Below are 66,129 nucleotides of genomic sequence, written 5' to 3'. Positions count from 1 at the left end.
TTAAATTTGTGTCTATTTTAGAGTTTAGTGTTTTAAAGGGAAAAAAAATTTTTTTTTATTTTCATTGAATTTTTAGAAAAATTTTTTCTTTAATTACATTTTTTTTACTTTTCTTTTCTTTTTGTTTTTAGATTTTGTAATAAAAAAAGTGTTCTTTTCTTTTCATTTCTGGAATTTTTAAGAACTTATTTTATTTATTATTTAATTTTTTAATTAAATTTAGTGTTTTAAATTGAATGTTTTTTTAAACCACATTTCTTTTATAGATATATTAAATTTTATTGTTTTATAAAGACAAATTTTTTTAAAATTTGTTTTGATTTGTGAAAATTCTTTATCTATTTTTACTTTTATAATTGGTGTTTTCTTTCTTTTTGTAAATTTTTTTTAAGTTAAATTTTTTATTGTTGTAAAAAGAAAAATAAATATGACTTATTTTATATAATTCTTAGAAAACTTATTGCTAAAACACAAACGGAATAACGCTAAACCTCCTCGTTAACAGATCTTTCAATTAGTATTCCGAAAGACCGCAAAGAGCTTTCAATATTGCTGCCAGAATTAACAAATGTCCTACGAAAGACGGTGAGTTGAAAGACACTTGCCAAAATTGCGCTGTTAGAGCTGTGAAAATAAGTAAATACTATCACAGTCGATATTTAGTAACACTCAAGATATTTAAGTTTATAGTACTTTGGTATTTACTGCAACATAAATGCCTATATACTTTTTTACTTAGTTGTCAGTATTTAGTAAGCAGAATTTGCCTGTTATTGTTTCAAGTTCAGTAAGTCCTTTTGTGAAGTTCAAAAAAATTACAACTTCAACCATCTGAGCTTGGCGTTCATACCGAAACGTAGGACGTAAACTAGGGTTGCCGTTAGTGGAACTTGACGACAACGACTGAGATACCAACCGATCTGGGCGGGGTTGTTGTAGCCGCTACAACAACAACAACAACGTAAACTAGGTTAGTATAATCGTACGATTTTGTTATGATTTTCACAACGAAATTTTCAGCATGCGTTTTAGAACACTGTGCATTGCTAGCCGGAGCTTGTGGTTTATTTACTTTGTTTCAAGTATTTGCCAAAAGCATTTCTACATAGAATAAAATTAATATCTGCAAATGTATGCATATTAAAAGCTCGCTCATACATACCAAATACATGCATATCAAGTGTATTTGCGTAAATCATACATACGCACTCATACATATCGGCCTCATCACGTTCATATTTGCTCAGACCAGACTGACCGACCGACGACTGCTGGCAGCGTTGAAGATGAACTATTTATTTGTGCGTTAAGTTTGCCAAAGTAATGGAGAGATGTTAAGCAAAAGCGATAAATGATGTGAGTAACTAGATAAACTTTATATATGTATACATATATGTAACTCTATTTGTGCGCAATGTTAATACATATAATAACATGCTTATGTCTGTATGTGCTGGATACTATGAATAAGTATAAATAGTTATTAGAAGCATGAATGCGCGTCCATAAACAACATAGCAACAACAATTTGAGTAAGTTTGCTTGCATGTTGCCATATCAGTTTGCCATATCTGCTTACGTTTTTAGTTAATGATGCTGATACATACACAGCCACACACTCAGTTATCTACATACATAGCATAGAATGCGTATGCACTACATCAGCTTACTCGCACTGAGTTGAATGTTACGTATACGCCATGGCGAGTCTGGCTAAGTTTCCTTGCTAACTGGCGTCATAAATATTTGAAGTATTTGCGGCCTTTGCAATCCTTTATAAACAAAGTTATTCAATGCAAATTTTATGTGTGCACATTTTGTTGTTGTTATTGTTGTTGCTTTGTGTGTGTGCTATATGCGTGTAATATTATACCTTTGTTGCTCGCATACATTTAAAATATTTAGTTGCCCCTAAAGTCCTTCAATCATTAATCGGATCCTAAATGTTGCACACCTGTGTGCATACTCACAGGTAGATAAATACCATTAATGATCCAGCTGGGTATTAGTTAGGCCTGCTCGTACATAATCAAGTCTTTGAAAAATATTTGTGTGCAAATGCCTGTTAGTATTAAAATAACTTTGAAACTACAAATGCGTATGTATGTATGTATATGTATTTACGTATTTATATTGGCGAATGCGTGCCATCGAGTGCTAGGCAGGAATTTTACTTTGATGTGTGAAATTGTATGCGAAAAATGTCAACTGGTTAATTTAGGTAAAGTAAAATGCCTAATTAGTTGTGCGTAGAGTTTTCGAAGTTTTCTACAAATTGTTAATCTTGGGTTTATATGGGGTTTGTTAGAGAAAGAACTGTATTTTAGTTGAAAATTATTAAAAATAAATAAATAAACATAAGTGGCACACAATATCACTTTGAAATGGCGTGCTATAGATATGACCGATACTGTATGTACATACTTGTGCGTAGGTATGTGTGGTGAAAAGTGTGTCATTTACGACAAAATTTAGTGGAGTACTTTATTTGAAACAGTTATGGTCAAAATTCTATTTGCTAAATACTAAGTACAAAAATATTTAGTAAGTTTCGCCTAATGAAATACCGCATACAACAGTACTTAAAAACTTTAGTTACACTAAATACTGCACTTGCTATTTACTCACTACAAAAATAAGGAATTTCGGCATTTTCGGAACTATTGCGGATTTTCGAAAATAAAATTTATTTGTGGTGTGCCGAGGTGAGGTGAGGTGAGGTGAGTTGAGTTGAGGCGAGGTAAGGTGAAGTGAAGTGAGGTGGGTTGAGGTGAGTTGAGTTGAGTTGATTTTTTTCGAGTTGAGTTCAAATGAGGCGAATTAATGTGAGTTGAGTTGAAGTGAAGTGAGGTGAGTTGAAGTGAGGCGAGTTAAGGTAAGTTGAGTTGAGGCTGGCTAAGGTGAGGTGAAGTGAGGTGATTTAAGGTGAGTTGAATTGAGGTGAGTTGAGTTGGGTTGATTTGTTTTGGCTTGAATTAAAGTGAGTTGAGTTGAGGTTAGTTGATTTCAGTTGAGTTTAGGTGAGTTGTGAGTTGAAGTGAAGTGAGTTGAAGTGAGCTAAGGTCAGTGCAGCATTGTTTTAGACTACGTTAACCCTAAGTTTCGCATTGAAAACGTACACGATGTGGCAACTTCATTTTTAGATAACCCTTCTTAATTACACATTCGTATTAAATTTTCAAGCTACTCAATACGAACCTTCCAACCAACAACATTTTTTAAGTACAAGCTTTTATTAGTTGTTAATAAAAAAAATTAAAAAGTAAAATAATTGTTAAGCCCTTATTAGAGCTACTTCTTTCTATGTACAAAATCGGACTATAAATACGGGGTTTTTAGCATCTCGACTTCTGCACCACCTATCGGCTAAATTTTCTGTGCAGCTATTTCCATTCGTGTATGTAATATACACTCCAAATATTAACCAAATTGCACCATGATTACGGGTGTTTAAGTACCTCGACACCAAATTAGAAGGTTGATGAAAAATTGACTGTAAGATGTGATTACACACGCAGGTGAAAGTTATTAAAAGCTTGCAATAAAAAAGTGAGAAAAATTTGTCTATTAAAAATTAGTCAAAAAGGCGTTTACGGAATCGGGATTTTTTCTAAATTTGAACACAAAAGTGTTTTTAAACATTGTTGTTTTAAATAAATATGGTCGTAGTTTTTATTAATAAAAATGTTTTTTTATTATTTTATATCACAACTTCACTATTCTTTAAAAAAATTGGGCAGGATTAAGCATATTTTAGCTCACAGGTTGTCTTTTAAGTCACCTACGCCTCTAAGACGCATGTTTGGGCTTTACGTAACTTTCAAGTAGATTGGGCTTCTAGGGTTAAAAAGCGGTTCGGATTTCGGTTCGGATCAAACATTTGTGAAAAATTTCAGTTTGATTAATTGTGCAGTTAATTAGTAGAACAAAGCCGGGACCGTAACAGTTACAACTTTTATTCAAAAATTCCCTCTTTAACAATTATTTTTTTACTTTTATTTAATCCTTAAATAACTGTTATTTCTGACCTTTATTTTATAAATCCCAAATAACAATTATTTTTGATTTGTATCTAAATATTTAGTCTGCAAATAACAGTTATTTTTGATTTTTAAATTATATGTCTTAGATAACAGTTATTGAACTCTTTTATTTATAAATGTCATCAATATAAATCAGTCACTGACGTTTATTTTTAGAATCATACTTATAAAAGTCATTTGTTGAAGTCGTAGTAAACTTTTGCTCTCCAACACCTTCTTAACTGTGAAAAATGATAATCATAGATAAAAATAAAAAAAATAATTGTTATTTTGGATTTATAAAATAAAAATCAAAAATCCATATTGTGTTTTTAATTGTGCACTAAAATTACAAAAAATAAAAATTATTTTCAAATTTGATTCTCCTTCAAAGTGGGTTTGTCAATGACAGTTTTAATCAATAACTGTTATGTACGATCCCTGAAAAAAAGCCGTTACTCTGGTTTAAAACCGGTTCACGGCCCTGTTAGATACGATTTTCCCAATTAATAGTAGTAAGTATATAAAAGAGGATCGGCAACACTGCAAATATGCAAGCTGATCTTTTCAAAATTATAACAAACAAGTACGTCGAAAGCTTATTACACCTTGTTATGGTTCCATTATGGTTTTTATAGTCCGTTTCCACGCAAATCTTTCAAGAATTTCGGGGTGATCGGCAAGGTTTTTGTTTTTTACTTTTAAGTTTTTTTTTCATTTGCTTGTAGTTAATATGAGCAATTACCACTGCCGAGTTGTAATCTTCCTTTGCCAATAGTTATAAACTGTAGTTAAGGCTTAGTGGAAATAAACTATTGCATTTATTGCATTTTCGTTTCCTACAACACAACTAAAGAAGCTTTATTAACAGACAACATCCCTTTTTCGCTGTGTAAAATATCGCGAGCTTGTTATAGAGTTTCAAACACTACATCTTTTAACCGGCAGGTAAAGGAGCATGTAACAAAATCCAGCAGTAATTTTTTTTTTGTTCTTCATATTCTTCACTGTGTAAGTTCCTTTATAATTTGGGTATGCTTTTGTGAAGCAACTATGCTCATTTCCATGTATTTATATTGGCTTGTTTGTACGAAAACAGCTAAAGCTTTCATAGTAATGCGAGTATAATTCACGTAGCGCCATGTTAGCTTACCAATTCAGCGGAATACCAAAAGAGTTGCATGGCAAAAGTTATTCAGTAGCGTATAATGGCGAAATGGAAGACATGGAATGTGATGCTGAGAGTTTTGCTGCGTTGTAATCAGATAATATAATACATCGTCATACCTGAGGGTGTGCATGGAATAATTATCGAAAATTTGCTTCTTACCAATTTATTTTGTGTATGCAGTTTCGCAGCCCATTAAATTCTAGTAAAAACAAAATGCAAGTTCAAAGTTAGTCCAAAATCACATTGGTTTTTGAGGAAAATCTGATTAAAAAGTTGAAAATTTGATGAAATTTCGTTAGTTTTGCCCAAAGTTTAGGAATTATATTTTCATGTTTTTTGTTGTAGAATGAACCATATTTTTACAAAAAATTGGCGGAAAAATATTAGAAAAAAAATGTTGCATATATTGTGAAAAATTTGTTGTGCCAATACTTTTTTTTTGCCGAAAGTGTACGTATTTTAACATAACATATTTCTTTAAATAAATAAAATCTTTATAAATACGAGTACTTGATTGAGTACCAATCCTATGGCATCTTCTTATTGAAGTTTAGTTTGAGCATGCATAACTCTTCTTTTTACTTCGCAAAAAATTGGGTGCGATAAATAAACGCGGAGGTCTGGCCCATGGAGTTTGGAACAATCTCAGAGTACTTGGGATTTTCACCATATAAAAAAAAAATCTGATTCTCACCCATATATGTATGTAAATAATTTTCCACGTTAAGGCGGTTCTTAACATTAAAATTTGCTACTGTGTATCTCCTAATTGCAGTTGGCTCGCGACTCCATAGTCGGTTGTCTCAAAATGGTTCCTTTTCGTTATTGGGCCACAGCGGATCGTAAAATAGATACATTTCCAGAAAGAAAAAGATAAGGTAGGGAACCAAAAGTACATACAGCAACAGAAAGTTCAAGCATCGATCAGCAATAGCAATGCTGAATGCAGCAACTCTTATGGAGCCCGGTTGAGAACAGCATAAACCATCGATAAGCAAAGCGTATTCGCCGGGGCGCAGGTTAAAAAGAAAGGTATTCGAGAATTTGAATTCTAGGCAACCAATTACCGTGAATAGCTCAGAGCATAGCAGCGATCCGGAAAGCCAACTTCCTCCTATTGCAACCGAAGCTCAAGCGAACACTGCAAAATCGGGCAAGAGATGAAGATGCACCACATCTCTATGATGTGCCATCGAAAAAGATTCCTGTGTAGATACGGCGGGTCTGTTAGTCTCAGCGGATTAGCTACATACGGCGCGAAAATCAACTAGGCAACCCTCTGAAGATGGGAGGAATGGACTAGCCAAGTCACTCTTCTGCCTCAACCAGGCCAGGGTTGAGCAGTTCAACTTTCATCTATGCAGAAATTAGCCAAAGCGCGATAGGCACAGACAAGCTTCAAGTGAAATTGGACGTATTCACCCCATCCTACATCGGGATTCAGGGGTTAAGGTAGGAAACCAAACTCAAAAGCATCTCAACATGGAGGTAGTGTGCAACTGCTCGATTGATCATGTGATTATCGGTGCTTTCTGTGAACTATTTTGCAGATGCGTTGGAATTATCTAATAGAACGGGTTAGGCTCTTAAAGTGCAGTCACATCTACTACTGTTCTGTGGACTACCTTTGTGCACCGGAATGGCATGAAAACCGCGTAAATGCAAAACGGGGTTGCTCCTAAGCGCTTGATAAAAGAGACTTGTGTTAGGGCCAGAACTTTGCGCTGCTAAAATCGCAGAGTAAGGAACTTCCCACTACAGTATCCCACCTAATTTAGGGCAGCATTGAGGATATAGGGCAAACTCTAAACGGTGGTACCCTTGAAAGCTCGTTCAATGTTATTAAGATGGATGGAGCTTCCGGAAATTATGTCGGTTTGTGTGATACAATAAATGTCCGAAAAATACCTCTCTGCTTTAGATCGACTTTAAAATCGACCTTTCTATGAACACCTAGTCTTGGTAAAGTGAGGGACGAGTATCTATCAAATAAAATAGAAGGTGTGAGGTGTATTAACCACAGGGGCTTTCCACCATTCTTTTAGCCCTTTTAAAACCACGGATCTGAGGTATTTAAATGTATCTTACAGAGTGAAGTGGCTGCACTTTAAAATAGTCGTCTCGAATGATTGGCCCAGTGGTTTTAGGTTTACTCTTGCAAAAAGCTTGCACTCACAGGGAAAGTATTTAACTGTCTGCTTCGATTTCGGGTCCCTGGAGCTGGGGCAGAACCTGTTGAAAGATCTACCCTTGCGGCATGCACTCCCACGGGCCAGTGATCTGTGAGACATCCACGAGTAGGTATATTCCCTGTGTGTTCCTAACAGAGCGCTGAGCCCATCAAGTAGATATTTCAATTCTGTCTGGTGATCATATAAGGTGCTGTACCTACATCTCCACCTTTGCTTTTCTTTCCTATGGCAAATTTCTATAAATCCGCATTTAATTTTCCTGAGCGAAGCACCCATATCCACCTCGTGAGACCCATTTACTGTAGAGTCGCACCCGCTCCTACATTCGCGCTCTCATTCGAATGTTGTAGGACCCATATATATAGTCCTCCAAAAGTAATAGCCTACAAATTCTCCAAAGAGTTTTTGTGGAATGATACTGGAGTGACAATCTTGGGTCAGATATGTGTCTCGGTCGTTCCGGTTACGTAGACCCAACTGTCGTCGAAACGCTCAGCTTCACGCTCGCGGTGTTTTATATGACTTGTCGTCTGGAAAAAGCTCCGGCAGGTCAAAGGATATTTTTAAATTGAGTTGCTCAATGAAATTATCCACACCTACCCCTCACCCCAGCTTTGATCCAGGCACCGGACGCCTTCTCGTATCTGGATCGTGGCTCCGTCTCATCATGCCCCAGACCTTTGATGTGATATAGTCGGTAGGCTAAGCTGTTACTTATATACATACATATATCGGATGAGAGTTTATATAAGATTGCTCTATGCCGAAATGACCTCTTTCCAGTACTGTAAGCCCGCAATCTGATTGAGCTGTTTGTAACCGATTTTTTGACAAAAGAATCTATGGGAAATAAATCGAGGCAGAATTCCAAGAAAGTGCCCTGCGGTGGGCATGCCTGGTGTTGAGCCTCCGACGGGCAAGAGCCCAAACCGGAGGCGATCTCTTGTGAATTTAGCTATGCATTTAACGAGGTATTCCTAGTCACCAGCCGGTCGGACAATCTTTGCCTTCAATCAAATCAAATGAGAGTTTGTGTCTAAAAGAAGCCACTAATTTATTACAATTCAACTCGATAGATATTAGAATGTATTTGTAAATAAAAAATATGTTATTAAACTCCCCGTAAGCCAAATCTGAACGCAGGCCAAATATTATTTTCTCTATAAAAATACCTTTTAACTATCAAAAATAGAACACAAATATCACAAACTCCACTCGAAGGTTTCCAATGTACGCGGGTACTCGCCCTTCTCGACCGCACTGCATGCGCTCAATGACAACATATGCGCGTCCGACTGTCACGTGCGTTCACATCTAGATGCACAAAGTTCCGTTGGCGATTTGCTATTTCGATAGCATGCTGTATCTGATGCATGAGCGCCTCCATGCTTCGTTTGATTTTAATGAATTTGTAGTTGATTTGTCGATTGATGCCGCACAACTCGTGCGAACTACGCGCGCTCAGCGCCACATGCAATGATTTCTTTTGTTGTAGCGATGTACGCGACGACGTCTTGTAGGCGCTGATGCTGGGTAGCACGGGCAGTGAGCGTATTGAGGTGGCACTACGCACCGATTCAGGCATTTTGCATTGGTATTGCGACCAAATATTTGCCATGTAAGTTTTGTAGTTCTTCAAAAGCCAATCGGAGTTGTAGCGTATGTTGAGACGTCGTACCAGGCGAATGGATTCGTAGATGGAGCGCTCGAGATTGTGGCAATTTTGGAGTGCAGCTTCAAGTACTCTTGTTTCGTTCATTATTGTGGCGCTGTCTGGTTTTTGTATATTTCACTTTTTGTTTTGCGATTTTTGTTAATAGTTTTTCTTAGTTGCTGTTGTTATTTATTGTTTTGCACAGCTGCGTTTGATGAATGTCACTGAAATAGTTGTCTGGAAAGATTTCATACTCCGTGGCGTTGGTGTTTGGTTGGGTTTTGTAAATTTTTGGCTTTTTTGGTTAAATAATTATTTGGAAGATTTTTTGTTTTCAATCTTATTTTCTCGTATCCGTTTTCATTATCAATTTATTTTTTATTTATTTATTTACGTCTTCTTTATAACACTGCCGAAAATTTTATGGGTCCGTTGAAAAAAATTTCAAAGCCTTCTTTTGTTGGTCCACTGAGGGTTTTAACCCTGCAGTAAAAGCCACTGGTTCTGAGTACTAACTCCTTTCAATTCCATTTTGCGTATCAGCAAGTTGTATTTTTGACATCTAAGTGTCAGGCTGTGCCTCGGGATCTGCCAGTCGGCATACTAGTTAGTCTTTGCGCCAACTCATATACGTCATTAATTAATGAGCTAAGTCTCTTTTTGACATTTTTCGGGATTTCCGTCATTTGACGGTATTTTTTCGGGGCCTTTCGGTATATTTTCGGGCTTTTCCGGCATTCCTTCGGGATTTTTTTTTGAAATGTCTCTCACTTTTGCGAATGTTCTTGTTTTTACGGGCCTTTTCAGCCTTCTTGGGTACCCTTGGGACTGTCAAGTATTTTTCAGATTTTGGTATTTCTCTCCCTATTCGGTATTTTTCTGAGGCCTTTAAATATTTTTTCGATAAGTTTTGGCACTTTTTAATGAAATATTTCTCTCTTCAGGATTTTTGCGGGAATTCTTCAGGATTTTACGGTACTTTTCTGGCAAATTTCGTAATTTTTTCGAGATTTTTTAATGAAACACATCTCTATTCGGGACTCATTCGGGGTTTCTTTTCCTTTTCGGTATTCTTGCGAAACCTTTCTGCTTTCTTTCGACGAGTTTAGATATTTTTCCAAATTTTTTAAGGAAATATTTTTATTTTCGGGATTTTTTTTGGGATTTTCTCACTATTCGTTACCTTTCGGTATTTTTTTGGTAAATTTTTAGCACTTTTTCAAGTTTTGTAATAAAATACATCTCTTTTCTGAACTAATTTGGTGTTTTCGTCACTTTACGGTAATCTTCGGAATATATTAAAATTTCTTAAAGAAAAATTTTCTTTCGAGAGTTTTTCGAAACTTTTTTGAGATTTTTCCAAAGTTTCGAGATTTTGACTGTATGTTTCGGAATTTTTTCTAAGTTTTTTACGGAAAAAAATCTCCTGTTAGGTATTTTTCCATTTTTTTCACTTTTTGGGATCTCCCGGGATTTCTCTTATCTTATCGTTTCCAAATTTTTTAATTAGATAAATGTGTTTTCGGAATTTTGTCTTTCAGGATTACTGTCACTTTTCCGAATTTTTCGGCAGCTTTCGGGACGTTTCTGGGATGTGTTTGGGATTTTTCTGAGGCTTTTCAGTACGCTGGGAGATTCGTGGGACATTCCGAGATTTTCACGTAGCTAAGTCTTGGCAGTTTTCTTTTACTGTTAATGAAATAAATACTTTTAATATTAATAAAAATTTTCCGAGTTTCTTCAGATCCTTTCGGGATGTTTTCATGACTTCTCGGGCATTTTGTGGATCCTCAGAATCTTTACGGAATTTTCCGATTGGGAAAGAACTCTCCTCGCCGTTTGAGGCCAAACGAGGTTTTAGACAAAGCGATTCACTCTCGTGCGACTCTTTTAGTCTGATGCTGGAAAGCGTAATAAATCCTGCGAAACTAAATGATAGCGGCATCATATATAGCAAAAGAACAGTGCTGCTGGCATATACAGATGATATCCATACCAAACTTAGGGCCGTAAGCGCAGTATTTTCCAGCTTGGAAAAAGAAGCTTAAAATGTCTAGCGGTGAACGAGAACAAGACGAAATACTTGCTGGCAATACACAAAGAGTCCACGCGTTTTGGGACACACGTCACTGTTGGCAGTTATAACTTTGAAGTAATGAAGCACCTAGGATCCAGCATAGATACCACCATAACAACGTCAGCCTAGAAATCAAGCGAAGAATAACTCTTGCCAACAGGTACCAAGTTGGGCTCAGTAGGAAACTGAAAACTGTCGGCCGCTGTGGTGTAGTGGTAAGCAGTGCGCGCTTTCACTCATCAGCACTTGGGTTCAAGCCCTGGTCAAAGCAACATCCCAAAAAATATAGAAAAAGGTTTTTCTTAACAGCGGTTGTCCCTGGACAAGCACTGGCAAACCTCCGAGTGTATTTCTGCCATGAAAACCAGCTTCTCATAAAAATACAATCGCCGTTCGGAGACGGCGGTAAACTGTATGTCCCTCCGCTTTATTTGACAACATCAAGGCGCACGCCACAAGTCGGAGGAGAAGCTCGGCCAAACACTAACATATGTTTAAGTGCCAATCTATTATTATTATTATTATTATTATTATTATTAGACAACTGAAAAGCAGAGCCCTCTCTCGATAAACAAAAATTACGCTCTACAAGTCTCTCATCATGTCCGTCCTTTCATACATATGGCGCAGAAACATGGACGATGTGAAATTAGGATGAGAAGGCATTGGGGGCTGTCGAGAGAACGATTCTACCTAAGATTTGCGGCTCTGTTCGTTTGGGAGACGTGTACCGAAGAAGATGGAATGACGAACTGTATGAGCTTTTTAACGATAAGCAATTTAATAAAAGAAATACACTCGCAGGTTTGTCGTTGCCTGCCGAGAGACACCCCTAATCCCTTTGCTACAACGGCCGCCAAGCACGTCAAAAGCAAGACATTTGTTTTTATTCCCGCAAAATCTACTCCAAATCCACGTCAAAAACCAATTCTAATGCAAGTCATGTTGTGAAATACACTAACAACAACGAAATTGATTGATCTAGTTGTCATTAATGAATTATTAGTAAAAATTTAGAGCAATGCTCCCACCATATAACAAATCAATGGAAAACTTCCAGAAAAAGAACCCACTTCGGCGCAGCGAAAAGCCAGGCAAGTAAAATTCCTAACTGCTATCATTCACCCAAAATTGAAGTGAGCAATAATCGCCATTTCAAGAATGCAACCCACCTCGAAAGCAATCGACCACACGAGCGCACAAACCAAAGCCGCATTCAACGTAAAGCAGCCAACAAACTGTGCGGCACTTAACCTCCGAAAACTAAATTTCGGTTGTTGGTCGTCATCGTCATCGTTGGTAGGCTATAGAGAAGAAAGTCAGGCTGCAGGCAGGCAAGCAGCAATGCCAAAAGTGTTGGCAATTGTTATGCAGGCGTGCGCGTCTGACAGCGAACAGCAGCAGCTTATCGCTCTAATGGCATAAACATCCGAGACGTGAGCAAAATGCCAATGAGCAGGCGGGCAGCAAGGACCGCTAGGAGAGATGCTGCTTGATTGTGTGCGCCTCGGCGTACTTGTACGTTTGTGTTTGTGTTGAGTGAGCGCGCAAACTAAATCAAGCCAAACCAAATCAAAAACTTCCCAGTCAAAGTCGCATCAAACTGAAGCTCAAACTCAACCGAAAAATCAACAAAACCCAAAAAAAAAAAAATGTATGCAATGCGCGCCGTGTAAAAAGCTGGCGGCGAAAAGTTAACTCGCGCGGCGGTTGAGACTGAAATGAGCGTGCAAACCGACACAGAAGCGACAGACAACACGTTCCGTATACGTATAAGCGTTATGCGTTCGAGGAGAGTAGCAACCGGAACGGGAATGGAAAGGGGCAACAAACAAACTTTTCAACAATTTCAACTCCAAAACTGTTCATTGTCTGACCGCGTCAGCATCGATGCGCGCGGTTCAATACTGGTTCGCTCTCCTCCTCTCACACACACTCTGTTGTACGCCGCGCCGCCTTCCGCCACATACATAGAACGTGCTACGGAAATCTTTTTCAAAATTCAATTCACACATTTTGCCAGTTGTCGATATTTTCGGCCGTGATTTGCAATGCGAGTTGGCGCTTCTAGCTTTCATCCATACGCCCATCTATCTTTCCTACCCCATCGACAGCAAACAAACAATCAAACAAGCTTCTGCTTGTTCTTTGCTTTGGTTTTTCCCCCTACCAACAAGCGCGCAGTCTGCTACTTTTTCGTTTCTGGTCCGCCGCAGCTTTAGTGTATTCGCTTAATCGCGCGCATTGCACTTCTAACGGCGAGGTGTGGCGCGGCGCGGCGCGGCGCGTCGTTGAGGTTGTGGCGTTTGTTGCGCGTACTCGTATAATGATGCCTTGTTAGTTTTTCATCGCAAATGCCGGCAAAATAGTAACGTTGTTTTACTAACTATGTTGGTGATGGCATGGAAAGTATCGCATGTCGGCACGGATGCGGCTGTGGATGCTGATAGCTATCGATGGCGTTTTTTGCTAGTTAGGAATGGTTCTGAGCTATTTTTTTTTGAAAATCTCAACTGATTTTTATATGAATTTGGAAGACATTTCTCCATCCAATAAATTAAAGTTTATGCCCCGGTACTTCCAATACCTCCGTATTAGATTCAAAATTTGCAAGGGTACCTGAGTGTGCCGAATTCAGTGGTGGCGCCAGTTTTACCTCAGGTCTTCAAAACATGTATGTATTCAAATCTTTAGACATAAAGACTACAAGCGAACAATGGTATTCTAATTATGCTAATTTAAATTCACAGAACTCTATCGTACTGTCAAATATTTGCACCTGAAAACAAACTATTTGGAAAGAAATTAACAGCCCTGGGCGCGAATGCGTGGGTGTTTGATGGCAGGATATATTTAATTCCTACTATATCCAGCTTTTAAAACCAAACGTAACGTTTGTTGCGGCCGACCATTCTGATATCATAGAAATACGCCAGTTATTGCGTTGCAAATTTTCCTGCAATCCTATTATCTACTACAGCATCCGATTAAAGAAGTCGCATGATAAGTAGTCGCCCTGTCTAAAACCTTTTCAATTTGGCGGCACAGGCTACCACGTCTCCGTCCCCGGCGAATTCGAATACTAAGACGAACACGGACGATAGGACCAACACGAAAGCAAATACAAAGCCATACCCGAAAACGAACGAGAAGATGAATACGAGGACAACTACGAATATAGATACCAAGACGAACCTGAATACGAGGATAAACACAGTGGCACAGCCTATTACGAAACGAGCAAGAACACGAAGACGAATCCGAAGACAAATGCGGACACGGATACGAAGATGACCATAAAGACCAAGATGAAGACAAAGACGAATACGAAGATGAAGATGCACCGGAAGAAGAGCACAATCACGAAAGCGAGTGTGAACACAAAGACGAATAAGACGAAGACTCTACGAATACAAATCCGAACACAAGGAGGAACGTGAAGACGAAGACAAATGCAGAAAATAATACAACGACAAACACGAAGACGTAGAGAAACCTGAAGACGAATGCGGAGATAAAGAATCAGAAGAACACCAATACAAATACGTACGAATACGAAGGCAGATACAATTAACATTACCACCCCCGTTACCATCACCAATATGTATGAAACGAACTAAAAATGAATCGAAATATTTAGTGTGGCCCAGGTGCACTACTTTATTCGACAATTGAATGACAGATAGCGCTAGCCAAATATTAACTCACAGAAGATACTGATCATGGAAAAGTCGCAGAGCTGATTCTTTTTGTTAAGTGTTTGCCCGAACTTCTCCAATTTTTTCAATGCGTCTTGAACTTTTTATTTTGACTGAGTGGACATACAAATCTCTAAACACTCTGCTACGGCGGTCTTCTTACAGTAAGTATGGAGTAAGTATTTATGACTCCCAAATACATATTGCGTTGCCGGTAAAATAATAATTATGCCCATTTAAGGAAGGTTGCACCTAGGAATATATTTTAAGCTGAGTCCAAAATTTTCTGAAACACCTGGAGGTAACAGCCTAACTTAGCCTTTAAAATTGCTTTGTTTCTTCTTATTTGGCACAGTAACCGCCTCAGCGATTTTGGCCGAGCTCAACAAAACATACCAGTAGTTTCTCTTCTGTGCCAACTGACACCAATTAGAAATGCCACGTAAAGCCAAGTCCTTCTCCACCTAGCCTTTCTACCGCTAAGGGGACCTTCCTCTTTCTCTGCTACCACCAGCAGCTTCCGTGTTTAACACTTTCAGAGCTGGAGCGTCGGTGTCCATTCGAACGACATGGACAAGCCAGCGGAGCCGCTGTATTTTAATTCGCTGCACTATGTCCATGTCGTTGTAAAGCTCATACAGCTCATCGTTCCATCATCTGCGTTACTCGCTGTCGCCAACGCGTAAAGGCCCGTAAATCTTCCGCAAAATCTTTCTCTAGAATACTCCAAGAGCCGCTTCATCGGATGTTGTCATTGTCCATGCTTCTGCGATATATACCAGTACGGGCATGATGAGTGACTTATAGAGCGTTGATTTCGTACGTCGAAAGAGGACTTTGCTCCTGAAATGCCTACTCAGTCCAAAGTAGCACTTGTTGGCAAGAGTGATTCTGCGTTGGATTTCAATGCTGACATTGGGCACGTTCAGAAGGCGAAACAGCTCAGTAACTATTGCGATTGCACCTTCTGAACGCGTTGTTTTGCACTTCTGATCAACTGAACAGTTGCGTGTTAGATAATCGTAATATTTTTATGATCATTTGAGACAACATGTTGTGTGTTTTGAATTTGACAGCTAATGTATCAAGCCGTTCAGAAGGCGCATTATGATCACTGATTTTTTTTAGCAACGGTTGCGCTCAACTTCTGCGCCTTCTGAACCTACCCATTATTATCGTTGTTAATGCTGGTTCCCAAGGAAACGAAATTCACTACTTTCTCGAAATTGTAACTGTCAACGGTGACGTGGGTGCCAAGGTACGAATGTGCCGACTGTTTGTTTGATGATAAGAGATACTTCGTCTTGTCCTAGCTCACCACCAACCCCATTCGTTTGCTTCGTTATCCAACTTGGAAAAGGCAGAACAGACTTCGCGGTTTTCGTTACCGATGATGTCGATGTCATCGGCATAAGCCAGCAATTGCACGCTCTTGTAGTAAATTCTTCCTGAGCGGTTCAATTCTGCAGCTCTTATTATCTTCTCCAACATCGGATTAAAGAAGTCACATGACAGGGAGTCGCCCTGTCTGAAACCCCGTTTGGTGGCGAACGGTTCGGAGAGGTCTTTCCCAATTCTGGCGGAGCTGGTAGTATTGTTCAACGTCATTTTACACAGCCGTATGAGTTTTGAGGGGATGCCAAATTCAGATATAGCGGCGTATAGGCAACTCCTTTTAGTGCTGTCAAAAGCGGCTTTAAAGTCGACAAATAGGTGGTGAGTGTCGATCCTTTTCTCGCGGGTCTTTTCCAAGATTTGGCGTATTGTGAATACCTGGTCTATGGTGGATTTTCCAGGTCTAAAGCCACACTGATAAGGTCCAATCAGTTCGTCGACGGTCGGCTTTAGTCTTTCACACAATACACTCGATAAGACCTTGTAACCATGCTTAAAAAGATGATCCTGCGTTAGTTGGCGCAAATAGCGGGGTCGCCTTTCTTATGGATTGGTCAGAGCACACTTAAATTCCAGTCGTCGGGCATGCGTTCATCTGACCATGTTCTGCATAAGAGTTGATGCATGCATCTTATGAACTCCTCGCCGCCATACTTGAATAGCTCAGTTGGCAGGTTGTCGGCTCCAGCAGCTTTGTTGTTTTCAATCGCGCTATTGCTACTCGTACTTCGTCATAGTAAAGTGGTAGAACATCGTCTCATGATCGACTGGGGCCGCGGGTTCGTCTTCTTCACAGCTTTTAGTGCTGCTACCATTCAGTAGGATGGGAAGTGTTTTCTCCATAATTTAAGTACTTTCTGGACATCAGTACCTAGGTCTTCCGTGTTGTTTTTACAAGAGTTTGCCCGGGTCTTGAAACTTTCCGTAAGTCGCCTAACTCTCAGATAAAATTTTTAGCAGTTTTTCCCGTCGGCCAGCATCTCAAGCTCTTCGCACTCACGTCTCGCTTCCATCGCAGCTTGGCCTTGAAGGCGGCCTCTTTTTTTCTCTGCAGCTTCTGGACACTCCTCATCCTATCAGTTGTTCTTTTGGGCTCGCTGAAATCCGACTACTTCTTCGGCAAAGGTACTCACTGAACGGGAAATGTGGTTCTACTGCTCGCAAATGTCGGTTTGTTGAAGAGTGCTCTCTGGGACCAGGTGTGAGAGTCGAGTAGCGAATCTCTACGCTAGTGTAGTTAAATTCGATTGGTTTGGCATTGATGATACTTTCTCGTAAAAATATGCACCGTTCCACACAAAATATAAAGTTCCATTTTTTTTTCTTCATAAGCAACTGTAAATGAAGATTACATCAATGTAATAAATATATGTATAAGTTGAACATATTATTAAAATAAAGTAAGAGGCTTTACAAATATACATATATATACTTAAATGCTACTTTTGAGCGGGGAATACTTAAACAAACATACTTATACGCCATCTTATTTAGAAACATAGATATACATCTGAGTACCATGGCAACAGCAACAAACAATGTGAAAATTATTGCAATTCTTAGTAAATACACATCAATAAGAGTCTTGGGTAGGGTAGAATATAACCAGCTTAATGAGCATTTACTGACAATGTGAAAGAAGGGAGGCAATGCGTAAACAAACTAACTCATAAGGCACTTATTTACATATCTACAACAATATCTTTAAGCCTCCAACCACCACCGCTATCAGCCACAATACTTAGCAAACACTTAAGCAGGCAAACGAAGGAGCAAGCAACTTGAGTAGTGAGCAACCATGCACCTTCTTCACTTTTATAGAATGTACTTAACAACATGTTACCATTCGTGAAGATTATGATAAATTTATATAAACAAAGGTATGTATGTATGTAGTATACAACAACAGAAACTGACACTTATGTAAACGAGTAAACTTCACTACTTTTATGAATTTGGGTAAATGGGCTAAGGCAATTTTCTAAAGAGTTGGCAGTGAAATGCTATTAAATTTCATAAGAAAAGAAGAAGCAGAGAAAAGCTACTTTATAACATGTGTTCATGTGCATAGTTTTAGGCGCTCTCCAAAACGCTTAAGTACCCATTAAAGCAGCTGAAATAACTTTCTTCCTGGCATAAATTTTGTTTTAAAGCACAAACGCGAACGGAAGCAGGTTAGTGTGTAGAGAAAGCGACAGCAACAGCTTGAGTATATGTAGTAATATGCGCCAACAAAACAGCAACTTATGGTCTGCAAAAGGAGCACACACACACACACACAAAGCGCACACAAGCAGTCACGTGAAAAACACGAAAGAGGACTTCCTTCAAGTGCAATTGATTTGCTAGAAGTACCGCGTGTGCACATAAACTAAGAACCAAATAACGACAATCATCAATAATCTAAAAGACAACGCCAGCTGATGCCAGAGTCAGTCAGGCAGGAGCAGGAGAAGTAGAGAGGAGTACGAACATGCCTTGTACACGAAAAGTCAGCGCAAAGTTCATGACACTCTAATGTCGTTGTCGTCGTAGTCATCGTTGAGGCGCACTGATAGGCTGCACTTCTTTCTATCTGGCCGGGTGTTGACTGAGCTGATTGCTTTGTACGTTTAACCCGCACTCAAGGGGGCAGTATGTCAACTTGGCCAGCGCTGGTTGAATGACTTGAAAGCAAAAAAAAAAAAAAAACAAAATTGGTCGCCAGTGTCCATGTTCGCTTGTATTCTGCTGCCCCCTGCCTTTCCTCCATTTGGGTTTGCTATTCTTGCCATTGCCGATTTTACATTTTTATGGCTGCAATAATTTTTGGCAGCTGTTGGCGTTTTTCGTCTTCACTCGCCTAGCCAGCCTGGTGATTGTTACAATTCGTCCGTGGCAGCACTCGCAATTTCCTATACTTCTTTTTACCCTTTTGCTCAGCTTGCTAGTAGCTGAAAGTTTTCGTTTGCAATTTATGTTTTAAATTGGCGCACATTTATATTAGAAAAGAATTGATATGCTTGTGTTTTTCTTGTTACTTACATTTAACGTTTTCCTTGCCCTATTCAAAGCAAACTAGTTTGGGCCAGCGCCAGCTGTTCGCTACTGGCCCTTAGAAGCGCGTCATTGACCCTAATACCCTGCTTTGCTACTATTTGCTATCCTTTCCTCTCATTCTAAGCTTCAACTTCTGCCTTTTTTTGTATTTTTCTCATCCTCCCTTTAACTTCTTTTCCACGCCTTGTGCGGGTCAAAATGGCATCATTATACAATAATGACACATCGATACGTTCAATGAGCGTTTCCAATAAATTATTGTTTGAAAAAAAAAACTGCGGAAAGATTTTAACAATGCCAAAATGCCAAGTCTGTGTTAAGAAACTCTTTTTTTTATTTCCACTTTATGTGACCCTAATAATATAAATGCGAGTGTGCGATTATTTTGAACCCTTCGTTTGGAACAAATGTTCTAAAATAAATCTAAACGATATTGGCTGCCATGACAACACGCAACCCAAAGCCTGTGTTACCGTATACGTATGTGTTATCTACATACATACATATGTATGTATGTTAGAGTGCATCACCCGCCTTGCAAAACAAGAAAAACGGTAATTTTTTCCTCGGAATTATAAAATTTCTTTTATTCTCCAAAATATTACGAAAAAATATTAAGACTTACGTTGGCTGGACCGATTTGAAAATGCCACCAAAAATCAAGTATTAAATAAATAAAATTATTAAAAAAAAATGCATCAGATGATGGAAGAATGTAAGCTTAACAGCTCTAAATAACTTTTTTTTTTTAAATTTGTATTAAAGTAATGAGATTTTTTGAAGTATATGTTTTGAAATCTGTCCAGCTCACGTAGATCTCAATTTTTCCCGAAATATTTTGGCGTTAATTATATTTTCATTAAATATAACAAATTTTATAATTCCGGTGGAAAAACCACCACATATTTTTGTGGTGAGGCACCCTAATGTATATGTATGTAGAGAGTTTCCCAGCTGCGGAAGTCATGTTTTACAAAACATTGCATTTTTCAGAGCTTTAAAGAAAATATGTTTACAATAAAAATAAAAATCAATGAAAAATAGCATAACGGCGGATGCCAGGCCGCGCTACGAAAGTGAAATTTTTGTTAATACATTCCTTATCGTTCCATAATCCTGATAGTTGTATGTTTAGTTCTAATGAAGTTAATTTAACATAAGATAACATTTTATTTGCGAATTGCTTCGCTGAGCTGAGATGAGGTAAGCTAATGTGAGGTGAGTGGAGGTGAGATAAGGTGTAATGGGGTAAGTTGAATAGAGGTGAGTTGAGGTGAGGTGAGAAAAGCTGAGTTGGGTTAAGTTGAGGTGAGGTGAGTTAAGGTTAACTTAGTTTAGATTAAGAGGACAGCTCTGAAAAGAGTTCACTCGGAGATCAAAAAGGCCCATTGCAAGGCCCAGAGGTATCCCCAGGCCTATACCCACATATCTTTGATTTATTTTCATTCCCTGAAGAATCCTAGCAGCCTAGCTTCCAGTGGAGCTTTCTCTAAGATATCTAGGTTCTCGAAGAAACGGTCCCCAAGTTTTTGGAGCCATTTTCCTCGGAGTGCTTAGCACTCGCAGAGGAAGTGCTGGACGGATTCTATTTCCCTCCTCATCTATGCAGCTTCTGCAGAAATTGTTATAGGGGGCTTCGAACTTGGCAGCCATGTGGCCAATGGTCCAGTGTCCCGTTAGTATTCCTGTGCGAAGCCTAAAGCTTGGCGCTGAAAGCCTTAAAAAGCTCTTTGTTCTTCGTTTTTCGAGTTGTGACCAGAGCGAACGCGATCGGTAGGTGTGTAGATTTTTCCACCTATTGTTTGTGGCTGCCCTGGTCAATCTCTCAACTTTTGAAGACAGAAATCGCAGGGGAGATTTCACGATCTGAGTCGCTTCCGCAAGTTCCATCTCATATCCCCTCCCAAGCAAATGCGTCCGCTCCCCCATTTCCAGCGACACCACTATGTCCCGGGACCCGGTAAAGATTGGTTGCGTGTTGCTGTAGGGCTGGCAGGGATCATCGGAATTTTGGGGCTAATTCGTGGTAGCTCGAAATAGTCTAATATGTATCTATACTAAAATGCTCAGTGAATAGAGTAGTCGATTAAGCCATGTCTGTCTGTCCGTCCATGTTGCCCTTACTCCAAGGTACTTTGGCATTGAAAATATCGACATCGGACTGTAACCTCGTCCACTTCCCATATAACGGTGTCTTCGAAAAACGTAAAAACTGCGATATTGGATCCAAACTGTTGAAAGTTTGCATGTGAAGTAGAATTTTGGTCGGAAACAAGACTCAGTAGACGCTGCACCACTCCCTACCGAACTCTTTGCCAGCCCTGCCTAGAGTATAGCTAAGAAATTTGTTAAAAATATTTGAAATCAGGCAATGACTACGCCCTCCTCTCATATAACGGTTATTTAGAGAAACACGAAAACTGCGATAAATCAGTAACTACTGAAGCTAATTGACTCAAAATCGATGCTTGCAACAACCACTTAGCAGAAAATTAGATTATTTTAACTTTATGGATAATGGGCGTGGTGCCGCCCACTTGTGACGATAAATGTGTATCTCGGTAACAGATTTATCAATTTCTACCAAACTTGGAGCACTTAATTACCTTGGTAGAGGAAAGGAATACGTTGAATTTTATCGAAATCGGACTAACACACGGACACACACCGCACGTATAACGGTAAATTTCAGAAATACGAAAACTCCAACATTTCAATAACTGAGGACGCTAATTTACTACAAGTTAATACTTAAAACAATCTATTAACAAAAAATAAGACTGCTAAGCTATTTTGGAAACAGGCGTGGCACCACTGCCCACTTATGACTACAAAGCTGTAACTCGGTAACCGCTTTATCGATTGCTTTAGAAAATTATGTTGCTTTCACTGTTGTGGTTTTCGCCTCTGGCAACCCTTAAAACAATTGCAACCCACACATGCACACGCACACACGTATACGATACTTAGCCAATTTATTTGTTCAATATAAACAGTTGCCAACGAATTGCTATTCGCCGATGTAAGTAGTAAACAACCAACAAACGCTGAACACGAACGGAAACAAAAAATCGCAAGAAAATAACACACAAATCGAATTGAATGCACAGGTGAAAAATTGCGAAGCCGCACAAGGCAACGTATTAGCAATCAGCTGAAATTGCAATTGCAATTGCACTTCGCGTGCTGCAAGCAAGCAAACATATCAGCGCCTCATATAGTGCCTTATACCAGCATCAATTTTTGCACGATTCACCTAAAATACTAAAAACACCGTATGCACTTACAAGATGGTTTTTTTTTCTTCTATTTTACAGTGTGAAGAACTGCTAGCGAATCAACAACATGAAATTGGAATACGATACAAATCCATTCAAGCGACCGATGAATGCGCTACAAAAACAATGGCACCGTATACTCATCGCACGACGTGTTGGCTTTGGACCGCCAAGCCCAACGAGTAATGGCAACCAAATGCAAACCTAGTAAGTAGCAGACAAATAAAGAGTGAATACACAAAGAGAGGGGCGGGGGGCGAGAGAGAGCGAGTGGAGAAGTGCAAATTTTATATTAGATAACCCGTAATAGGAATCTCCAGCAACAGTGGGACAATCAAAGTGGCAGTGTGGCAATAAGCGAATGGAAGAAGGGTAAAAGAGTGAAGCCTGCCGCTGTGACACGGAATTGTTGCACCAACAATATTGCTGTTACGCTGCTTTTCCTCCTACTTAGCCTCGTGTGTATACTTTGTTGCTGCCTTGTTAGTAGTGCTGCACAGGAAGACACCGTAAAAGCGCAACAAATCTTTTTAGATTTCGTCAGGAAATTGCATTTCCTTACTGCCTCGTTTAGCTTGATTTGATTTGTTTCCTCGCACAACCTGCTTTCGATCATTCAGTGCACATCCTTAGCCGTTCATCCTTAGCTGCCACATGAACATGTTCTGGTGCGGTTTGTGCTGCTTGCTGGCTGGCGGCGTTGATCCATGTTCCACACTAGTTAGCGCTCTTGTACGTGTACAACACCAACACAGAACAGCGTTGCACAGTTGTCGTACTTAGTCGCAAATCCCTTACGGCCAACAGCGATGCACTCGTGCATACAGAGTTTTACATCGCATCTACTCACCGGCACCCCCGCCGGTGTATTGTTGGAAAATGCCTTTACCTTTATTTTTATGTGGTTTCTATTCTTCGGTTTACTTTGTGCTTAGTGCTCTTGCTCGATTCATCTTCTCGAGTTTTGTATGCGCTCAGCAAATATTTTCATTTCATATTTCACATCATTGTCCTTTTATTTAACTTTTATTTGCAACGTTGCTTTTGACTTTTTTGCCTCTACCGGCGCGTCGGTAATCCATCGATGTACATACATATCTGCACAATTCAACTTCTTCTTTCCGATTTCCTCACTATCTCCTGCACTTTGCTCTTTTCCTGTTGTATACCTGCAGCCAAGAAGTTTGCCAAAGGCGTTACATGGATGCATTCCGTCGTTACAATGCTGAGTTCCGCAAGGAAGTACAACAACATGAAGTCATGCAACCGACTGCCATCGATGCGATGCGTGTTCACAGGTATGTATTTTTCGTAGTAGATTGGATAATTTTTACAAGGTAAAAATAGTATTTCAAGTATTACAAATGCAAATAATAATTTGAGCAGAGAACTGCTGTAGGAAAATATGTCAACATAGTGATAAAATATAATCTACACATATAAATGTAGTCTTTTCAAGTTTTATTGAGCTTTATACAACGATTTTATTCTTTAGAAAATAGCAACAAAGTCTATCCATTTTGAACATATTTAAATGAAATGTTGTTCGTTGGTAAGAGCATCAGCGAGGAAGGGCTGCACCCACAATACTAATTTTTGTATACCACGGTTGGTAGTAATCTGAGTAAGATACCGAAGGGGGCGAAATTTGGAGAAATTGTCTTGAAAATTTAAAAAATCATAGCTCAAGAGCTCGGTTCAAGGTCCGATTTCGCTCATTATTTATATTCGTTGGTTTCCACATAAGAAGTAGATTACCCCTATTAACCGCATGCAGCTAAAACGCCAAAATTTAATATGACATTTTAAACAGGTGGCAGCACTCTTAAAAACCGGAAAAAAATAATGCAAATGTTGGTCAGAGTTATGAGCGAGCTGTGTGCCAATTTTAATCTTAATCCTTTGAGTCGTTTCTGAGGAAAAGAGGACAAGTATCGCATGGTGGTGTGGTTGCTCTAATTTCAAATCACCCTGTCTCGATAAAAAGTTCTAACTTCAAAAAATAAAAAAGTTTAACATATCAGTTTTGAATTTGAAAGGAATGGTGCAGATTTGAAGATCTTCATAAAAAATATATATAGTTAGAGAGATATGACATTTCGAATACGTGGCAACCCTAATCAATAGTATTTTAAAATTAAAGCTTTCATAAAACTGCTTCGTTTGACACTCATATTTAAATATATCATATATGTATGTACAGATCTTGAGTATAAGTAAGAAACAATGAACTTTTCTTAAATCTTTTTCATCTGACATTGGTATCAATTAATTGCTGAATTAATTTGAATTTGATTTTTCAAATACGTGGCAATCCTTCTAAGTACCTATAGTTCAAATATCAAGCCTTTATAAACGCGTTTCGTTTGACGCCCATCTTGTTAATTCACTTAACTTATTAAATAATTTATTAAATAATTGACCTTTTTGAACTGACCTGCTTCAAATACCCTGAAAATATTTGTAAAGTTGAACTTAAGGCTTGCTGCATGTAGTTAAGAGAAACAAAGTCTTTTCTAAAACATTTCGAATGATACCCATATTGTAATAAATGATTTAATTTGTCAACCAAATGAGATTACGAAACTTTGAAATACAGCGTGGAAGACAGAGTAACTAGCTAGTGATAAGTGATTAAGTTCTTTAGTAAACCACATACCGGCTACCTTGATCGGTCTTGGAGACATCAGCATACATACCAAATATGGCGCCGGGGTTTTTGGCCATTCATTGTCAGTGTTATGACTGAAAATATACCACGGAAGGCACAAGTCCGCCACAAAGCCAATGCTCCGTTATTCTATAATCCTTAAAATGGATGTGTGTACTAACTTCTAATGCAATTTTAAAGATACTGAGAACTAAATAAGAGCAAACAAAATTCTTTACTGAGCACTCAACCCACCCAAATTAAAGAACTTTCACTACTTTTATTGCTTTTGCCGCAAGTAAACAAATCCGTCAACCCACTCCTACACAAGTGCCACTTAGCCCTCTGAACACTTTCTCGATACTTTGTAAAGTTTTGAAACATTTGGAATCGACACCTTCGCAACAAAAAACAAAGGAATCCTCAGCGAGTTAAACTAACTGCAATCCAACACCGCTAAGTATTTCCTTTAACCTTTGTTGACCCTCTTAGCTTAATTCGCTTTTAACACCAAAAACTGAAGCGCCAAAAAGGCTATTGCTGCCAAAGGTAAAAACAACAACCACCGCTTGCTTAGTTTTTGTTGTAGTGTGGCAATTAACTATATGGATTTAACATTTTCTAACAAACCTTGAGGTACACACTTTTGTAAAACAATAGCAAAAACAACAACTGAAGTAGCATTTTAAGCATATTTGACATATTTTAATACTCGCAGCTAAAACTAAATCGGAATTTTTTGTACTTTATTCACTCCGCAGAACCTTCGCCATCACAACACTTTGGCCGCCATTGCACTCGAAGCGCGAAATCAACCTGACACTGGAACAATTGGAGAATATTTTGAGTGTCAAAGAACGACGTCGTTTAGAGGAGATACTCAAACGCGAAACAAAGCGTGGATAAAATGACAGTGAAGCTGAATTGGTAATGTGGTAGTACTGGCTGGATGGGAAGGAGGAAGGGGGCGGATTGGAAAACGTTAAATCAAAAAGTAGTGGAAATGGAAGAGAAGTGATTATCAGGTAGCGGTTAAGTAGCAGATGTCGACGAAGAAGCTATGACGAAGGTGGCTTCCATAGAAGGAGATCGCATTTCCAATCGTTGAGATGGTCAGAAATGTAATAGGAATTCCGATTTGTTAAAGAAATATGTATGTGGAGCATTAGAAGCAATTTGTTTTTTTAGTTAAATTTCTAGCGCAAAGAGAACTAACAGTTGTGGCACAAGAATTTGTGTATTTAATTAAATAATTTATTCAAACATTTTTATAGTGCATATAGATATATACATACATTTATTTGAGCAATCTTTTAATCATTGCTAAATGAACTGTTAGAAAGCTTTAAAATTAGGAGAACGAAGGTAGTCGCCTACGCTGATGGCTTGACTATACTACTTTCCAGAAAATTCTTGCAAACAATGAGTTAGCTGCTGGAATCAGCACTGGAGAGTGTTTCCAATTGAGCATAAAACAAAATGGCTAGAAGTTCACCCTTCCAGAACCGCACTTGTCTCGTTCACAAGGCAAAAAGAAAAAATCCGGAATTCCCCTACACAAAGCTGGACGGGACTAGTCTGAACCTTTCACATCCGAGGTGAAATATTTAGGTATTATCCTTGACCCCAAACTAGCGTAGAGGCGCAAAGTAGAAAAAAGAGCAAAGAAAGATCTGTACTATACCTGTAAAAGGGCTTTCGGGAAAAACTGGGCGCTGTCACTGCATATCATTCACAGTTATCCGACCGATTTTAACCTATGGAGCGCTGGTCTTATGGAAAGCACTTGATAAAAGCAGCAATCAGAGAATAACTGGAAGAGTGCAGATACTCGCAAGCCTCGGTATAGTGTACATGACGGACGGAGTGCACATGATGTTTTACTTGAAGGGCTCTTAGATTGAGGGAATCAAAATTGTCGAAGCAGATGAAGTACGGGCACGCAATGGTCTTGAAGGTAATTAACAGTAGACGGCGTAACGGAATCAAGGCCTACTTAGATGTCGAAACTGATTACGTTACGTCATCCTGGGATTTTAATTTTAAGATTCCCACACACTTTCCAACCCGAGAGATTGGGAAGATATTTCCATCTAGAAATATGAAAAAGGGAGTCGGCTCGGGTCTGTACTCCAAGCACCTTCAAATAAGGCAGTTATACCGCCTGCCTGATAACCGCAGTGTCTTTTAGGTGGAGATATTTCCATAGAGAAGGCGGCTTACGGGGTAGTCAGTCTCTGTTAGGGAACGTCGCTATATTCGTTGACAGCCAGGCGGCATTGAAAACACTTGGCTTCAGGGTAGTAAAGTCGAAAGCAGTTCGGAAATATCATGCAACGCTGTCTTCACTTAGTCACATCAAAAACCCTTTCTCTGCTGGGTTCTTGGACAAAGCAATATAGAAGGAAACTCATCTTCGAAGCGGATAACAGTAAGGGGTCTTACCGGTGTCATCACAGGATAAGGTCCTAATTTCGACTAACGATCTAGATATTCTGTAATTATCTGAAGCTTATGATACTTCGCTTAATGAGCAAATCAGCTCTAAAGTGTCAAGAGTTTGTTCATAGTGGAAAAGGATCTTACTTTTTATTCAATCTAAGAATTTCCTCCATTCGTTTAGGAAGGCAGAAGTATCGGAAACTACATACATTCAATTGGTGGGGATCGCTTAAACTGGAAGAATATCACATTTGCCATTCACCTGATATATGAAGATAGGTATTTGAGTGCCGGTATACGGGTAAACACCGGGAAAGGTGTGGTGGACGATTTTTCTATAGGACAAAAACTCCTGTGGTCAGTATGAAAAAAGAAAATATCGCAACAAGCTCCTTAGCATGAACAGCGGAAAAGTATCCATACCAAGCGTGTTCTTCTTTTTGAATGGCGCAGTAACCACCTAAGCGATGTTGGCCGAGTCCAACAAAGCACGGTAGTCATTTCTCTACTTTGCCAACTGACGCCAATTGGGAATGCCAAGTTTGGTATTAAATCTGACGGAGCTGGTCATTTTACACAGCCGTATTAGTTTCGAGGGCATACCAAATTCAGACACCGCGGCATATAGACAATTTCTTTTCGTGCTAACGAAAGTGGCTTTGAAGTCGACAAATAGATGATGACTCAAAGCGTATGGTGGGGTCGCCTTCCTTGTGGATTGCACAGAGTGCACTTAAATGCCCGCCTTCGTCAGAAAATATTCTGAAAATCATCGAGATGTTGAAAAATCTCGCTTTGTTTGTGGCTAGACGCTCGTCCGATGGGTGAACGACAATATTCGCTCCTTTACATGGCAGCTCTAGTAGACGTCACATGGCCCTAGGCATTTAGTGCCCTTAGTGGGAAGCGCTTTTCACATGGCGAGCCCCAAAACCAGCGCAGGCGAGGTCCCACGTAATCAGAAGATACGTGGATGTAAATATCTGGACACGTCTGGCCACTCCCTGTTGAATGGCAGTCAAAAGCTTGCTTCACTTACGTGGACTTCTAAGCACGGAAACCTCCTTTACGTGTCTACTTATAAGCTTTTTGAGTTTAGTGTGCAAGGAGAGGTTTGGTGTACTTTGGCTCTGGAGGTTTGCCCGGCGAGATTGCTAACAAAACCTATGCAGATTAAAGCTTTCTTCAATAAGTTGAAAAACAAAATTTGAATAAAATCATTTGTTCGAAATAACGAGAATCTCAATTTAAATAAAACACATATTGAAAAAGGCGCGAGTACTAGGTACTCATGAAATTTGATGTGTAGACATCTGCGTCCCGAACTAATTTCAAAATGATCCCGTAAAAGTCCCGAACTAGCCTATAGAAAGCCCTGATCTAGTCACGCACTAATTCTGAACTACTCCCGAACTAGCCCCGAAGTGATCTAGAAGGAAGGCTAAAGATAGTTGAAGAAGTTTGCATCTCAAAAGAACTTTGCGCAGCTTCAGGTAGTACGAAGAGTTAGAACTTTACTTCATAGTATAAACGCCATCACCTTCAACTAACTAACCTCATCCTGATAGCCCAAGCTGGCAGCATATTAACTTGATTACCCATTTGAAGAAATTAACTTTGTTGTTTCGTTGTTTTATGTATTTGCATAGGAATCACCTTGCGCATTCCCACAAAGATATGAAAAATAACAAAAATTACAAAAAAAAAGTGAACAGCGCAAAGTGTAGGCTGCTTTGAGAAAAGCGTGCGATTTTGAAAAAAAAATAACTGTTGTTTTATGGTTTTCACCGAGTACACACAACAAAGTATAAACAAACAAAGTAACCACCAAACAATACACCAATTATGCGCCGCCACAACCACCAACACAGCAGCAGTGTTTGCCCAATAACCGGCACAGTGTTGTTGTTTGTGTTGTACGATGGTCTGTGAGAGGCGGCGGTGGCGGCGGTTAACGCTTGAATGAAATGTAAACAAAATGCGTAAATATTGGCAAAATGCTAACATTCCACAACCATTGTTTGTCGACATTCATATTTTCTTGCAACGTTGAGAGGCAATAAAATTTCTGAAGAGGCGAAGTGGGAAAGTTGTGGTGGAGCGAGCGGAAATACATAGGTGTACACGAGTGTGCTGGGTTGAATGATTTACGCATAATGTTTGAGTTTTTATGGCTTGGCGCTTGTTATGATTAAATTTTTCTGCTTCAATGAAGCTTAAACGATAAAACAACAAAGACGACGCGCCGCGCCGCGCCATCTCTGAAATTTGTACTGCAAAGGTTGCACATTTTGGTTTTGAGTTCTCGAATTGATAAGGCGTGTGTTTGAGGAATTTCTCTCGTAGAGTTTCTCGACGATATTTTTGCCAATTCCTGTACTGATTACCATTGGTTGCAGACGTTGTTGCCACCTTTGTTATGAAACATGAATATGTTTGTAAATATCTCCAGCCATCGTCTGAACCCTTTGGTGATTTTAGCCCTGCTGCCACCTTCCCAATTAATTTTGACTAGCTTATTTTGTCGCTTGACGACGTGCTGGTTAGTATTTTGCATATTAATCCTGCAGATGGTTTCTCATCCTTCCTTCTTAAAAATTGTTCCGCCTTTGGGTATCCGCTATTATTAATTTTTAATAGGTCATTAGAAATTGGTGTTGAAAGTTGCCTAGTCCCAAAATTGTCCTGAAGTGGTTCTTAAAAATTCGTGAACTTATCCCGAAATGAGGCGGCACAACTCTTGAAATGGTCTCGAAATCGACCTTATTAGTCTGAAAATGATCCCGAACTAGTTCCTTATATAGTAATGAATTACTCCCAAAATGGTTCTAAAATAGTGGTGAACTGTGCTGAAATAGGTCCAAAAATGGCTCTGAAATAATCTGAGAAGTGGTCAGACTGTCCCGAATTGATCACGAAAGTGTTCCGTGCCTGGAAGATAGGCACATTAGTTTCTATGTAAAGGGTTTCCTCTAAAAAATCTAGCCCTGATATGCCGGTGTACAATTATTTCCATGATTCTTAGTAGAAAGGAGGTAACACTGATGGGTCGTTATGACTTTGGATGGTTCGGATTTCGGATTCGGATGTTCGTGAAAGATCCGTCGGGTCTTTCCACGAGCGCTTATTCATTAGTGTGCGTTTTATCAAGAACTCTGAGCAGAAATGAGTCCATGAGCCTTGCAGGGGAATCAAGTTAAAATTCTTGAATGACCTGGAGTACCCCGTAAGGCATCCGCTTCTTCTTCTTGTCATTTTCCAACGCAGAGGCGACCTTCCTCTTCCTCAACTCTATTCGTACGACATAGCGAAATCAGGGGAGCATCATACAATGCATCCTTCGGTCGACTACGGTACTCGCCAACTTCGAATAAATTTCGATGGTAGGGCCCTGAAACTGCATTTGGATGAAAGTTACCAACTCTAGTGCGTGATACATCGACTTAATGATGCTGAGGTTAGATTAAGAAATATGCGGTTACCGCCTTCGAATGGAACCGCTTTCTAATGCTAAAGATAGATCTAAAAATGTTTATCCTGAACGATATTATCCGGAAACCCACCGCAGGCGCCCTTCCAAACAGATAACCAATTGCGCTTTCAAAGGAGGACAATCAGTAATGTCATTGCCCGTCAAGACGGATTCTATCTTCATGTTCATGTGGGCATCCATAATCACCGATAACCAACACTTTGGGTTTCAGCAAGAGGCCCCAGGTATTCTTCATTTAGTAACATTAACCTAATTACATTCTTCTATATTCGATATCTTCTGGTTAAGAGCTATGCGCGGCATAGATAGGTATGAGCTTAAGAATGCAATTGAAGACAACCGGCCATTCATCGAAATAAACAACGCGCTTAAATATCCCATGATTCCATCCGGCACTCTTGCAGGGTGGCGGAGGTACGGCTTCTCCATTATCCTCATAAGCACACCACAAACAGTATCCCTCTTCCATTCGTCCATGGATAAGGCACAGTCCTCCCTGAAAAATTTAGTCATGCCCCTTTAAAAACCTCGGTTTTTTGCATGAGTCGTACCGTGCGTTTTGGAATTTTGGTATCGTTGGGGCGGTTATCATGGACCCTTTTCTCTGAACGAATGCGAAGGCTGCCCGTCAAAGCACTTACTACTCTAGGAAATCAACCCTCTTCCAGGGTCTTTTCCCAATCGAGCTGCGTACGATTTTTCTGGCAAAACATCGGAATCCCACCGACATCCTCTAATAATGGCACCCTGCTGATAAAGCCGTTATCCTCCTAAAATCGGGAGTCGATTTGGCCTCCCAATTGAAAGTGGAGCTCAATATTGACTAATATAAATGCCCAAGCAAGAAAGCAGAGTCATTACCGTTCAGGTAAGGCCAAAGAGGCAACAAGTAATTCAGCGTGACCCGGAGTGCACCGCGCAGAGGCGATCTCTTTCACTATTTATTTATGTCCGTGTGCAGAAAGTTTATCCACTTAAAATGTTCCAATAGACTTTAATACCTATAAAATGAAATTGTTTCCAATCTCCTTGAAAATCATGCTTCTGCATGGCAATAAATTTGCAGTTCACAGTCATCTTGGTCTGCCTACTAAGCGGCACAATCGACACAGGTGTATTCTACGTGGCAGGACTACCTTTATAGCTACATTAAATTAATATTCTGCCAAATAAGGTAAGTCAAAAGGAAAAAACATCTAACATCAGGAGGTGTAACGCTAACGCCAAACGTAAGCATCTTTCTAAAATAAAACAAGTAAGAGCAGCGCTGTCTTCGGCTATGCCGAAGGCTTCATACCTTTCATGAACATCTGCAAATTTTACTTTGACAGATTACTGCTTTTGAATACATCTGCATACATCGATAGAGGAGTTACATACTTATATAAAAAATCGCATCTAAACAATCAGAGGTATGGAAGATATACTTTATATGGCACCAATCTAAGTGATTTTCACTGCTATGTGATCGGTATGTAAACCGGTAACACAATTTATTGGGTTTAGTTTCCTACATAAAGGAGATATATCGCAAAAACTGGTATCTGAACAATCAGTGCTATAGGAGATAAAGCTTATACAGCATAGATTTTGATGATTTTCTCAGTAGACTTTGTATTATTATTTATAAAATATCTTACGAAATTTATCGGTTTTAGCTGTTCAAATAAAGGAGTTTTACCGTAAAATCCCATATCTGAACAATCAGATGTATGGAAGATATATGTTGTAGTCATCCGATGCTTGTTATATTCACTGTAAGTATTCTGTAAATAATGAGTGAAAGTGGTGCGAAATTTCATGTTCCTAGCTGCATAAATGGAGGAGTTATGATAAAAGACCTCATATCTGAACAATCAGTTGTATGGGGGCTGCAGGTTATAGTGACCCGATCTTTGTTATTTTCACTGTAAGTCTTCTGTTGATAATGAGTGAAAGCAGCGCGAAATTTCATGGTCCTAGCTACATAAATGGATGAATTATAACGAAAAATCTCATATCTGAACAATCAGTTGTATGGGGGCTATAGGTTATAGTTACCCGATCTTTTTAATTTTCACTGTAAGTTTTCTGTTGATAATTATTGAAAACAGTGCGGAATTTCATGTTCCTAGCGATATAAATGGAGGAGTTATAACGAAAAATTTTATATCTGAACAATCAGTTGTATGGGGGCTATAGGTTATAGTGACCCGATCTTTGTAATTTTCACTGTAAGTATTCTGTTGATAATGGGTTCAAGTACTGCAAAATTTCATGTTCGTAGCTGCATAAATGGAGAAGTTATAACGAAAAATCTCATATCTGAACAATCAGTTGTATGGGAGCTATATGTTATAGTGGTCCGATTCTTCCGGTTCCGACAAATGATTAATACATTATAAAAATACACCCACATACCAAATTTGATACGGATATCTCGAAAACTGAGAGACTAGATTGCATACAAACAGACAGACAGACGGACAGACGGACAGACGGACAGACGGACATGGTTAAATCAACTCAGCTCGACGTTCTGATCATATAAGTATACATTTTAATGGGTCTATCTCTTTTTGTTCTGGTACTTACAAACATCGGACCAAAGTTATAATACCATTTCATGCTCATGAAAGGTATAAATATATACAGTTCGGAGTTGTGTATAAACTGTACTTCCATTCACCTGGCACGTGGGGCCCACTACTTACACACATACTGCACACACTCATTGAGGGCGAGCATTGGAACAGCACCACTTGTGATGGACATTAATGGTATAAGGGCGTATTTTGCGTACGAGTTTGATTTAAAACCTCTAATGCGCTCTTTGGTAAGAGGTTTAAAAAATGAGTACGCTAGTTGGCTGTATTTTATTTTAACTTTTCCATTCTTATTTCGCAGCGCATTTTCGATAGGTGTGTGTTGCCAGGCATTATTTTAGCTCTAATGTCAGCAGTTGCCGTTACTTTTGCAAATTTATGTGCTACAGGTACAATGTGTGTGTGTCCGTCTGTGTGTAATTGGCAATGTGGTGGCATACGTGTGCTGCTGTATGGGCAGCAATGTGTATCGGCTATGAAGTATGGCTAATGTGTCTCAGGTACTAAATATGTGTAAGAAATATATTTTATTTGTAGATTGGGACGCACCCCTTTGAAGGCGTTAAGGTGTAAATTTATTTCCGTGAAAGCCTTTTGTAATGAGCACTTAGAGAAAGTAATATTTCTTGTAGCTGCCTTGTGTGAATGGTGTTAATGAAAATAGAATTGAAGCAGGAGGGAGGATGCAATTTTTGGAAGGGGAGGCTGGAATGATATTCCGTTGTTTTTTTTTTCTAGTGGCTATATGGTAATAGTAGTGGTAGAAGTAATGCTAATGATAAGAAAAATAAGAATGGTAATGGTAATGGAACAGCAATGGTATCGGTAATGTTTATTACAATAGTAATTCTCATGGTAATGGTAATCGAACGGATAATGGTAATGGTAATTTTATTGGTAGTTGTAATGATAATGGTAATGGTAATTATGATAGTGGTAATGGCAATAATAATGGCAATGGTAATTGTAATGGTAGTAGTAATGGCAATAATAACGGTAATGCTAATGGTAAAAGTAATGGTTATTATAATGGAAACGCTAATAGTAATGTTTATGGCAATGGTAGCCGTAATGGTAATAGTAAGAGTAGTGGTTGTGGTAATGGTAATACCAATGCTAATACTTACGGTAGATAATGGTAATGGTAATGATAATTTCAGTGAATAGTAATGACAATAATTATTATGCTCGTGGTGGCAATGGTATTGGTAATGGAAATGGTAACTTTAATGGTAATGGTAATGGTAATGGTAATTGTGGTAGTTGCAATTGCAATGGTAACAATAATGGTGGTGGTAATGGTAATGGCATTGGTAATGGTAATGAAAATAGTAATCATAACGGTGAATAGAATAGTTATGATAATGTTAATGGTACTGCTTATGTTAATGATACTGGTAGTGGTAATGTTAACGGTAATGCCATGGGTAATTGTTATGGTAAAGCTACTGGTAGTGGTAATGTCATTGTTATTGATAATGGTCATTGTAATAGTAATAGAGTATCGTAGTACGAAATTTCGAAAGCAGTAATGCCCTGGCTGTATATACTAAACCCAGCCTGTATTACAGGCACACTTACATACATACATGCATAAATACATACATATATTTATACATGAGAAAGTATGAATGTATTTGTATGCGTACTTGCATGTAGTATATATTTTTATAGCTCCCTACATGCCAGCCGAACAACACTTGCATGCGCCAATATACCTTTTTTAAGGTTGATTTGACGTTGTTTAAATTCGTAAGCCCATTTAAGCCTGATTAAAAACGTTTGTTCACTTTTAATACCCAACGATAAAGCTGATAAAAAGGAGCAAAGAAAAAAGCTCAAACTCACACGCAAATGAAAGATAATAACCCAGTAGAACTTGGGAGCATCGTACGATTGCTCGGTGAGTACTCCCTTGGGAGTATACGAATACTCCCCATTGCTCCCTATGCTTCTGTGTATAAGCATGTAATTTTGTATACTCCCTTTAACATTGGATGTGCTAGGAGGGGGAGTAATCCCTTTTACCTCCTAAACGAGCAATCGGGGAGCACACACAAAATTATCATCCCACAAACCTCCTAATAGAGCAATACGGGAGTACTCCCATAGTTACCTCCCAGAAACCTCCCAAAAAGACAACAAGGGAGTGTACATAGAAAACATCCCATATTCCTCCCGAACGAGCAATAAAGGAGTGCTCCCATTAGAGGCATCCCGAAAGCCTCCTTTAGGAGTAATAAGGGAGCAATGATAACGAATATTTTACATTAGCCAAATAGATTTTGCTATTTATTAAATTTTTTTATTTAACTTGTTAATCACGTGCATTTGTGCAATATTACAAGATCTTAAAAATAAAACATAAATGATACGTCTTACATAATTACTTAATTTTAGAATTATATTGCAGAGAAATCATATGAAATTAAAACATAATAATAAAACGGTAAGATAAGATTTGAATTATATGCACCTATATGAACATATAAGTATGTACTCCTATATGATTTCCTGGGTGTCAAGGATGCTTGCCTGTTAAGGAATCCACCAAGCGGGGTAATTGTGAAGGTGACTTTGCTTATCTGACATCTTTGTCACCCATGCGATGTTTAAACCCCGGGGTCACACTTAAATGCTGACATTAATTTGCGCAATCTGAAAAGTATTTAACGGTGCATTTATAAGTAATACAATACATACTTAATATATTTAAACAAAAGTTGAAGTACATACCAACGGACTTTTATTAAAATCTGTGTGCAATCCAAATTAAATTATTGTGTCCTCCTTATGCTTCTATAAGAAATATTTTCTGTTGTTTTTTTTTTTGTATGATAAATTTTTTCGAAACAAACAAATTTCTTTTGAGTGAGGTGCGTATTGCTCTCCTATCAATCAAAAAGAATACTCTTGGATTTCTCGCTTAGGAGACATCACTGTTTGCTCCTAAGCGAGTAATACAGGAGTACAAAACCGAGAAATCTCGCTTATTGCTCCCAAATCATGCCTCAGGGAGCATTATTTCGTCGCTCGCTTAGGAGATCTCTTATTTGACTCCTAAACGAGTAATAAAGGAGTACAAAATCGACAAATCTCTCTTATTGCTCAGAAATCAGGTTAAGGGGAGTACTCTTTTATTCCTCACATAGGGAGATCTTCCTTCAAGTTCTAGTGGGAATAAAGTAGAATACATATGTGTGTGTGCGCCACATTATATTTAAAATATATTCGTATAACTTGTTAAAATATAAGCTCACATGGAGTATGTAGCAGCATATATACATACATACACACATGCCACAAACGCCCTTTTATTACTTGCCTGAGTCCGTATGTAGTATATGTATGAATAAAATAAATTTACCACGCATGACATTTTTCGGGTATTAAGTGGATTTTGAAAAATGTGTAAATGTGAATTTATTTTGTGCATCATTTACATCTGACCTGAGTGTGGTGCGTGTAGACTCCTATGTATGTATATGCACATACTCCTTTATGTATGTATATGTATAGACACTTTCATTCTCAACTTTGCTCCTTTGCTTAATTTTCTTCATATTTAATCACATGACAATGGCTGGTTTTTGTAAGCTTCACTTTTATGGCCTACTCAAGTGTGTGTGTTGTTAAGAGGTTGAGTGGCGAGAGCAATAGTATATGGCCTATGTGATTAACTGCTGGGGTTAATGAGTTTAATAAAGGTGCAAGTAATATAAATATTTATTTGATGACAAGGCGTGAGCATTTTTTTAAACGACTTCACAAAAAGGAGAAGACTATCAGTTTGTCACAATATTTTTTTTTTATAATTCTTCTATAATTATATATAACAGGTGGTCCCACACTAAATTGGTTTAAATCCGTTCATTGGATCATGAAGAAATTAACGATAATCTTAAATTTTTATATGAGATTTGAAGTCGGTTTTGTTTTGTAGTTTAAAAATTACTTGCTTGCTTAAAAATTACTTGTTTCCACAAATTATAGAAAAAATTTGCTCTACCTTATTCTGAAAGGTAAATAAAAGCTCTATGTATATTTTTAGTGCATAATTTCAAAAATCCCAAATTTTGAGTTGTGTCACTTTTGAAGATCGTGTGCGAAATACTTGTTCGGTTACTCGTACCTTTTGGGCAATCGGCTGCCGTTGACGCTGTGGTTTGACGTGTGAGGTCTATTGGTCGTTCAAGCTTAAATTGCGCCTCATTTGTGAGATTGGACTTCTTTGATCGGTGCTTTGACAACGAAAAGCCTGTTTACTTGTATACCTTAATATGGTCCTGATGTGAGAGTGGTTAGTGTTTTGATTTCCCCAGACTATGCATTCTTTCCGAACGTAATATTGTGGTATTCTTAATGAAGAAATATTTCCTTTTTTGTGTTTTTCTTCATGCTAAAATGTAAGTTGTTTCGTTTCTTTTTGTTTCGCTTCGTTTCGCTGGATCTAATTCCATTTTATTTCCTTTCATCTCTGCTGATTTCATTTAAATTAATTTAATTTAAATTATATTCGTTTCATCTCATTTTCTTTCTTTTCACTTCTTTTTATTTTAGTTATTTAATTATATTGCTATTTGCTTCGTTTCCTTCCATTCTATCTAATCTTATTTCATTCCTTTTCATATATTTAACTTCACAACGCGTAATTTTATGTAATTATTATTTTTTTCTCTATACATAATTTCGGATACTTTCTTTTCGTTTCGTACTGCTCCTTTCCATTTCAAGCCAAACCATTAAATTTCCCTCCAATCGATTTCATTTTATTCCACATATTCCATTCCATTCCAATAAGTTTCGCTCTCTTCGACTTGATATTATCTCATTCATTTCATTCCATTTTATTTAATCTCTTTCATTCTATTTAATTCCCTTTCATTACACCGTGCGACAGTAAATTTTACACACAAAAAATTTTATATATTCGCGAAACCGTGGGCAAAATATGGTAAAATTGCTTTTTTATTTTTTTCTGACGTCAGAATTTTTTTTGAAGTCCTTTGAAATTTGAAAAATATAATTAATTAAAAAAATTATTAAAATAAAAGCTTGGAATAACTCAGTGCAATGTAAATAAACAATGTGACTATTGAATTAATTAAAAATTTTTTGGTACATAAGGACGATTAGGTATTGAAAATTTCCTTTTCACATTTTACTACTGAATATCCTTGAAATTTTGCAATAATTATTTTCGATAAAATTATATCTAAAAGAATTTGGTCCTTCTAACTTTATTCGCTTAAAAAAATAAAATTAATTAAAAGGAAAAGGACTCGTCCTCGTGAACCAAAAAATTTTAGGTTTTTTTATTCTACAGAATTCTCTCTTTCATTTGGTGCCCATACTGTTTTTCAACATTTTTAAAATAATTTTGGAATTAATCATATCTTTGAACCTAAGAATTCCTAAAAAAAATTCTGACGTCAGGGAGAAAAAATAAAAACGCAGTTTTACTGTGTTTGGCCCAAAGTTTCGTGAGTATATTGATTGATTTACGTATTTCGAAATTTTTTAGTATTTATTGCACGGTGTTATAATTCGTTTTATTTCATTTCACAACGTCACATTTCATTTCATATTATTTCACTTCACATCATTTTGTTTGATTTCTCTTCGTTTCATTCTGCTCCATTTCATTTCAGTGTATTCCAATAAATTTCGTTCTATTCCATTTCGATCCATTCCAATACTTTTCGTTCCATTCCATAAAATTTCCTTCTAAACGATTTCATTTCATTCGATTCCATTCCGTTTCGAACCATTCCATTTTGTCTCGTTCCATGCATTACAACACATTTCGTTCCATCCCGTTCCAATCGGCTCATTCCATTACAACCCATTTTATTTAATTCCTTTTTATTCAATTCATTTCATTTCAATACAATTTCATTTTATTTCGCTTTACATTATTTCATTTCTTTTCAATTCGCCTCATTTAATCCCATTTCATTTTTTTATGAACTTCTCTTCGCTTAATTTTGTTTCTTTCCATTTCAGTTCAATTCCATTCCATTCCATTTCAATAAATCCTGTTTTATTCACTTTCTTTCTTTAATTTCATTCCATTTTATTTAATTTCATTCCATTCCATTTAATTTTATTTCCGTTCCGTTCTGTCCTTTGCAAAAACAATTCGGTTTTAGTGAAAGAATTTTTAGAAAAATGCTGAATCCATAATTTTTACATTGCAGACTACAAAATTACCCACACCAACGCCTTTCTATTTGTTAATATTTCAAGCGTAAAGAATTCGCAATGCCTTTGCCAAGTAAAATTTTTATTGCCAGCCATTTATCATCAACCAAAACATAAGTAAAACATCTTAAAAAACATAGAACTCAGAAGACGCCTACGCTACACCCATAACAAATGTAACTACTACAATAACTGTGAATAGCAACAAATCGCAATTTTAAGTGCAGGCTGACAAGGACACCTACACAGAGCAATGACGATGAACGCAGCTACATAAGAGTAGAAAGCAAAGCACTAAAAAAATAAAACAACAACAAAAGTAAGGCGGTCGCTTTGGAACAACTGTGACAAAAACAATGCTCTCTTAATAATAGTGTTGGTAATAATATAAATTACAATGGCAACTCTGGCAATGCAGTGCACTTTGACAATGGCTAGACGGAAAATATACGTACATACATAAATATATCGACAGAGAATATACCATGAGAATGTAGCAACTAAATACGTATGCTCATATATTTCATCTTCCCAGGAATTTTCATTCATTCAAATAGTCACAGCATGCGCCCAAAAGCTGTGCTGAAACTAATTTCAGTTCAAGGCAGCGCAATTAAATACCTGAAATTAAAGTGAGTACTCGTACAAGAGCACCGCATGACATTTGTGTTGAGTAGTAAGGTAGTGCGCAGCATGCAGTACTCGTACAACTAAATACTAGTTGTAATTACAAGTCGAGGTATTAAGCTATACGACTGTATACTATTTAGTTACAAGTATGTAAGTGTATAGCTACGTACATTTAACATAGGAAATATATGCTGGCGTGGTACTAAGTAGTCTGTTGCATGTTGCTCATACGCCCCGGTGCCTGGCGTTGCACTTTCTAAGCTCTATTGGCTGGCTTTCCGCTCTTTCTTTGCTTTGGCTTGAAGCTTTAATTTTGCTTGGCGAAATTTTACTTTACAGTTAGTTGCTTTGTAAGCTGCTTACGCTGTTCACAGCCTTGTTTAAGAAAATATATATGTAAGTACAGCTATCCTATATCTACTGTATGCTGGTGTTTGCATGCTTGCAGCGAATTTACTTAAGATTATTATGTACACTCAAAAAAATTTTGTTTAAATTTACGCATATAAAGAGCGGTAACTAGTTTCTGCTCCTAATATGTACAGTTTAACACACCGTTTTAATAAAATTGAACAGCGCCTGTTTACTTTTATATACCAAGCTTAAAATGGATTAAATAGTATGAGCACTAAGTGTTTATTATTTATTAAATAGTAAGAAACGATATAGCAGATTTAATGGAGGGTTCCTTCATATGCAAAATTTAAAAAAAAAAATTCAAACCTTCATAGAGGACCAAAAACGTGCCTGTATTCCCTACGCGGAGAAGAAATCAAACTTAATAGAGAAAATTGCAGAAGGAGAATCTTTACAAAATTTTCCGGTTTGCAGTTTAGTAAACCGACAAATTTTAGTATATAACAAAGTGCAAGTATTTTGATTTTTTTTCGAACATTTTCTTCCATACATATACCGCATGAAAAAATCAATTTTTATATAGAAGAAAAAGCGCAACCCCCTTTTAAAAATTCTGATTAAAAAGATTGAAATTTTTAGGAACATTTCTTAAACTTTGACTAATATTTGTGAATTTTGTGCAGAGTTTTCAAGATTGATTTATACGGTTTTTGTTGTAGAATGAGCTACATTTTAAATAAAAATTAACGAAAAAGATTTTGATGGAAAAATTTTGAATTCTAGAAAATCTATATATTTTCGATCGGGAAACTTAGGTTCTTTTCAGGAGACTTGCAGTAGTAATATCCAATTTTTTATTTAATAATTCTTTAATACAAAAGATTTTTTATTTGACCCCTCATTGCAGTTTTCGCGATTTTTGGTGGTTTTTGGCGGACCCATATATTACTATAGTTACTATGAAAAAATTCGGAATCTCCTGCAGAGAAACAGAGTTTTCCGATCAAAAATATTGATTTTTAAGAATTCTATACCATTTCTACGAAAAGTAGTTTTTTCCCCATATAAAATACATGGAGAACTTTGAGCGCTTTGAGCGACATCTTAATATTTTTTGATTTCAAAAGAAAAAATAGAGGTATATTTTTTTCATTAATCTGTAATTGTTTCTTGTGTGTACAAATGAACATTTCCGGGCTATTCCGGTATTAGTTCGAGATCATTTCGGCAACGTTTACTGATATGGTCAAGACCATTTTAGGACTAATTTAAGACTTGCTCAGACCATTTCGGAACTAGTTCAAGACTATTTCAAGAAAATTTAGGGATTTGCTGGAGATAATTTTTGGACTAAGTAGTTCAGGGCCATTTCGGGACGCGTCCAGGAAAATTTTAGTCCCATTTTGCGATTGGTTTGGGATAGTTTTGAGACTGATAGGGGACCATTTCGGGACCGACTTTTCCAACATTTCGGTACCTGTTGAGCACTATTTCAGGACCATATCGCGACTAGTTTGCAGTCATTTTGCGACCATTTTGGTATAATTTCAAGACCATTTCGGGACTAGTTATGGACGATTTGAGACTTGTTTAGGACTATTTGGGGGTTCATTCCGGGTCTAGTTCAGGACCATTTTAGAACTGGTTCACTTCTATTAAATTAAAATTACTTCGTCTTCTAAAGGCAAAATATTTAATTCAACAACCTTGTTGCAGCAAAGAAAGAAGAGAAAACTATATATGCATTATTATGATCCCAACCAATAAAGAGGAATCAATCTAAAAAATATAAAATATAAACCCAACTCTAATAACTTAATCAACATGTGATTCTTATCACACTCAATTTTAAATAAAAACAAGTAAGAAAGTCTAAGTTCGGGCGGAGCCGAACATTAAATACCCGGCGCAAGTATTAAATATATGTTTTTTCACCCTTCCGAAACCTTCCGCTAGATGGTAAGCCGAGGTGTATCAATTTTGAGTAAATTAGCGTCCTTCAATTTCGAAATACTGAAGTTTCAAGCATTTCTTAAATTTACCGTTATATGAGAATCGGCCGTTATTTTAGTCCGATTTCAATAATTTTCAACGTTTTGCTTACACGTGGCAAGTACAATAACCATACCGAGTTTGGTACAAATTGGTAGAACGGTTACTGATATACTTATATGTGATCATAAGTGGGCGGTGCCACGCCCATTTTCCAAAATTTTACCATAAACGTATTTCTTGGTAAAGAATTGTTGCAAGCATCAATTTTGAATAAATTAGCTTCAATCGAAGATTTTGTATTTCTCTAAATTACCGTTATATGGGATGTGGGCGTGGTTATTGTCCGATTTTAAAAAGTTTCGGCGGTTTTTTATGCTGTACCAAGGCCAACAACTGTGCCAAGTTTGGAAGAAATTGGTGCAGCGGTTACCAAGAAATACACATGTAACCATAAGTGGGCGTGGCTACGCCCATTTTCTAGCAATTTATAATATTCTTATTTTTCGTCTAAAACTTATTATAAATATCAATTTTGAGTGAATAATCTCCAGTAGTTACTAAAATATCGCAGTTTTCGTATTTCTGAAAATTACCGTTATATGGGAAGTAGGCGTGGTTATTGAGCGATTTTAAAAATTTTCGGCCATTTGGTATGTTATGCGAAGGCCAACAACTGTGCCAAGTTTGGAAGAAATTGGTGCAGCGGTTACCAAGATATACACATGTAACCATAAGTGGGCGTGGCTACGCCCATTTTCCAAAAATTTATAATATTCTTATTTTTCGTCTAAAAATTATTGTAAATATCAATTTTGAGAGAATTATCTTCAATAGTTACTAAAATATCGCAGTTTTCGTATTTCTGGAAATTACCGTTATATGGGAAGTGGGCGTGGTTAAAGTCCGATTTCGCCCATTTTCAATACCAACCTACCTTGGATTAAGGGAAACCTACGTACCAAATTTCGTTGAGATATCTCAATTTTTGCTCGAGTTATCGTGTACACGGACAGACGGACAGACGGACAGACGGACAGACGGACGGACGGACGGACAGACAGACATGGCTTAATCGATTTCTTTTTTCATCCTGATCATTTATGTATACATTTGTCTATATCTATCTCGATTCGTTTTGGCTGTTACAAACAACCGTTATGTGAACAAAATTAATATACCCTTGTGCACAAGTGCGCTCGGGTATAAAAATAAAGAATATTTTATTTCATATGGGTAACAAAGATCTGTTAAACATCACTCTTTGCTCGGCGCTTAGTCTTCTTTTACAGGTAATTAAATGCATGGCAGCTGCGAGCAGCCACTAAAACACAGTTCTCTACAAAAATACAAAACAGATGGCAAAAGTTTTTTTAGTGACTTAACTTTGGACTTTGAGATTTGCCAGAAGCTCACCTGCCTGGCAAGGCAAAACCAGATGTAGTTTCAGATTTGAGAGAAATGTACGCATTTACACACTCGTATATCTTTGTGCATGTGCTGCATTTTGCACACTCGTACAGCTGCTGTTATGCTAAACTTACTGTACTATACATATCTCATTAGAAGCGTCTGTTTTAGTGCAAAATGTATATTCACACATACGAGTAAGTAGTTAACTATTTGACTTGTGCTTTGCCATTAATGTCTTTGTGTCTGTTGATTTTTCTATTTTCACTCCATACTCTTTGTTCACAGGTAGGTATTATTTACACACGTGTGGCAATAAAAGTCACAAAGCAGTCAAGTAAATGATTTAACGAAAAAAAACAGACAAAAATACTTTCTGCACTTACATCCACAACTGGTGGGTTAAGGCAAATGTAAAGGATAAACTTTTAGGTTTTAGTTTTTTGCTGCCTTCCAGTGTTTTTTTTTTTTTCTATTTGACTTCATTGTGGTTTTACTTTTTGAGCCATGTGTGAGAGATAACTGTATAAGTTAGTTAAGGCAAATACTTTTTCTTTTACAAAAGATTTTTTTTAGTGGTTTAACTTTGTAAATGTGGCATTGATGTTCAAAGAAAGTATTCTACTGAAACACTACTCGCAGGGTTCAATGCCCAACTTGTGTAACTAAAAGTAGGCTTAGGTGAATTTCTAACTTGGGAACAAAAGTAGGTACATATATATATTTAAATGCTTACACAGGTCTATGAAATCTTAAAAGATGCTACAAACAGTTTTCGGGGAGAAATAAAGTGAAATTTTCGAAGATAACAAAAATGCGTTAATTAATTAAAATTCTTTGGATCATTTTCATAAAAACAAATTAAATAGCTTTTTACAATAGCAAACTGTAGTTCTTTGTCAGACTTGTCATGAAAAGTATTTTTGAAAAAGTGATTTTGGAGGAAAAGAATAAACATATACACTGCCGGAGCAAAGTATTGGCACCGCAAATTTTTCACAATATATGCAACAATTTTCATTCTAATATTTTTCCGCTTATTTCGTATAAAAATTTCTACAACAAAAAACATAAAAATATAATTCCTAAACTTTGTGTAAAACTCGCGAAAATTCAGCAAATTTTCATGAAAATCTTCAACTTTTTAATCAGATTTTTTAAAAATGTTTAAAGTATGAAGATTTGTAGCCTAATCAATTTTATTATAATAAAATGCATGCTTTAAGTAGCTAGGAATTACCGCAATTTTTTTCTCGCAGTCTCTTCCATAAAATTTTATTTTTTTCGAGAATACTTTATATGGAAAAAAGGCAAAACACATTCAACAAAAAAAAATTCTCAAAAATCAACGCGATTTTTGACTAACTCCGAACTTGCAGTTTTGCAAAACTGCATACTCAAAAAAATTCTAAAAAATCTGATTACAAAGTTGAAAATTTTGATGAAAATTTGCTGAGTTTTTGCGAGTTTTACACAAAGTTTACGACTTATATTTTTATGTTTTTTGTTGTTGAATGAACCATTTTTTCACAAAATTGGAGGAAAAATATTAGAATAAAAATTGTTGCATATATTGTAAAAAATTTGCTGTGCCAATACTTTGTTCCGGCAGTGTATGTATATATAGATAAGATGGATAGAAAGGCTATTTTCGAGACGGTATGCTTATTTATCTGATCTGGAAATTATGTACTTTTCGAAACATTTTAGATTTAAAATTTGCTGAAAACACGTTATTTTCTATTCCTGCATAAATGTAGGTAAGATAAGGCGGCAGCAACGTGAGGCGCTCACATAGACACTTCATATCTTTTCCTTCGTATTACAACTTGATAGATTTTTCATGGAACGGTAACAAACATCTGCGGTAATAGGGGTCCGAAACGATACCACGACGTACATACATACTCTATGGATTCCTAATAGACAGTGCCTAGTCAGGACATCTGTTCATGCTTGTTCGGCTGCAGAAGCACTTTTGACCGCCCGCGTTTGGCTAGCGGCCTGAAAGACTTTACAACTTTTCATCTCTGGGTTTTCGTCCAGCGCTCGCTGAGCCGACCATATGCTCATCTACCCAGAAGCAATGGCAAGTTGCTAAAAAATATCTATGAGAGATGACCACAAGAGTGCCCAGATTTATATTTGGCCAAGATTTATATTTGGCCAAGGACTGTCACTCCAGCAACACTCCCCAAAAACTCTTTGGGGAAGTTGTATGCTGCTACAACGACAACAGCAACAACGAATGTATTAAACAAAATATAAAATCTTTATAATACCTAATGTAAAGGAGTATTTTAAATTGTTTTAACGAATCCGTATTTTTACTGTTACGCCTGCAGTTAGCCTCCGTCAAATGTGGTATCCAGGATCCGCCACGTGGAGGTTGCACGGCTATTTTTGAACCCATTTTTTTTTTAAATTTAGTAAATCTCTTATTGAAGTGAAGCTTCTTTATCGGCGGTTGGTTGCGTCGGAGTAAATAAGCAAATTCAACGGAAAATGCACGCGGAAATGATGCAACGGAAATAGTGCACCTGAAATGGTGCAACGGAAATGGTTGAGACGGAAACAAGTAATAAAAGGATAACGAATAACACTTAGAAAAAGACCAATACAAGAATGAAAGTAAAGATGAGTACGTACATAGATAAAGAAAAGGATAAAGGCATAGGTAAAAATAAAAATAAAAGTTACGTAAAGATACAGGCAAAAATGAAGACCAAGGTAAATTTAAACACTTTACTTATATACGGGCAAAGATGAAGGGGAATATGTATGTAAAAGAAGAAAATGATAAACATATTAAGCAGTGCCCTGGTCAAAGCAACATCGCAAAAAAAATATAGAAAAAAGATTTTTTTTAACAGCGGTCGTCCCTCGGCAGGCAATGGCAAACCTCCGAGTGTATTTCTGCCATGAAAAACAGCTTCTCATAAAAATACAATCGCCGTTCGGAGTCGGTGTAAAACTGTAGATCCCTCCGCTTTGTGTGACAACATCAAGGCGCACGCCACAAATCGGAGGAGAAGCTCGGCCAAACACTAACATATGTGTAAGCGCCAATCTATTATTATTATATATAAAGAAAAAGATGAGATGAGGATACCATAGATAGAGGCACAGAGACTTAATCTGGGAACTATTTTGGGATTTTAGAGATTTTGGGGATTCTCGGGACTTATCGATATAATAATCGATATTTTTATCGGTTTTGTTATCGATATTTTGTCCGACTTTCTAATCGATTTATTATTGATTATTTATCGATTTTATATCGACATTTTTATCGATTTTGTTATCGATATTTTTATCGATTTTCTAATCGATTTTGCTACCAATATTATTATCTATTTGGCTATCGAAATTTTTATCGAATTTGTCATCCATTTACTAATTTATTTATTATCGATATTGTTATCGATTTTGCTATCGATATTTTATCGATTTTGTTATGGATTATTCATCGATTTTGTTATCGATATTTTTTCCATTTTTTATCGATGTTGTCATCAATATTTTTATTATGTTTGACACCAATATTATCATCGATTTTGTTGGATGTTACTGTTATTGATAGAGTATAAAGATAAAAATTAAGATAAAAGAAAACAGAATAACATATACATATGTAGTTACAACGAACAGGGGTAGAGGTAGGGTTCTAAGTAGAAAAAAGTGAAAAAATACAACCTTAAGCAAAAGCAGATGTATATATGTACATATCGTTGTTTAAAGTACAAAACCGCGTAACTGACATTTGCTCGATTTTCTCACTCAAGCTCGTGGCTCAAACCTTATCCATTCGTTCTAAAATATACTTGTCAGAAATGCGATTGCTTTATAAAAAAGAGAACCATTTTGAAATATGAGTTTTTTTACTCTATAGAAAATAATGAATGCAACATCACATACACGGTTCTGCATTTGCTGATACGCGGTTTTGTACTTTAACTGACGATATGTATGTATATTGGTTATGACACAAAATAAATATGTAACGTAAGTCGCAGTGTGGCCCAGGCGCATTTACTTTTTTTATTTTCTTTATTTTTTTATGTGCCACCTAAATTTTTTCAATATTTCATATTTTTTCTTCTTTGTATCTAAGTTCCACATCGATAAGCTCGTTTTCTGATTCCTCTTTAGTTTCAGATTCGGAAGAACAACTGTCTTCTGAATCAACTTGATTAGTCTACTTACCATGTAGAACTCTAACTAAAGTTCTAGAAACAATTTGAGTCGCTTTTGGTCGTAAATTTTTTTTGCTTCCATTTTGGTTTAAAATTAAGGGATCCATTGCATTAAAAAAAAACACCTGAAACACCATCTAACTTCACATTCGTAATTAGCTACCCCGAAAACCACCCTATAGACAGTTAAAAAAAATGTATATATATTTTTAAATCATTCGCCAATGGCTAAATATTTTCGCCACTTTTGATGGGCTGCTGGCCCATGGTGCATGGTGGTGAAAACTCCAATTTTTTTTTAGTATTTAAATGATTGAACAGTACTTATGCTCAAGAGCATTTCTAATAAGTATACAAAGTAGGGATAAAAGTGTTCCTAGAACAGAAAGGTCAAAATAAATATATACGGGTATGGCAGCTTAAAACGTTACCAGTCCCAAAACGCTCCTTATTATATTTGATTATGCTGATTTTCAGACGCTATGCTAACTGCCAAATTTTTGAAATAATGATGTCTTAAATTATTGGAATCGGCTATTTGTGGGCCACACTTCCTTTTCATATTCCCTTCCTTCATTCAAATTATTTTCAGCTGCGACCAGTTGTAAATCATTGAAGTCAAAGTTACAAATACCCCCTGTTCCCTTCAAACATAAGCCGGAAGTTTTACTTAAGTATGGCTACTTGAACGAAGCAGCAAAAATATGTAGCAGCAACAGCAGCAGCGACTTAAGCAGGAAATGTCACATTTCTTATGCCATAAATATTTCATTATAAATTTCAACGCATATTTACAGGCGCGCTGGCACTCCGGCCTCGCAAAAGTATTCCGTAGCACATTGCAGCACGTGACAGCAAAATAAATGAGTGGCAATCTGCGCGACGATGTATTCGGCGTGACGAACATAGTAAGGTAATCAAAAATCGGAAAGGCAATAGAAAAAGACGAAAAAAAAACACCAGATGCGAAGTGCCAAATAATAATAAATGGCGGATTGTGAATAAGAAATGCAATCCTTTCCTTAAGCGTCAAAGGACGTGGTTGAGGAATGGCACTGCTTAGTAAAAATTCAAAGTGCCAAGGGAGTCTTTAGATAGAATGCAAGGAAACAAGTTTATGAAAAATTCGTAGACTTGCGTTTGTTCTGCGTGTTTCGCTTCTACTAAATAGATACTGCTTCTACTACTTTATTTTATTCCTCTTCCTTTACTTTGCAAATTTATATATGATTTACAGCTACAAATATCCAAACATACTTCTGCATTTTCTGCTCTACCAAAGCCGGTGCCATTTGTCGGACAGCAACATAAATAATTAAGTGACTTATAAAAATTCAGGGTGAATCATTTCAAGAGTTGAGTACGTTTTTGTTGTTGTTGCAACAGCTGTTTCCTCTACAGTTATGCTGGTAGTTAGGCGGAAGTTTGAAAGTGATTTGAACTCAAGTTATGAATTACGCACTTTCATAAAGTTACATCAATCAATCTTAATGCTGGCGTAAAGTTGCGAAAATTTTATTGGACAGACGAGATGCATACATAAATAAATAAATAAATAATTTGTATATAGAGAGGGTGGGTGTCATAGACCACCCGACCACCCCCTCTAAAATGGAGGGAAAAAAATTTGATGTACCAAATCGGGGATGCTCTACCTTTTGATAGTATTACCGACTTCCGGTTTCGACCGGTAGTGGGTTTAGCGGACCGGAAATAAATTTTTTTTAATTTAGATAATCATGGTTTTACTGCAGATTCGGATTCGGAGGATAAAAATACGTAACTTTTATTTGAAATTTCTTTCTCGGAAGTGCCTTTTTCAACCTCTAAATGACCTTCGAACTTCAACTCGTCCTGGACTTCCGAAATGAGTGAAAATGTTATTATTGTAAAACGAAAAAATATGAATTACCCAGTCGGGAATACTCTATATTTTAGTCGTATTACTGACTTCCGATGTGGAAGTGAGTTAAACATACCGGAAGTTTACTGTTTTAACCGAAAGTCCATTCCAGAGAAAAGTTTCCGACAAAAGTTATGTAATTTTATGCAGAGATTCCGAATCTGTAGTAAAAACATAGATATCCCTTTTTTAAAAAATAGACTTACGGTCCTCTCCATATAGGAGAGTTGCCACCTGTTCAAAAAATAAAATTCAATCTCAATTAAGCGAATTTTAGGTAATTGAAATGTGTTTCACCATAGGGGCGCCAGACGAAAAAGTTTTAAAAAGATGGTAGCTTACAGATATTTTGAGGAGGGTTGCCACCTGTTTAAAAACCAGAATCTAATTAAATTATATACAAGTTATATGATATATTAAAATATGGGGGTCAAAAGACAGAGTTTTAGGAAATCTTTTAATTGAACCTTCAGAATACTTTTGAAGTTTTTGAAGAGGATTGCCAACGATTTAAAAATTTAAATGAAAATCATTAATAATTATTAAAAAGACGGGTAGCAATTTAAATGGGTTTGAAAAGGCTTTATTGCTGAACTATATTTAAAAGGGTTGCCACCTGTTTACGAAGTCAAATTCAACTAGGTATTTGATATACATACATATTTATGATAATATGAGTATCAGACGAAGGAGGTTTAATAAGGTTTTAGTTTGAAAATATTTTTACGGAGGCTGCCATCTGTTTTAAAAAGCAGAATCGAAGTAATTTATACACAAGTTAAATGAAATATTAACATGTGCGGGTTTTCTCCTGTTTCCTCATTACTCGTATGTGCCAACAGCTTTGGTACGTTAACGGTTAAGTTTCTAGTAGGGTTATTAAGCTCAGTCGCTGAATAGACAAATTTTAAACAAAATGGTTATCTTACTTTAAAGTGCCAAATTGTGAACTTGTACGGTTATTGAACTCGCCGATACAAATCTGGGTAACAAAAGAAAAATAAAACGTGACAACACTCATCGAAAATATTTTTGGATTAAAGTTCTCAAAAATACCGTTCATTTGATATCGATATTGAGTAAGTTTATTTAAAAAAATGGAAAATAACTGGCAACGTCACACTAACAAAACAAAGGGATAGATAACAGGAAAAGCATTGTTAAGATCTTTTCTTTAATATCCATGAAAAGTAATAGATATTATATCTTTATTTTCCAAACAAAAAATTTAATAAAAATATGATGGCAAATATGTGGCAACTCTATTCAAAAATATTTCTGCAAATACTTTCCATTTGGTACACATGTTATGATGTTTTATTAAGTTTGTAACTAATTTCGAATATATGGCAACCTTATACGAATATTTTCGGAGTTTACATCCCTTAATAAAAAAGTTCATAAAAATCGGTAGAGGCGTTTCCGTCAATCAGTGATCGCTTGACACTTTTCGTGATTTTACCAGAAGAAAAGGGGCGGGTAGAATCTTGCAACTTCATTCTCTACACAACTCTCCAAAAACCTCTGTCATTTACGGGATTTTGGACGAATTTGGAGTACGGGATCATTTTTCATGTAACTTTCGGCAATTTTGTGTAAAAACCTGTAAGTGCATGGAGTACTGGAACAGAGGTATTATGACTTAAAACTTAATTAAGAAGAGATTAAACTACGAGCTATGTACGCAAATAAATACATATATGATTAGGTAGAGTAATCGAGCTTTAAGTTATTATTATTTTTAATTAAAGAACACCCGAAATTATGTCAACTCTTTTAAAGAAGAGAGTAAAAAAACAAGAACTAAAAAAATTATTTTGAGACTCACGCTTCACCGAACGGCTCCCCATTAACCAACGAAAATTTGTAAATGCTACCCGAATGAAAATAATGAAAACATATATACATAGACATGCACATATCCAAATTCGAAGCTATGAAAACCAAGTAGCGGCGAGCAGCCTTCAACTCATTACAATTCCGCTGAAGCAATTATTTTTCTGTGCGTCCGAAGGGGTTCCGAATCACAAAAAAAAAAAAATAATAATAATCCAATAACATTTTCGTGCACAAGAATTCCGCAATTTAATTTTGTCTGAGCGAAATTGTTTTACACACGAATAATTTTTTTTAATGAAATGCCATAAGTATATAGTATTACAACAACAACAACAACAAAAAACCGTAGCAATAAAACATAATAATATTAATCCAAAAAATGCGAAACAATAGCTAACAAGAAGAAGAGGAAATGAAGGAAAAAAACCATAGCGACGCGAACGCAGCAAGTACAAAAGCATAATTTGCTGTCGACGGCGGCCAAAATGCGATTAAAATTGTTACAAAAATATTTCAATCTAACAAATAGTTTGGCAAAGGACGCACAAACAAATACACACACACACACGCACGTATAAATATGTATGTGCTGTTGCCACCATTGCTTGCTATTGTTCATATCCTTTACGGTAGCCCCCCTGTAGTGTTGCTCATAAGATCGCGAACTTGCACGCAAGCAGCTTCAAAAGAGGAAACAGAAAATAGGAAAAAGCAACAGGGAAGTTGTAGGTGGTGGCCGAAATTGAATTACAAAGAAACTTAAGCAAGTTATGAGAAGCGCCAAAGCAAAGTGTTATGAAATGATTACTTATTTATACTTAAGTACGAGTAAAGTAAGTAGAAAAGGGTGTGCAACGCGGATTAAGCAATGCTGCTAAAGTCTGCAAAAGATTCGCGAAAGAAATGTAGTCAGACGCATGCTGAGCTGGTTGGGTTCTTGTGAGTAGCAGGGTGGTTTTACTGAGAACTGCGGTGCTTTAATGCAATTGAATTTCTGGTGTTCGTTGCTTAATCAGCGGATGCTGTAGTAGCTGATTAAAGGCAATAATCATAAGCAGTTAGTAGCGGAACTCATAGTTTTTTCCAGGATAAAAGTTCTAGAAATCAATTGTTGGACCAAAATGTTCAGAAACAACTACCTTACAATACATAACTTTCAGTTGCTAATGACTTTCGATACTCGGTGGTCCAGCATTGGATACCTCGAAAAAGGCGTGTGTACCGCATACTCATGAAATTTGATGTGTAAACATCTGTGCATGTTTTAGCAAAGCAGATAAACACTAATTTCATTTCATTTTATTCATTTTGCTGAGACATTTTCATAACTCCATCGGGAATAGTGCAGGATTTTTTTTTTTGGCTAGTTTGGAACTACCCCGACATGATCACGAACCAGTTCCGAAATGGTCCTAAAATAGTTCTGAATAGGCCCCGAAATGTCGAAAAAGTCGTGATCTTGTCCTGAGATGCGCCCTAAGAAGTCTTGAATCGGTCCAAAATTGGTCCGTTGTTAGTCCCAAAATAACCCGAACTAAAGGCTCAGTTACTCTAGACTTAACTTAACTTACGTAAGAAATCGTGAATGATTACTCAACACTTTAACTTAGCCGGAAGCAAAAATATTTTTTTTTACTTTGCCGCCATGAGGCACGCAAAAAAATTGCTGAACAAAAATATATTACATTGGTTAATATATTAGGTTACGTTACGCAAAGTAAGTCTACACTAACTGAGCCTTAATACCGAAGTGGTCCTGCGCTCATTTCAAAATGATCATGAACGAGTCCTGAACTGGTCCTGAAATGATCCTAAAGAAGCCGCGAAATGATCCCGAACTAGTCTCCAAAGGGTCCTGAAATAGTTCATAACAGGTGCCGCAATGGTTCCCAAATCATCCCGAACAAGTCTAAAAATGGACTTAGACGTGGACTTGTCTCGAAATGATCTCGAACAAGTATTGAAACGGTCCCAAAGTGGTCCTTTATTAGTCCCAGTCTCGAAATGACACTCACACAGCCGTGAAATTGTCCCGAAATGATCCAGAATTAGGCTGCAAAGGGTCCTGAAATAAACCCTGACAGGTCACGAAATGGTTACCAAATGATTGCTAACTACTCCCGAATTGGACCTAAACTAGCCGTGAAATAGTCCTGAACTAGTTCGTTTGTGCAATTACAGATTTGCGGCTGGGTTAACGAATATCATACGCATACCGAGGGCTTGGATGTTTACAAATCACACAGGTCCGGCCAGAGAAAGGAAGAAGTGCTCAACTTGGAAAACTACTTAGGTAACCTATGTATATAATAGACAAAGTCGTCACTACACAGAAGAGTACCCAATGAATGTAATCTCTAAAGACTAACTCACCTTCAAGATTGATGGGGTTTTTCTAACTGCAATCTTTAGTTTGAGGTCAGAGCTGGTAGAGTGTCTTTCCAGTAACTAGATGTACTGCAAAGTTTAGATCAACTCTCGGTTAGAGGTGAGAAGCCGTCAGCCGACAGGTGTGCGGACGGTCGTCACTCCTTTATGGGTTGTCTTCCAACCGCATGCACTCTCATAAGTGCGGCTATATCTACATCCATGTCTCATCTTCATAAAAATTCACACAAAAATGTCGCGGCTGGCCAACTATCTAAAAAACTTTTAATTAAGTGAGTGCACTTTTTTCAGATCTCCAAAATCCGAACTTCGGCTATATCTCAAAAACTGTTCTACTCTCTTACATTTTAATTTCGTATTCGGATTCAGCGGAAAATTCTACAGTTTTTAATTTCTGTAAACTTGTGTTATTGCCGACAAAAAACCGCGGTAGAAAAAAGTTGTTTTACACATTGGTTACCAGTAACCTTAGCAACAACGTGGTGGAGTTGGAATGAAATGCTGTCATAAAATGTTTTCCTGGTACACAAGAGTTATGTATTTTTGTACGCGGAATCCGAATATTTGGTAAAACCATGCATATCCCATTTAAAAATTAGACTTTCGATCAGTTTAACCTACTTCCGGTAGAAACCGAAAGTTTATAATACGACCAAAGAATACAGCACCCTCGACTTTGTAATTCATTTTGTTTTTTTTTCGTTTTCCAATAAAAAACATTTTCACTCATTGCAGAAGTCCTGGACGAGTTGAAGTTCGAAGATCATTCACAGGTTAAAACGGCAATTCCGAGAAAACAGTTTTGAACAAAAGTTACGTCTTTTTATCCTCTGAATCCGAAACTGTAGTAAAAATATGTATGTATAATTTAAAAAGTGGACTTCCGGTCGAAAACGGAAGTCAGTAATACCACCAAATGATAGACCATCCCCGATTGGGTCGGCAATGTTTTTGCGTTTTTCATTAAAAAACATTTCCCTTATTTAAAAGGGAGTGGACTGGTGGTCTAGGACACCCTATTTACCTACAGTCAGCGTCAAAAATATGAATACCCTGGCTTTTTGACGATTTTTTTTATTTATATTTTCCATGCCAAATTTTTCTTATTTTTTATAGAAAATATAGTTCATTCAACAGAGAAACCAGCAGAATTAATTTTTTCAATTTCATATAGAATTCGGAGTCAGCGGGCGGGGACTGTGTAATCCGCTTATTTGAGTACTTAAGTTTCCGTATATGGGTCTGTAAGTAAATATTGCAGATGCATTGCGACAACATATGAGCCCATTTTTCCGCGTAATTCTTAAACCAATTCTTTTATTCGTATTCACGCATCGAAATTTCTCGCACAGAGTACAACACACACATAAATATTTTCACAGGAATCCGTTCCTCATTTGCTTTTAAGTAGCAGGAGGATGATGTCTTTATTACAGCTTTTCTTGGCTGAAAGACGGCTCAAGCGCTTGATGCCCATCATTGAAATCACAATAACTACTCTGCAATATGAAGAGAATTTTTTTTTTTTTTGGCAATTCAACTACCGTTCAAGTGAAATTTAACAACAAATAACAACAACTCTTGCTCGACAATATCCCCAACTCGGCTGCGATAAAAACAAAAAAAAAAACTTCAGCTTCCATCGCTGCCCAAGGCGCAGTCTGTATATTCCGCTTGCAGTTTTTCCTCTGTCAGTCCAGCCAGTATTGCATTTTCTGCTAGCATTTCTTCCGCCATTGCCACTGTTGAGTTTTTTGCTGCCGTTTTTTCTTACGCAGTTGTATTGAAATTATGAATTTTAATTAAAAAAGGGAGTTAAGCTTTTCCAATAGTACGCATTTAGTTGTGTGTGCTTGTTCGCCTGTGGGTGTACACTAAAAAAGTTTCTCCATTTTTTGCGCATTGTGCGCTCATTCATTAATCCGTTCTCGCACACATTTATGCGCTGTTTTTATACAATTTTTTTATGCGTTTTTGTTGTAACATTTTTAAAATTTCCAATGCGGTTATTCGCTTTTGAGGAAATGATTGTGGGGATCGAGTTCTGTGAAAACTGCAAATGTGCTGGTTAATGAGTTTGTATCTGCACTGTATGTATGTATGTATGTATGTATGTATGCCTGAGTGGGTGTGTTCCGGTTGATGCTTCTCCGTAGCATTTTCACACATCCTCAGGCGTTCTTTGTGGATTTCAGCGCATTCACATTTTGCTTTACGTTCGCTGACTTTTGCGGTCGACGACACACACTGCGGTTAATAAATTTTTTAAGTTGTTTGCAAAAGAGAAAAAATATATATTTTCCTCTCAGTGGCATTAAAGGTAATTTGTTAAGTGCATGGAGAAATTTTTATATTTCATTTAATTAATAGCCTGAAAAGATTTAAACTCAAATTTAGAGGTGTACTTGAGAATAAAAATGCAGATTTTCTAATGCACTCGAAAAAAAAAACACAAAAAAGTATACATAGCATTTTTGGACCTAAGTACCAAATATGTAAAGCAGGGAGCGTAATCATTATGAGTTTTATCAAAAAAATTTACTTTTCATTATCTTAAATATCCACTTTCCACTTCTTGTAGGAAGCTGTGATTCGTTAATGCTCAAACAGCCGCAAATCTCGTTTTTGGTTGTGATTTAAAGAGGACAGTGCCTAATTTGAATGCATACAGTGGCACTAAATAATTAACTTCAGTTCTTCATACCGCAGCTATTCAGTGGACGAAGTGGTAGGATCAAATATATATTTTTTGGAAGTTGGAAGTCTGTCGTTCTGCAGCCTAATATTAGAATATCTCTCTCATAATTTCATTTTCACTCTACATATTTGGTTCTGGTTAAATTTAAAACTTATTAGCATCCTCAAGCCGCGAAAGTCACTCTCCATTACTAACTGCTTTAATTCAATGCTAATAAGACACTTCAACTAAATTTACTACTTAATTCTCATACCAACCATAAACGACTTAATCAAATAGCTTTTTAAATATTTGCAACATAAATTTCCACTTAACACTTTTTGTGAGTTGCACTTAAATGAAAAAGAAAAGTGCCTTAGCAAATACTCTTATCTACGTATGTATGTAGGTATGCAAGTATGTACATATGTATGTAAGTTTAGGTATCTATATATTTTCTTCAACTTGTAATTGGCCACGACTTACTTCTTAAAGTGCAGCTAGTTGGGTGAAGCCGGTCAACTTAAACATTCATTAAAAACTTTTTAGAATCGGAAAATAAAATGGAAAGCATAAATGAAGTCAAAAGTTATCAGAGTGCAACTGCATCTGCGTAAACTTAGAGATGCAGTGGACATGGAAAAAAATTCGCGTTCTTATTAGTCATTTGACCATTATCTATTACATAGACCATTATCTACTTAATAAAGTACTCAGTGTAAGTAGTATGTTTAAGAGATTATGAAATGGTTTCAAAGATTTTCCCATTCTTTTTCAAGGCATACAAAACTATCAAGAGACTTTAGGAAAAAAAAAATCAGCGGCACATGCTAAATTATTTGCGACTTTTAAGCGATTAAGTTTTTACAGCACGATAACTAAAAGTTATGAAAAAGACCAGTGTTGCCACTTTATGTCTACGTTCGCCATTAGTCTGGTGGAAAGCACTGGATAAAAGTAGGAAACAGAAAATAATCGGAAGAGTGATGTCCTGGCATGCCTCAGTATATCAGGCACCGTGAGAAGTGGGCAACAAGAAGGGACCAATTTGCTTGAATCTGCCACAAGTTTTCGTAGCGGACGCAGCCGCAAAAGGAGCCCTTAGATTAAGGAAGTCAAAAATGTGGAAGAGGGTCGTTTACGGTCACGCAACGATCTTGAATAAACTTAAAAGTAGACGGCACTGATTACAACACGTTATTCTTGGACTTCCGCTTTCGGATGGCTATACGATTGTCAGCTAGGAAAGAACGGAACGATGGACTACTGATGGAAATGATGGTCGTTTCCTCTACACCGATGGCTCAATGTTGGTAAAAGGAGTCGACGCGAGTGCCTATCCGGAGTACCGGCAATTAATTCAATCTTGCTAGACAATTGCAGTATCCTGCAGTCGGATATATTTGCCACAGAAGGCTGCTTATCTTACAAAATAGTAAGTAAGTCTCTGCCAAGGAACGTTACTTTATTCGTTGAGAGTCAAGCGGCATTGAAAGTATTAGGGACCAAGGTAATGAAGCGAAGAATTGTTCGGAAATACGCACATTGCTAGCATCACTGAGTCATGGCCACTATCTGCTGAATTCCTGGGCATAGCAATATCAAAGTGAACGAAATAGCCATTCGGATATGCAGCTCAGCCAGGCGAGCGCAATCGATGAGTTATCCATAGATGTAGATAGATAGACATATAAAGTAGTGCGACCAGTAAATCTATCGTGTGTTCAGCTTAGCGCAACACTTAACTAGAGACTGTATAAGTGTCAGAATAAATTCTGACGGTAGAAAGTGTATGTACTCCTCTCTGGGACATAGGTGCCCTATGCTCATTCCCCTTCTACGTGAAATGATGTCTCTTTGGCAGAGTTACAGAAGCGCCATAGATCACTTAATTAGAAGCATCTGAAAGAGAGGTGTGGTCTTATGAATACATGGCCAAATATTGGAATCTGAGTGTTCGTTGTCATCATCGTGAATGATGTCGCAGAAATGTTAGTAGGTTGTGGGGCTTTCTAGAGAAAGTTTATACGCAATAATGGATAATTATAATCTGTTGTACAGCGAACGCAAGCGTGCCCACGAACTGAATGCACGGACCTAGTGTAGAAGTAGCTGACGGCATAAAGGCTGAAGAACTGGCCCAACTTTGCAAAGAGAAAATTGCAATCGGCATAGTTTTTTGGGCTCAGATCAAATGTGGAAACAGTAATGAAATTGGAGGAAGAAGGATATCTACTCAGTATGCCTGGGTATTTCAAAATATTATGAAATAGAGAAGCTCGGCCAAACACTAACATATGTGTAAGCGCCAATCTATTATATTATTATTATTAGAGTTGTCACCGTAAAGAAAAGAAAAAGTGTAAGTCAGGATAATAAGTGCTATTTTGGACTGAGTCGAAAATTGAGAAGTAAAGTCCTCCTTCGTTGTAAAAAACTCAAACTCTTTCAAGGTATACAGCGCGGGTCGCAGTGCTGCTAAAAGAGGAAGAGAAGGCCTCATCTGCGATGGAAAGACCTGTTGTAGAAGGACTTGGTTTCACTTGGAATCTAGCCCTTGTTATCCTAATCTTAATAATGTTAATGCTTATCTTAATTTAATGTTAATGATAAAGTTAATCTTAATCTTTACCTTAATCTTGATTAATTAATATTAATCTTAATCTTAGTTGTAATCTTAATCATAATCCTATTCTTGATCTTAATCTTGGTTTTAATCCTTATATTTATATTAATCGTAATCTTAATCTTAATCTTAATCCTAGTCTTATACTGAATCTTAGTCTTAATATTAATGTTAATGTTAATCCTAGTTTTAATCTTTACCTTAATCTTAATATTAATATTAATAATAATCTTAGTCCTAATCTTAACCTTATTCGTAATCTTAATCCTGCCCAACTAATCTTAGTTTATGAATTTAAGACAACCGAGTCTAAACAAATACACAGATATGAATATTCAAATCCTACCCAATAAACATTTTGGTTAAATCTCAATTTCAGATGCATTTGAGAATTAGTCGTTTTCTCAAATTCCAAACGTTACTTCCAATGCATCTAAAATAACAATTGAAAGCGTTCGCAAACTAAAAAAAAAAATTTTAATATGGAATTTTCCTGTGTTTTCAAATGGAGCAAAATTGAATTCTCAACTTTTTCTCAAATGTGAGGAGCAGAACGCAGTTACTCTCTTTGAAATATTTGTATAGTGCTGCCAAAGAAACGCACAGGTTTTATAGAAAAATAATTTTTTTTGTTGCATTTATTGCATTTTCAATAGAGCATAAGCCCTTTTATCGTACATTCACATAAATAAGTTCTTTTTAATAAACAAATACTATAACAATTTAAGCTGGAAAATTATTGGTCACTATTAGAGAAGGGCACGGGACTTAATATTTAACCCCCATCCCGCCCATCCCAAAATTCAATTTTTAAGTCCCGAACCCGCCCTTCCCGTCATTTTTCAGAATTGTACCGGGGATCCCATGGGTCCCGAAATCTATCACTAAGAAAAATTCACATGTATTTCAAATTAATTTTAAATAATAATAAAACAAATATGAAAGATCTGGCATCTTCCGATTATTATTTTTTTTTGCCTTGCTGTTCTTTTTCGTCTCAATAAAACATAACATACATACATTGTTTTTAACGAAGATTTTCTGAATTTGCGGAGGTTGCGGTTTTATCGGGAGTATCGGGAAAGGATTTTGGTCCCGTCCCTCCCGCAAAATTTTTACAGACCTTCCCGATACGGTCCATCCCGACAAATTTGAAATCAGTACCGTGGGTCCCGATATCGCGCGCCCATGTCTAGTCACTATCGATGCAGCAGACTATTTCTTTCTTTCGGTTTTAAGTTTTGATAGCCAGTCCGGAGCTTATGTCGGCGCAGCAGTCGCAAAAGGATCAATAACAAAATAATGTTATAAAAAAATTTTCACTCAAATCAATAAACTAAATCCATTTCAATTCACTCGAACGAGGAGCGATTTTCCGACAGACAAATTGCGTATAACAGCGACGGCGTGGTCGAGGAGCCATTATCGACACCTTTGCATTGTTGACACAGATGGAACGGAACGAAGTGCTAAAAACATTTTTCTCAAATGTTTCTCAAACCGATCTTAAGTTGATAAAAAATATTTAAGAAAAATTTTAGAAAATGTTGGTTTAACTAAAAATCAAATTGAGAAATAAGCTTTTTTCAAGCGTTTGTAAATTTTTGTTACAGTGTTTGTTGGGTGTGCCGGAATTGGTCAAGCTGGCAAGTGTGCGTGAAGTTATTTGAGTAACTTCGCTTACAATGAAAACTTTTCGACTTTGACCATTCATCTTAGTCTCAAATATCCCAAAGGCAAGCGGCTGTTAGCTAATGGTTACTGGCGGGCGGTTAAGACAGTGGTCAGCGTATGGCGTATCAGTTTAGGGAGAGTCCTTTTAAAATTGTAAGATAGTGCAGAAACGAACAGACGCCCGGCAACCAACAATTGCTGAATGGGTGTATTTATGTATTAGTACCCTTACAACTTTCTGCAATCGTTTTTTAGTGCTCTTTCATGGTGGTGCTGCTGCTGCCTCAGATATTTGCTTTTGTTCAACACACTGAGGGCTAATGATTTTTGGGTTTCCGGCTTCGGTGAACGGAACGCACAAACATTTGCCCACATATTGGTTCTGCTTAGCCACATCTTTAGTTACATACTTACATACATACTTTTACGTACAGTACGCAAGGAGTGGTGTGTGAAATTTTAGAACAGCAGACCGAGCATTGCTCTCACTCCCTTCTGCGGCAACTGACCGATGTCTGATTATGCTGCTTTCAGATAAGAAGTCTTACCTGTTTGGGAAAGGAGAGGAAACCGTGACCAAATGTACGAGCATCCGCACTGCCTGCATTAAATACAACTTTCATCTAACTTTCCCAACTATAAAACTGTCTTTAAATGCTTTTCATTCTCAGCAAACATTTTTCACCATTAAGTAGTGAGTGAGTTTTGCCGAAATATATTCAACTTCCCACTTCAAATGCAAAATCACAGACATGTGGCGCTACATACACACATAAGTACATAAGTATTCGTACAAGTGCTACGTTTATTTGCATACTCATGCGAGCATTTTCGGTGTTCTTTGCTCTGCCAAATAGTTAAATAGACCGCCCGCCCGCCCTCATTGTGGGAGCAACAGACTCAGACAAAGTAGAATTTTAAGCAGTTTTCCAGTTGTCATTTGACTTTGCAATGAGTTTTCTTGACCAACTTTGAGCGTCAACGCATCAGCGGAGCATGGAATAGGTTCATTTGCGTTTTGCCAACAGATTTTGGCCAACTGAAAACTTTTGTCATATAATTGTTGAGCAAACTTGTGTTTTGGTTGGCTGCTGACTGCTGTTGGAAAGCCAGTGCAATCAGTGCAATCAGTGCGAAAAGTCACCTGGTATGTAGTACTTAGATTGGTAGAATATGTCAGTGATGTTAATCATGGGACTTCGGAAGCAGCGGAATTATTCTGTGCACATGAATTTTGGTACAAGTCGTAATAGTATAAAAAAGTGGAGTAAACGCAAAGATATTTTATAAGAGATTCTCGCACTGAAATTAATGCCGATTTCGTTTCTATAGAAAAATGCAACCTTCTCTTTTCCCTCTACACACAAACACTAAGGAGAGAGCAATGAGAAGGCAACATTTTTTGTAGAAACGAAATCGCCATATGATAACAGAACTATGCGATACCCACATATTGACAATTTAACTAAAACGGGCCTTTAAGCTGTTACGAATAAGATTTAAATTAAGACCAATAAAAGCTTGAAAACAAAGGTGAGGATAAAGGTAAAGCTAGGGGCGAAACGATGGGTGGAACTGGAGGCAAAGGTTGGCAGCCTAAACGAGGCAATAAGCAATGCTTATGTATCGAGCTGCCGACTAGCAGAACCAAGGGGTCAAAAACGTAACCCATGGTGGAACTCCAAACTCTCAGGCCGCCGGAAAGAGGTCAGGAAACTCTTTAACCGGGCAAAACGGACTGGGAACTGGGACGACTACTCGTCAGCCCTAACCACCTACAACAAAGAGATTCGCGAAGCCAAGAGAAATAGTTTCAGGAGATTCTGTGAAGGCATCAGCTCCACTCCGGAAGCGGCCAGGTTACACAGAGCACTAGCTAGAGGCACAGTTGAAAGCCATATGGCAATAAAACAACCAGATGGAAGCTACACTCGAAGTGAGGAGGAGAGAGCTCTGGCTCTACTAACAACCCACTTCCCAGGAGCATTGCCTCCAGTAGCAGAAGATAGCGACGTTTCCTATAGACCCGCTGCGGAGGACTGGGGGACAGCAAGGCGTCTGTTCACCCGGTCAACTGTGCGATGGGCTATTAACTCGTTCGAGCCCTACAAGGCCCCTGGGGTAGACGGTCTATGGCCGATTCTACTCCAGAAAGAACTGGATCTAACCCCGATCCTAACCAATGTTATGCGGGAAAGTCTGGCACTGGCATATCTCCCACAACTGTGGAGAAGGGCCAATGTCAAATTTATACCCAAAATTGGCAAAAAAGACTACTCAGAGGCGAAATCCTTTCGCCCGATCAGCCTAACATCGTTTGCTCTAAAGGCGATGGAGAAAATCCTAGACAACCACATCAGAACCACCACCCTGGTTTCGCTACCGTTACACCATGGGCAACATGCCTATCGGGCCGGTAGGTCAACGGACACTGCGCTGTTCCAGTTGTCAACTACCATACGGAATGCAATTGAGGGGGGTGAGGTCGCGCTTTGCGCATTCTTAGACATTGAAGGAGCCTTCGACAACACCTCACATGAGGCAGTAGATCGAGCTCTAGAGAAGAGAAACGTAGTCGCCCCGATCAGAAGGTGGATCGGAACAATGCTACGAACCAGACTAGCAGAAACGGCAGTAGGAAATAAAATCTTACAGCTGAGAACAGTTAAAGGATGCCCTCAGGGGGGAGTATTGTCCCCCCCTCCTATGGAGCATATTAGTAGATGAACTACTCGAGTTACTGTCCAATAATGGCATAATGTGCCAAGGATACGCGGATGATATAGTAATCATAGCGAGGGGCAAATTTGAGAACACCCTCTGCGACATAGTGCAAAGAGCACTCACCCTTACAAAAAGATGGTGCGGCACGGTGGGCCTCAACATCAACCCCGCCAAAACCGCCATCATTCCGTTTACCAAGAGAAGGCACCTCCCAGGCATGCACTCCATAACACTGGGAGGTATAGAGCTAGAAATGTGCAATGGGGTAAAATATCTGGGGGTCATTCTTGACGTGCACATGTATAACGGGGGACATGCGCACCTGCCCCACCGCAGCCCTGGAGGTCATTTTGGACCTGACGCCACTGCACATAGTGATAGAGCAGATCGCCAAAAAAGCCATCCTCAACTTCATGAAGGAGGGCACTGGCAGAGGGAAAGTGATCTCGAGCCGATTGGGAGATGAAATTAGATCTAAGATCCCTATCTCCCAGCTCAACAGAGATGACATGAGTACAACGACAATCTTTGAGAAGAAATTCAGGATCGAACTAGGCAACAAAGCGACCTGGAATGAGACAATCTTAGAAAACACCTTCAGGGCTCACACCCAAAGGTGGTTCACAGATGGCTCAAAAACCGACGAAGGGATAGGAGCTGGAATATCTGGCCCTAGGGCTAAGATCTCCATCCCCCTGGGAAACTACCCCAGTATATTTCAAGCGGAGGTTTACGCCATAAGTGTTTGCGCGGAAATAGTTCTGCAGAGACAAGCAAGACTGCAGCATATAGTTATCTGCAGCGATAGTCAGGCCGCATTAAAAGCCATATCCTCGTGTGAGATTAAATCACGAGTGGTATGGGAATGTGTAGCGAGATTAAACACCCTGGGGGAAAACAACACACTACAACTGGTGTGGGTCCCGGGCCACAAAGGCATACAGGGAAACGAGGAGGCTGACAGACTAGCAAAAGAGGCCGCAGCCACTCGACCCATAGGCCCTGAACCCTTCCTTGCAGTGGGGCCTCATATAATCAAGGAGGAGTTAAGAGCAGAAGAGCGAAGGTTAAGAAGAGCACACTGGGAGAACACGCCTGGGCTAAGGCAGGCGAAAGAACTTCTCGGAGGATATAATCCCAAAAGATCTAGGGAACTTATAACCCTTAAAAAGACTAACCTGAGATTCTTGACAGGAATGCTAACGGGGCACTGCAGACTGCGGGCCCATATGCATAACCTGGGGATCAGTGCGAACGATCTATGTCGGTACTGCGACATGACACCAGAAACTCCGCGGCATATCCTATTTGAGTGCGATGCGGTTGCGAGAAGAAGGCTAACACACCTGGGAAGGATGTGGCCAGAGGCTACGCATATACACTCTCTACCTCAATCGAAACTGCTCGGATTCATCAGAGCATTGGGACTGGACGATGTGTTATGATGAGCTCCGAGGGCACAATAGACCTAAGGTCGCAGTGCACAGCCTCTAACATTCTATCTATCTATCTAAAGGTAAAGCTAAAAATAAAAACAATGATAAAAGAAAAGATGAAGATCAATGTAAACTTAAACATTTTGCTTATATTTATACGGAAAATGGGGAAGGGGAATGTGTAGATGCAAAAGTTAAATATGAATAAAAAGATGAGGATGAGGCTGAGGATAGCGCTAAAAGTAAAGATAAATATAGAAGAAAAAAGATTAATATAAATAATTATAGGGAAAAGCATATAGATTGGGGCACAGAGACTCACCACACCTAAATTCACTACACCTTTATTCAGCACCCCTGAACTCACCACACCCAGG

General features: G+C 37.7%; 1 protein-coding gene across 1 annotated transcript; it reads left to right on the top strand.

The window, feature by feature from the left end:
- The first annotated feature begins 22,589 nt into the window (after window positions 1-22,589).
- Window positions 22,590-26,131, top strand: LOC118741692. Its single transcript, XM_036473666.1, has 3 exons — window positions 22,590-22,733; window positions 23,702-23,824; window positions 25,938-26,131. Exons 1-3 carry the CDS (start codon window positions 22,594-22,596, stop codon window positions 26,080-26,082), a joined length of 408 nt encoding a protein of 135 aa, XP_036329559.1. The 5' UTR covers window positions 22,590-22,593; the 3' UTR covers window positions 26,083-26,131.
- The last annotated feature ends 39,998 nt before the right edge of the window (window positions 26,132-66,129 follow it).

The sequence above is a fragment of the Rhagoletis pomonella genome, unplaced genomic scaffold, assembly GCF_013731165.1.
Source record: "Rhagoletis pomonella isolate Grant_MI unplaced genomic scaffold, Rhpom_1.0 Rhpom_scaffold_00006, whole genome shotgun sequence".
Lineage (NCBI taxonomy): Eukaryota > Metazoa > Arthropoda > Insecta > Diptera > Tephritidae > Rhagoletis > Rhagoletis pomonella.
The sequence above is the reverse complement of the archived record's forward strand: the minus strand, read 5'-3'. Positions and strand labels throughout refer to the sequence as shown.

What these genes read in the sequence shown, in the direction of transcription:
- LOC118741692 (XM_036473666.1), top strand. Translation starts at nt 22,594, where the DNA reads ATGAAATTGGAATACGATACAAATCCATTCAAGCGACCGATGAATGCG. An exon ending in GGCAACCAAATGCAAACCTA is followed by an intron (nt 22,734 to 23,701) that starts GTAAGTAGCAGA and finishes GTATACCTGCAG; the next exon opens with CCAAGAAGTTTGCCAAAGGC. An exon ending in GATGCGATGCGTGTTCACAG is followed by an intron (nt 23,825 to 25,937) that starts GTATGTATTTTT and finishes TTCACTCCGCAG; the next exon opens with AACCTTCGCCATCACAACAC.